Genomic DNA, 72,089 nt, shown 5'->3' with positions numbered 1-72,089 from the left:
TGCACAACTTTTGAGACCAAATTCGCGACGCCTGTGAACGCGGTTCTGAAGTTACGCAAGACTAGTATCTTGTAAGTTCATGATGTCAGACCCGAACTTGCCTAAAAACATGATTTCATGTACATATCCAATGCAAACTCTTTTTTCTGACCAAAATTCATAAATGTATCATAATTTTTCTTTTTTTTTACAGATGAAAATCAATATATATTGTTCATGATCGGAATAGTGTCGTCGATGATGAAAAAAAAAAACCAATGAAAAACAAAAAGTCGAAAATAATGCAATAAATAAGAAATGTTAAAAACAAGTAAATACATAACAAAAAAATCCATCGCCATTTCTTATGTACATTCAATAAGAATCTTACAAAGAGTACCTAGACCAAAATTAGCACATTTGGACCTTTAATTACAGATTTACAGCCATTTTTTTTAATTCTATGAATGAATAAGCATAATCAATTTATCAAAATGAATTTGAATAATGACGAAATAATTGTGTATTAAGTTCTGTAAATTACCAAGGGTGACGCGCGTTCCAATTTTCCTTGCGATCACGCGGTCAACGGCGAAGACCTTGGAGGAGGGGGGCTAATGAGCCCCCCCCCACCTCTCCCCCCCCCCCCCCCCCGTCCTGCGAGGCATCAAAAAAAAAAAAAAGCCCAGTCTTTTTTAGGGTTAAAGCATCGTGCCTTCTCATTTCACCTCTACAAATCTCTCATTTTTTAATAAAGTATCGTTTTCTTATCTGAGTACAAAAATTAGTATAACTGGATTGAATGGAATAGATCATTTAAAAATAGGCCCTATATTTAATACAGTATAAAACGCAAGTGGAAGGTATTACCCTGTTAGTTTATAGAGTTTAACATTAGATGCAATGTGGAACAGTGGCATTTCTCTAATGCGTTGTTGGCAGATAATTTCAAGCTAGACGGTCATTCTGCCTTCTGCAGATGTAGAAATTGTACTAAGCTTTGCATAAAACGCGCAACATATTAAGTTACAGTATAACTGTGACAGTTCATGTACTCATTTTTTATTATATAACATGGTCTCCCTACACTGCATTGACCTCTAAGTCTAAGAGACAATTTCGTCTTCTGCCGTGATTATGTGAGGTTCAATCGCGAACCCAGGTCCTTCAGTTCTGGAGGCAGACGCACTACCTAATGAGGCAATAATCACCGACCATTTTAGGGAGGTGCAAAAACTGTTGCGTTTCCCACGCTTGACTGTTTAAAATGCGATATATAAAGCATCAACGAGATTTTGGTGTAGGTAGAAGTTGTAAAGACCGCGTCATACCTTTCAGGGCAAGCTACGCAGGCTTGTTGCGAGTAGGGATTTGCCAGCGCGCAGGAGAATTTTCCGCGGGTGGACAAGAATGTTTGCAAATTTCGCACTTGTGTCTTAATTACCAAGCTGCTAGACGCGTGCTACTTACTTCTACTTCCGTGTATTCTTTGTGACCTGCACGAGAGCTTTGAAACATATCTGTTTTCTGTTACGAGCGACTTAGGGTACTGCGAAGTACCTGCGTTGGGTTTGCCTGCAAGGTCCTGCCGGTAAGGGTCTCCTACTGGTGTTCTGCGTGTACCTCTGCCAGCGAATCCCCACGACTCACTCGGAACAAGCCTTGAGAATGCTCAAGCAATTGTCATACGGTATCTGGGGAAGTTTTGCGGGTTGACTTGCGGGGAAACAAATATGCTACCCGGAGCTCTCCGCAGTTGGTCTGCACCTGGCAGTACTTAGCGCGTATCTCGCCCGTAGTTGCCCGGAGGTGCGCACGCAAGTCCGATTTACCCGCAGCCAAGTTTTGAGAATGACCCAAACTTTTTTGAGTCGCGGGGATTGCCCGCAGAGGTCCACGCAGAACGCCAGTAGGAGACCCATAGAGGCAGCACCTCGCAGGCAACTCCCACGCAGGTACTTCGCAGTCCTACGAAGTATACGGGAGTATGCGTTCAAGATAATGACATTCTTTGGAACTTCTGCTTTTCCTTCAGAGAAATTCCTTCACTGAGTTGTCAGCCCCCATATGCCTGATGGCACACAAGTCACAGAGTATACCCGCAAGTAGAACTTAACCAGCAAGTAAGACACATGCACTAACTCGCCCAAATCCTCGTCCGCCCTCAAAAATGGTTCTGTATGCTGGAAAATACCCACACGCAAAAAACCCGCGTGGACTACCCGGAAAGGTGTGGCAGGGTCTAAACATGGTTGCGGGGTAAACGGATTTGCATGCGCACCTCCGGGCAATACGGGTGAGATACGTGCTATGTACTGTCATGTGCGGGTCATCTGCGGGAACCTCCGGGCAGTAAAAATTGTTCTTCGCAAGTTGCACGCAAGACTTGCCCGGAAAGGTGTGACGCGGTATTTACATTGGTGCTCGCAACTCATAATAAGCTCGGCGTCGCAGATCACTTGTGTCAAAATGTGAGAATCCCATCCTGCCCGTGTCAAGCATTCATGTAGGTGTATTAGTCGTGTAAACTAGTGTCGAGTTAATGGGCCTTAAATTATACCTACAGTGTAGGTCGTGGATTGTATACATCTATGACTAGTAGGTGTCGAGCTCATATGATGACCCAATGTAAATCATGTGACATTTACATTCTGACAAGCAATGAGGGAGAAAACTTAAGTAAGATTTCGGTTTTCGAGTCAGTTTACGGGGGAAAAACGCGAACAAAACAAACAAACAACTAAACAAACAGGCACCAATTTCTCAGCAGCCACAAAAACTCGCAAGCAACGTTCAGGAATAAAATTAATTTTGCTATTTTAAGCCTTTCCTAGTAAAGCCTCAGTGAAAACTCGAATGTAATACTCTTCCGAAAGCAACAATTTCAAGTGACGATTTCCTGTCACATTCCATTAAGTATCAGTAAAGATATCTTAATACATGTAATCATTTCTACCATCAGTTATTTAAACAAAATCAAACACAATGTTCTGGTGGGTGCAGTTGAGGGTTGCCAAATCTATGATAATGTTACATCACTCTCGCGTCACGATCGATGTTCACTTTACAGTGATTTCATTCAATTGATTATTAATTTCTGAAGAAAATTATCACTCATTAAGGTTGCCACGTAATAGGGACTAATTACCTTGTTTGTTTTTGGCTTGTTTGGATTTTTTTTTTTTTTTGCTTGCTTGCTGGCTTGTTTTCATTTTTTCATATAACAAGATGATCCGTGGGCTGTGACTCTCTTATATCACTCCGTGTCCTTTCCCAGTGAAGAGAGTGTTTTGCTTACACTGGAGGGGTTAACATAATAGATTCGACATGAGCGCACGAACTCAAGACCTTCGATGGCAAAGCAGATCTCTTCTCTTTATTTAGTAACACCAAATATAGGGAAGACATTTCGTATAAACACTTTCCTCACAAAATCAAACAAATTTTGAATGTCTAAAGTTATATCAGCAAGCTTATAACATTTATGCTGGCTTTCAGTTTGTACCTGCCAATTAGCTCTATTTTATTTTACTGAACTACGTCACTCAGCACCTGATAACTCATTTAAAAATATTGTAAAGTCCTCACTTTGCATGCCATCAGAACTCCTTCACAAGTAATGTACAGTATTAGGCCTATACTGTAATTCAGTGTATAAGAACAATAATCATCATGAGATGCACTTTGTAAAGACATGAGATCATTCAAGCAAGTGTGTGTGTGTGTGTGGTTAACATGCATTTGAATCTATCTTTTCCGATATTCAATAGTTTTCATCAAGGAGACAATTCGAGTTTGTTGATGAATTTAATTACATCGTTATATCATTTCCAACCAGATTGTTGATGGTGTTGACAGAAGGATGACTCCAAGACAGAAGATGAACACTAGGCGAAAGGAACTTAATGAGGTGAGACCTTGATATTCCCCATCAGTTTTGATATAATATAACTGCAGATTATCATGTCACGAGTTGGGAAGCTCGTTAAACTGAAAATACACTAGTACATGACCGACTTAGTAAAAAAATAGCGGTTTTATATCTTCTTCTCTTTTTTTTTTTTGCAAAAAGTCAAGCAGTCTACCATTATAACTAAAGAAGAAACGAGATTTATGGCTGGCCAAATTTACTCGCTGCCATGTGGGGTAAAGTTTAAAAACCACCTATTAGCACCGTTCAGCGAATGAGTGTATCAAAACGTACGCTCATCTTCGCGCCCAATCGAGATTCTTCGGCTGTGTCTACTACATAGTGGTGAGTGGTGAGATGAAGTTGTGCAAAATTCGTAAAAATCCGCAGCGGGCCAGCTTTCCAGCTCAATGAAATTCTACGCTGTGTACCGGGTCTTTCAGAAATTCAGAAACCGTTGAAAGGCAAATTTCACTTTACTGTAACTGTAGAGGGTCTAAGAACAAATTTGAAAAAACAAAACAATACTTTTCTTTTTGAAATAACAAGCGACTCTCTGTGTGAGACTTCACATACATTTCCATGCATGTCTTGTCCATTCCAGCATCAGTCAGAATATTAAACAAGGCTAATGATTGCAAAGGAATGTTGGAAAGGTTGAAAAGGTTGGGAAGGTGCGATCGTAATGCACCTTATAAAGGTATTCCTTATTGTCTATTTTTAAGTTCAGTGGATATCCACGTCAAATAAGTAGTGGATATTCATGCCCCTTGTCGATATATCGATTGTGGTGAACATATAAAACCCGTCCCCCCCCCCCAAAAAAAAAAAAAAATATATATATATAAAGTCATAAATAAACAAACGAATAAGCAAGCTTCTAACGCATCGTAAAAAAGTAGGGCATCACCATTATGATTTACGACTACCCGTATCCAGTGTTAATCGAGAAAATACAACAAAGCTTGTCCGGCTTTTCTTTTGTTGAGGAAATTAATAACACTAATACAAAATAGGTGAGTTAAGACGTATTGCTTTTTTTTTTCTTGTAGAAGTGAAGACTTTCATGAAGCAACTAAAAAGGGTAATTGTAATACACTGCAGTTTCATTTTTCATGCAGAACCATGAATCATAATTTATATTCATACAGGATGGTCACTGTTACAAGCCCGGGAACGTAATGGGACTTAAAGGAGGCGCGCCCACTGGTTCCACACACGGACGGAAACCCCACGTCGACTATGAAATGCTTGCAAATAGGTTTGCTGAGTACGCTGTTGATCGAAATATGCCACAGCCCAACAACGAAATGTTGGCAGAAATAGTCCGTACACTAGGATGGCCAAAAAGGAGGCAAGGGAGAGCCATCAAATTATTGAGAACCTACTGGAAAGAAAACAGGGGTGGGTTGAGGGACAGAGTACAAAAATTAATCAGTGAAATGCCCCCGCTGAAAGAAGATGAACAGGAGAGGTATCAAAACCTTGACGATAACGCTAGAAAGAACCAGAGGAAAAGGAAACCCAAACGATTGTCCAATGTCTGGACACAACACCCATTAGATAAGAAAACTAAAAAGGAACATTACTGTGTGTGTAACCAACCATATAACAAAGACATGCAGTACATGCGATGCGATGGATGTCAGAGGTGGTACCATTATACCTGCATGAATCTCCCCCACGAAATAATATCAGGGAGAGGTGTGGTATTTTACTGTGGGATAGGGATGTGTAATGATGGGGTAAAGAAGCTAACAGCAAAATCGGTGCAAACTTTCACTTCATCTGAAAGCTCCGATCATCCGGGTGCCATAATAACCGCCCAAAGAACAGAACCGGACACTATCAAGCATCAAAATGATGTTCCGTTAAGTATGAATCTGGACAATTCTAGCAATAGTAATACTGAAAACATATCAGAGACTAGAGTGGGAAGTCAAAACATTGTTGAAAAATCTCTTCAAAAAAATGACGAACAGATTTCTAATAATGTAGGTCATCCAATTAGCCGAACACAACCAGTCTTTGTCAACCAGGACGATGATGTCCCATTGAATATGATAATGAAAAATACACCTCATAGTAACACTGATGAAAACACATCGGAGACGAGAGTGGGGCGTCAAAATATTGTTGAAGTATCTCTTCAAGAAAATGATGAACGCATTTCTATTAATGTAGGTAATCCAATAAGCCGAACACAACCAGTTTTTGTCAATCAGGGCAATGATGTTCCATTGAATATGACAATAAACAATACACCTCATAGTAACACTGAAAACACATCAGAGACGAGAGTGGAACGTCAAAATATTGTTGAAGTATCTCTTCAAGAAAATGATGAACAGATTTCTAATAATGTAGGTCATCCAATTAGCCGAACACAACCAGTTTTTGTCAACCAGGGCAATGATGTTCCATTGAATATGACAATGAACAATACACCTCATAGTAACACTGAAAACACATCAGAGACGAGAGTGGGACGTCAAAATATTGTTGAAGTATTTCTTCAAGAAAATGACGAACAAATTTCCAATAGTGTAAGTGATCCAATTAGCAGAACACAGCCATTTTTTGTCAACCAGGACAATGCTATTCCATTGGATATGACAATGAACAACACACCTCATAGTAACACTGAAAAACAGCAAGGAAAAGAGTGGGAAGTCAAAATATTAAAGTATTTCTTCAAGAAAATGACGAACAAATTCCCAGTAGTGTAAGTGATCTAATTAGCCGAAGACAACCAGTTTTTGTCAACCAGGGCAATGATGTCCCATTGAATATGACAATGAACAATACACCTCATAGTAACACTGATGAAAACACATCGGGTAATCCAATTAGACGAGAGTGGGACGTCAATAATCATTATTAAAGTATCTCTTCAAGAAAATGACGAACAAATTGCCAATAATGTAATTGATCCAATTAGCCGAACACAACCAGTTTTTGTCAACCAGGGCAATGATGTTCCATTGAATATGACAATAAACAATACACCTCATAGTAACACTGATGAAAACACATCGGAGACGAGAGTGGGACGTCAAAATATTGTTGAAGTATCTCTTCAAGAAAATGATGAACAGATTTCTAATAATGTATATCATCCAATTAGCCGAACACAACCAGTTTTTGTCAACCAGGGCAATGATGTTCCATTGAATATGACAATGAACAATACACCTCATAGTAACACTGATGAAAACACATCGGAGACGAGAGTGGGGCGTCAAAATACTGTTGACGTATCTCTTCAAGAAAATGATGAACACATTTCTAATAATGTAGGTAATCCAATTAGCCGAACACAATCAGTTTTTGTCAATCAGGGCAATGATGTTCCATTGAATATGACAATAAACAATACACCTCATAGTAACACTGATGAAAACACATCAGAGACGAGAGTGGGACGTCAAAATATTGTTGAAGTATCTCTTCAAGAAAATAATGAACACATTTCTAATAATGTAGGTCATCCAATTAGCCGAACACAACCAGTTTTTGTCAACCAGGGCAATGATGTTCCATTGAATATAACAATGAACAATACACCTCATAGTAACACTGATGAAAACACATCGGAGACGAGAGTGGGGCGTCAAAATATTGTTGAAGTATCTCTTCAAGAAAATGATGAACACATTTCTAATAATGTAGGTAATCCAATTAGCCGAACACAACCAGTTTTTGTCAACCAGGGCAATGATGTTCTATTGAATATGACAATGAACAATACACCTCATAGTAACACTGATGAAAACACATCGGAGACGAGAGTGGGGCGTCAAAATATTGTTGAAGTATCTCTTCAAGAAAATGATGAACACATTTCTAATAATGTAGGTAATCCAATTAGCCGAACACAACCAGTTTTTGTCAACCAGGACGGTGATGTTCCATTGAATATGACAATGAACAATACACCTCATAGTAACACTGATGAAAACACATCAGAGACGAGAGTGGGACGTCAAAATATTGTTGAAGTATCTCTTCAAGAGAATGATGAACAGATTTCTAATAATGTAGGTCATCCAATTAGCCGAACACAACCAGTTTTTGTCAACCAGGGCAATGATGTTCCATTAAATATGACAATGAACAATACACCTCATAGTAACACTGATGAAAACACATCGGAGACGAGAGTGGGGCGTCAAAATACTGTTGAAGTATCTCTTCAAGAAAATGATGAACACATTTCTAATAATGTAGGTAATCCAATTAGCCGAACACAATCAGTTTTTGTCAATCAGGGCAATGATGTTCCATTGAATATGACAATGAACAATACACCTCATAGTAACACTGATGAAAACACATCAGAGACGAGAGTGGGACGTCAAAATATTGTTGAAGTATCTCTTCAGGAAAATAATGAACAGATTTCTAATAATGTAGGTCATCCAATTAGCCGAACACAACCAGTTTTTGTCAACCACGGCAATGATGTTCCATTGAATATGACAATGAACAATACACCTCATAGTAACACTGATGAAAACACATCGAAGACGAGAGTGGGGCGTCAAAATACTGTTGATAGGTCATCCAATTAGCCGAACACAACCAGTTTTTGTCAACCAGGGCAATGATGTTCCATTGATATGACAATGAACAATACACCTCATCGTAACACTGATGAAAACACATCGGAGACGAGAGTGGGGCGTCAAAATATTGTTGAAGTATCTCTTCAAGAAAGATGATGAACACATTTCTAATAATGTAGGTCATCCAATTAGCCGAACACAACCAGTTTTTTCCAATCAGGGCAATGATGTTCCATTGAATATGACAATAAACAATACACCTCATAGTAACACTGAAAACACATCAGAGACGAGAGTGGGACGTCAAAATATTGTTGAAGTATCTCTTCAAGAAAATGATGAACACATTTCTAATAGTGAGAGTGATCCAATTAGCCAAACACAACCATTTTTTGTCAACCAGGACGGTGATGTTCCATTGAATATGACAATGAAAAAATCTCCTCACAGTTACACTGAAAACACCTCAGGGACGAGAGTGGGAAGTCAAACACTTTTGAAGTATCTGTTCAACAAAGTGATGAACAAACTAATATGCAAACTTCTGATAGTGTAAGGGATCCAATCGGTAGTGTACATAATATTGAAGCGGAAATAATTCCACCCGGTAATAATGCAATGCGTGGTGAAACAAGGATTGAAGATACCTTTAGGTGTGAAATTCCCACATCCGTACATTTTGTGTTTCCAAAACGTGAATGGGATGACCTCAAGAAACATCAGAAGGGGAGACAATTCCAGCGTAATTCATGGGAACACATTATTGTTGATGGCTTGAAAAGAAGCAATCCTTATTGCGTCTTTAAATTCAAACATCATAATGTTTCTATAGCTTCCGTAAGAGAATCTAAAATTTTATTTAGTACAAGGGCATCTTGCACTTTTCTGGACTGTAATATGCATGTCAGAGTTACAGTAGACTCTTCTATGCTTGTTAGAGCGTCATACTTTGGTGAACTTTTACACAATACGAAAGAAATGAATAGTAGATATCTGTCAGGAAAAATAAGGGATGATCTCAAGAAGCAATTCCGTCACGGTTCTTTACCCTTTAAAATTTTTACAAGAAAACTTAGCGAAATAGACGATAGTGTTTACGAATCCGGAAATAGGGATAGCAGTAGCTGTCACCTTCATGTAATGCAAAAAATATCTAGCGAGAGCAGAACAAGCCTACGAGAAGATCAAGATGAACTTAAAAGTATTATCAAATTGAGAGACAAACAACAAAAAGCTTATCCAGGAATTCTGCCAGGCCTTATTCAAAAAATATCAGTTAAACCATTTTATGTAATTTGTTTCACCGAGCAAGGAGTTCGCATTTTTCATGAAAAAGCTGGTCATAGTGTTTTATTTTGGGACGCCACGGGAAGCTGCGTGAAATCAACTTTGAATGAAAAACGTCTTCTGTATTATGAATTGTGTATAGGTCAAAATAATTCTAAAGGACCAACGCTGCCAATTTCATGCATGGTCAGTGCAAATCACAGTGAACCAGTTATATCAGACTGGATAAATGTACTACGACATGCTGAAAAGAAAATTTTCGGGTATGCAAATCTCTGTACTCCCAAATTGGTGTGCAGTGACAGAGCTTGGGTTTTTCTGATCAGCACTATGCGTATTTTCAATTGCAATGACTTACATACTTTTCTGGATAGGGCATGGCGAATCGTAAATAGACAAGGCAGCCCCTCAGATTTTCACAAATTGACAGTACCACATGCCTGTGCAAGCCATTTCATGAAAAATGTGAGAAAACTTTGCAAATCCCATGGAAAGACATTTTTTTGTACCTACGCTATGAGCCTTTTGATGAACGCAATCTATTGGGAAGAATTTGTATCCCTCTTCACATCAATTGCTGTTATTCTGCTCTCACCCAGGAAAACAAAATTCTGCGCGAGTCATCAAAAGAAGATACGCCATGCAATACAACATCTCGGCAAACATGATTATGATTTCAGACTGGTGTCTGATGAGATAGACAACGACTCTACTGTACATGACGGAACTGACAAACTCGACACATCCAGACTAACTGAAAGTGACTATTTTGATGCGATCCCATCCCCTTTCAAAACGTATTTTACTAACCTTGTTGAAAAATTAGAAAAGGAACTATCCGTCCATACAGCACCAGACGATGACGCGAGCAATGCAAATATGCAATATAACAAAGACTTCTTGATGAAAGTCGTACAAAATATGTTACCATCATGTGTCTTATGGTCGGGGATATTAATGGGGGACCTTCAAAGGTATAAGAAAGGTGGCTCTGCGAAGAATTACACTGAACACAAAAGAGAGATTTCTGGGATGCCCCGAACAATCGGTAATGCGGAACAGAGGATGGGCGTGCTTAAAAACATCCAGTTAGGATCCAAAACGATTAATCGAGTGGATGAATTTTTATCAGAGTGGGAAAAGGACATGAAAGGTATTCAAAGATGCTACGATGATGTAACGTGTAGAACTTCTGGGCGAAAAAAATCACGAAACATAACAAGGTCAAAACAATTAGAACACAGCGTAACTTATCGAAAAAAATCTAACATAACTATAGAAGAGGAATGGGACAAAAAAAACAGGCCACTCAAAAATTGGGGTATTTCAAAAGCCCCCAAAGAAAAATCCTTTTGGGCGCGACAGTTCTCTCAAGGATTGTCAAGGTATACGGGGAATGGAGAACAGAACGAATAACTGTTGGTTTAATGCCGTACTGCAGTGTATTTGTAATGTTCCCCTTTTCAGAGGATATTTCCAACAATATAAATGGCCTCTAAAAGAAACAGGGAATGTAATGAAAGATGATCTCTTTAATGAACTATTTGCCCTCGTAAAACTACTCATTAATACTAATGACAATTGTAGTCTCCAATTTGAGATATTCGAGAGAGCTTATGAATTAGCATGCAGGTATTGTACATTTACTTTGCATCGGCAGCATGACGCAGACGAATTTCTGTCACGAGTTGTGATTCCCCTACTCCAAGATATGAATATAGATAAGCACTGTATTATGTTGACTGAGCATGCAAGAAATTGTTCAAAATGCAACTCCGTTTCAAAAAGCATAGAGTCCGTCCCCATCTATAGAGTCGCATTGCCTACAACACATTCGTCGATCGTTACAGATATTCAGAATGTTGTTGATAGTTCGGCTAGGAAAGTGCAAAAAGTAACAGCTAATTGCGAAAAATGTTCTTCAGCAAGTTCTGTCAATGTAAGTCAAATCATCGATGCTCCAGATGTTCTTATAATCTGTTTAGGAAGATCTAAGCCAACGCCAAGTTATCACGGAATGATAGAGAAAATTCAGTCACGAATTAATGTACAGACAAAAATCACTATCAGGACGAGCAGAGGCGTTTCAATATATTCTATTGTTTCAATCATAAATCATAATGGTAACTTCGCAAATTTGGGTCACTACACGTCACATGTCAAGAAGAATGGCGTTTTTTTCCACGTAGATGATGAAGTCATCACAAAGGACAACTCCTTTCAAAAACATTGCGAAGAGACTGCTTACATATTATTTTACGAAAAGGATCATGAGGAACTATTGAGATTAGAGGATGCAAATGTTGATCCACTCGTGCGCGATGAAGAGTCTTGCCATCAGTCGAACGTTAGGGACAGCGTTGTGCAAAAAAATGTATTGAGTGCGCTTTATGCAACATATGAAGATGCTAGGAAGCGCAATGAAGTTGACAAACTGTCATATGTGTTACGTGTACATAATTGTGTTTTATGTGGCAGTCATTGGTCACGATACGAAAGCGTACCCCCACTGATAATCAATCCCAAACCAGAAGATGAATTAGTGCCGCTATGCAAAGGAATACCAATGGAAAAGAACGTTAAGTGCAGCTGTGCGAATCCCAAAGTTCAGGTGCACGAGCGTATGGCGTCCCCTGCCAAGGTTCTGCAAATATTTCATGATAGAATTGAAAGTGAATCACTTAAAGACATTATACCGGCGTTTTCAATGAATGGTAACAATTCTGAGCAATATGAATTGCATCATGTAGCAGTAATAGACCATGATGGATCTGTTGAAAAGTTTGAAAAGCATGGAACTAAATTTATCAAGGTTGAAAGCGGGAAACATGGGGTTCAAAGTGATATTGAGCCAATTTGGAAGTCATCAGTTGGCAAGAGTGCACTTTTGAGTTACATCTATAATTTCAAAGTAAATCTGAAGCTGATGAAATGTGATAATTCACAAGTTCTATTAGAAAGCATCCAAGTTGGGTTTAATCGAGATATTTGGAAATCAATTTCAACGATGCGCATTGATGAATTGCCACGGAGCCATGTGATAGGTAATTACGAGTTGGAAAGAAGAGACCTCGACATTCTCACAACCGATAGCTACTTAAATGATTTGATTGTTGACAGCTACTTAAATCTTGTAAAACAGTCTACCCCAGTCGACGGTCACATTTTTGCTTATGGAAGCTCCATGGGCCGGGAGTAAGATCGTGAAACACAAAACAGTTAACTGGTATCCACATGAAGCTCAGAAACTAAGCCGGCGAAATTGGTGGAAATACGAACGTGTAATAATTCCATGTTGCTATAGCTCCCACTGGACTCTTTTCGTTATGCAACCGCACATGCAGATTGTATCTATCATGGATCCTCTTGGTGGTACAGTTTCAAGTCAGCTGAAGGAAGCCGCAGGCAGACTTGCCCTGTTGTGTGTATTTATGAAGAATCTGCACGACCGTGATCACGACAGGCATTTCCTAACTGTCAAATGAAAGTCTCGCAATTTGGAAAATTGCAGTGCCAAACGTGACACCTCGACAACACGATGCAGTAAATTGTGGAGTTTTCATTTGCATGTATGCAAGGTCCATTATGCAAAATAAATGGCTCGACTTTGGGGGTTCTTCAGTGAAATCGTTGATACAGATAAGAAAACTGATGCTTCTTGAAATTCTACGTGGTTCATTATTTGGTCTCTAAATCAAGATCATATTCTGAAGTAGGAAATGATATGTTTTCCCGCCAATTTCATCCGATTTTTCACGCAATTTTAACGATCCAATCTTTCAAATTCAAGCGGATTACTATGAACACCCAGATCAACATACAAAAACAGTATAACTAGATCATTCAATCTAATTTCATCAGCACGCAATTTCATTAGTTTCTCAAATAAACGTGTAAAAGGGGTGTTCAAATTCTAAAAAAGCACGTGCAGCCCGTTCAAATTTCAAACTAACATCGCCGTTGAGAACATTAAGGAATTCAAATTCACGATATAATTTTGTAGTTACTCATCACTTTGTAGTTACTCATCTCTTTGAACAATTATGAAAACTTAGTGTAGCATGAAATGTGACATTTGCCCTATCTAGTAGCTATAATGCAGCTCGTATAAGTAATACACTTTAAATTACATGCCAGCACTTTTCAGGGTGTTTTTTATTCATGATTTATACGATTGTAATGCTTCTAGAGAAGAGTATACCTGACCATGATGAATATCTCAGATAGGTAGGCTTTATTGAAATTAGTGAATTAGTGGGGCGAAGCATTTGACAATCAACAAGACAATGTCACTGGCAATATCCTTGGGTTAAACAGGTCTACAGCAGAGCCGCTTGTGGCAACTTATGATATTGACAGGGTGAATGTAGGAATAAAATAAAAAATGCAAATATGGACGACGGAAAAATTCTCCCTTAAATTATGTTACATTGATACTGTGATGGGATAAAGTGAAGGAAGAAGAAAAGTCGATAGGCAAGAATATACACAATACATGTAGGCTTTACTGCATAAATGAAACTTTCAAATGAAAATTAAATTATGCAATCCAATATACCACAATATAAAAGAAGACCCGCAAAAAGCGTGGAAACTTTCTTATGTTGATTGAATTTGAGTGTTCAAAGTGCAAAGTTGTGTCCTATATAAAGAATTGAAAATGGTACTTTAGACGAAAATGATCGTCTATCCAGCTGGTTGAATGTCAACTTTAGTCTTTAGATTGAATAAATTTCTCTCTAAATTGAATGAAATAGAATCTAAAAAGAATGACAAAAATCGAATCTAAATTCTCTGAGGAATTAGAATGAACTGTTAGTGCAGAGCAGCGACCACATTGCTCGAATTTGAACGCCATTTCATTATTAATTCGAATGCAAATCTGACGGAATATTGAGCTGAAAAGCCTACACTGTAAAAAACATCGGTGTTAGATTTAACGCCACGGGTGTTAAATCTAACACCGATCAAACTTCAATAAAGGACCACACCCCACAGGTGTTAAAAATGCACTGTGATGGTGTTGAATAGTGTTCACTTGACACTTCGTGGTGTTAATTTGACACTGTACCTGGTGTTATTTTGACATTGTACTGGTGTTAATTCAAAAATGACACCACATGGTGTTGATTTGATATTTGTTGGTGTTAATATCAATGGTTTAACACCCGTCCAGCTTCAATAAGAGACCACACCAGCTGGTGTTACCTTGGTGTAAATCTATTTTCACATTTTTTCAAAAATCTAGTATTTTAATGTAAAATTCTTGATCGTCTTGTTTAAATTAAAAATCAACAAGAAGTGCAGTTACTAAGAAACTCTTCAAAAAAAAAAACAGTTTAAAATTTGGAAATGACACCCGGAGGTGTTAATTTAACACCATAAATGAGCACCGAAAATTTAACACCAGCTCGGTGTTCAATATTCAACACCGGACTTTTTGCAGTGTATACTTGATTATAGGATAGCTTACAAGTAACATATAGTTTTCTTTTCACATACAAATTAAGCGGGCATGGGACTAACTCTCATTTACTCTCAATGAAAGGGTTAGAAGAAAGATCAGCAAGTCCGTGCTCTTTTTAGTGTGTGTGTTTTGATTTGAGTGCGTGTTGATGAATGGATTTATGAGGATGTCCCTTTTAAACGTTCGACTGACCGACTGATGGCAAAACTGACTCTTCATCGCGCACGAGCGGATCAACGTTCAGGAATTGTTTTCATTTCCTTCCTTATTTTTTGTTTTAATTTGATATGAGTTTTATCTTGTATTCGTTGCATTATTCATTCACACAGTCACAACTGTGTTGCAAAAAGGTATGACATTCAACAACTAAAAGTAACAAGACTATGAACAAGTGATCTCGTAGAGTTTTGCTCAGATTAACTCTGAAACAGTGAAGGTACAATCAATGCTTCCCTGAATATCCATCACCACTCATGTTAACTGATGTACTCCGAACACGGCATGGATAATGATTATGTTATAATCATAGTTGATGGCCAAAACAAAACTGTTCTTCCGGGTACAAGACAAGAAAGATAAATGTTACAACTTGAGAAAGAAATGATACAGTATATAGAGTCATCTATCTCCGTTATTGTTTGTGATGGTCATTGATGTTTACAGATAGTCCTCTTTTAGTAAAAGCAGTAGGCAAAAAGGTCAAACCGATCTTCTTCTTTTTTTCAGACGTACTCTCATTGTCTTGAATATAATCCCAGAGTTTATATTTTTTTTTTCAGTTTGTGAAATCTATTTAACACATTTATCACAAGCAATCAAGTGGCCTGTTTTCTTGTTACATGCAGACTTCATGAATTGCATTCACGCATTTTTATTTGCACTCGCAGTTACTGCTCATTTCTTTGATCTGAATACCAGTACATAATTATTTTGGTGATATTTTCTTCCTTATGTAATCTTATCGATAATGGAGAAAAGTCACAAATCTTAATATTTCTTTCTTGTTTTCTTTCATTCTTGAACCAGTGCTATTACACACGAACGTAATCACTGATTTGCAATTTGATGCCTAGAAAGTTCACAAGCGCAATTCCCCATGTATTTCTCGGGAGGTAGGTCTGGGTCTGTCTGTATCAACGAACGTGTATGTATATGTAAATATTTTTTTTTTTGAATGGTGAAATCGATAATACACCTTCCAATAGTTGTTTGACATGAGCTCGCCACTTGATATTTTCGTAAGCTTGTATTTTGCAGCCTGTCCTCATGACAATTCTGTCGCCACCCCTTCGCTGCTAAATTTGATCAAGTGAAGTTGATACGAATCGAACGTTTACGTGCGATATTAAATGCTCTCGACGGGCATTATAATTGAAATAATGACAACAAGGCAAGTGCCAAACTGTGTCTCGCCCATTTGCGTAGAAAAAATAATGTTTTTTCTAACTCCTGGAAGTTCATTGATCCCGCCTATGACCTTTGACCTTGTGGTTGACCTTCAACTCCCAAGAGACATTTACCAGCCAAGTTTGGTCACAAACGGAATCATGGATCTAAAGTTATGAGCCATAATCAAAAAAAAAACTTAACACTGGGACCTAAAAGTTCGTTGCCCCCTGTCTGTGTCCTTCGACCTTGTGGTGAACTTCAAATACTTATTCCCAAGGGATATCTACCATCCAAGTTTGGTCAGAAACGGACATACACATCAAAAGTTACGAGCCATAATCGAAACGCGCCGTAAAAACTTAACATTGGACCTGAAGTTCATTGACCCCTGGCTTTGACCTTTGACCTTGTGGTGACCTTCACGTTTGGTAAAATGTATAACTTTGTATATCATCCCTCCAAGTTTAATTGAAATTGAAGTCCTCGGTAGAGAGTTATTTAAGTTTTTGTAGCATTACAGACGGACGACGGACGGACGACGGAAGGACAGACGCCCTCACCTCCGGGTGGGCTCGACATTGATGAATTATTGTTTGACCGACGAGCAAACTGAATGATCGAAAAATTTAAGGACAAGTCCACCTTCATAGACATGTGGGTTGAGTGAATGCAACAATATTAGTAAAACACATCAATGAGAATTTGAGGAAAATCGGACAATCCGTTCGAAAGTTTTGAATTTTTGAAGTTTCTGCTCAGTCACGGCTGGGATGAGAAGACTACTATAGCTTGTGATGTCATATGAGTACAACTTTATAAAGAAAATATAAAGAAAATTCAAGATATTCTCTCTTTTCTCACAAAATAAAAGAACACTCGACTTCTCTCTTTCAGAAGTCAAGGGAAATAATATTACCCCTAACATAAGTCAGTAACATGTCGAAGAATTGTGCACTTTATTCAAAAAGTCAAGTTTTGTGAAATTCTCTTTTATTTTCCTTATATTGTTGTACGCATGTGACATCATGCACTGTAGTAGTCTTCTCCTCCAGCAGCGATTGCACAGATACTTTAAAAATTCATAACTTTTGAACGGATTGTCGGATTTTCCCCCAAACTTTCACTGATGTGTTTCTACTAATATTGTTGCCTCACTCAATCCACATGAATAAAGAAGGTGAACTTGCCCTTTAAGTTGGATGACTATATTATTGGTACACTTTCTTGCGCGATTTTGAATGATTTGACGTTCAATTTGAATGGCTGCAGAATCCTTCATGAATTCCTTTGTATTTATTCAAATTCATGAAAGAATTTCATGAATTTCAATAATAGAGCAGTACCCGCTGCATGTATACATATCAACTAAGGATTAGAACCAACACTCTTGCTGTCGAGCGAAAGCTCGGTGGTCTAGTGGAGATGACGCCTGTACAGTGATCAGGAGGTCGTATTATAGGTTCGAATCTATGTACGCCCATGATTTTGTATCATGGCTACTACTAAAACACTGATCATTTCAGTGCTTATTTACGTCCATGTATGGCAATTTGTCAATCAGTTGCAATAAAATCATCTCGACGGAAGAATTTCATGAATTTGAAAATGAAGCATTATACCCGCTGCATGCTATAAGGATTAGACCCAACACTTGCTGTCGGCCGAAAGCTCGGTAGTCGTCTAGTGGGGATGACGCCTATCTAGGGATCAGGAGGTCGTAGGTTCGAATCCTGCTCAGTATGTACATCCATGATTTTTCTTTAATCATAGCTACTACTAAAACACTGATCATTCAGCGCTTATTTACGTCGATGTATAGGGCAATTTGTCAATCAGTTGCAATCCTTTGTATTTACTTCAGAGGGGTGAAAATGGGCCGGTAGTGGGCGAAAATAATGCAGACATTGCGTATAAAAACGCCCCCCTTTGGATCCGCCACTGCCAACCCGTAACAAATCACATAAGCAAGCACTCAATAGTCAAAGTAGTTATAAAATAGAAGAAATGTATACAGAAACTAACAATGACAGTAAGATTTTGCTGCAAATTGCATTATTCAACTGAATTAAAACAAGAAAATAGCAAAGACTTTCTTTTTCATTACGGCAAAAGTTGTTAATGTGTTTTTAGTTAGGATGAAGAAAAAATACCAACACTATATCATCATGGACAATAGGCAAATGACTGATCCTACTTTGATTGCGATTTTGTTTTTAAATTGATTATCTAACAGATATCAGTCCGAATTTAGCATCCAGCACAGATCGCAATACACCCATTTCACCGAGTAATTAACAACCCTTGCGAAGTTCGTTGTGCGCCACGAAATAATCAGTGTTGCCAAAACCTGAAAATCACTAATCGAATGGGCACGATGATCTAAGTGATTATCTATCAAATCTAGTATTTTTTATATAGTAAACGTTTCACTATTACATTTCGAATGTATACCGCTTTCAACAGTCATATTTCTTAAGTGCTAGAACCTCACATAGGTCATTCCGATGCATTATAATAGAAGATGATTCTTAATTATAGGACAATATTATCATAATCTAACCAAGTATATCACACAATTTTGGAAAAAAAAATATATGGAAAGGTTTTTCTTGGTTTTACAAACCAATAACTTGTTGATACCCAGCAATTTGGATCAAAAGGAGACATTCAAAAATGATTATGCAATCAAAGACGTTTGTGATAAATGACACTTTTGATGAAAAGAGGCATGTTATCTTACATTGACCCACATGCGTAGATAGCTTGTCGAAAGCATTGATACCATGGAACATGAAATATTCTTATGAATTTTACTTGCATGGGTACGATTTTTTTTCTGATGATACATTCATAATTTCATATCATGATATAGGAATCCTGATCAGTCATTTCAATGATGAATCATTACCATTATCGCATTTGTTTACATCCATAAGTTACCCTTGAATGTAAACACGAATTTTTTTCCGATCTTATAGCAAAGCTTACTCACAGGATTTTAAAGTCAATAATCAATGATGGGTTTGCTGTTTGTGAAAAACAGGCATTAAATCTTAAAATTTTGAGGTATTGCAGTTATGATTCCCAGTTTACTTTGAACGAATTACCCTTCAAAGGACCCTATGATCAAGAACATCGTTGTACTACTGAAGTGGAAAAAATGATTTGTCTGAACGATCCCTGGGTATTGCATTCAGCTAATTGTCTATGGAAGCTGTAGAATCACAAAATTAAACCCACCTCAGTGGCGAATCCAGAGGGGGGCGCCCCTTTCTTTTACGTAAAAAACAAAAGAAATAAAAAGAAAAAAATGAAATGAAACCCGGAAGTGGCACCACTAATATTAGTCACGCCCCCCCCCTTTTACATAATTCCTGGATCCGCCCCTGCACCTATTATATTTTTTCCCCGAAGCGTGTTATTCGCATCATAACAAATTATTCTACATAACTCATCTCATCCGGAGCCCTTGTTTCATCATCTCATTTCACAAATATAGCATATTCGTGTACAATCATGCGACAAATCCTTATCTGGTAAAGATCAATCAGATATTGCTTACCAACCTACTCTGCCAATAAAAGTAGAGTAAGACACTTCTTACAGCTTAAGGCGTATTTAAAAAAATCTGTATACTATAGTATTTATATACCCACCTTGGATATTTCTCCTTGATAAAAGCTAGTTATGTTATCAATCTTACTTATTTTTTTTTCTTTGGGTCTTCGTCAGCCCTGAACTATAATAAAATGTCATTTGATTTAGCCCACTCTTGTCCGTCCTTCCTTTTTAATAACGATTGTATAAGGGCATTTATTTGCAGATTGTATCACCAAGTCAAGTGCACACAGTACACATAAAATATACGCATTTTGAAATGGTCCTTCTGAAGATAATAAAGCATATCAGTTTTCATAAGGAATGCAAAAGAAAACCAGCAAGCAAACGAACAATCATGGTCCTAATAATGATTCACTTTCATTAAGGCGGCATATAGAAAATTGTTTTCATCATTTTTTATATGAATTACCTGTTGGGTATGCAAGTTAACTTTATCAAGGCCTTATCTACGAAACTGTCTGTATAAATACTAACGTATGTTATTTTCTTTTTCGTATAATTTCTTTATTCTTCTTTGGAATGACCGACTCCTGTTATCTATCAAGTCTGATGTTATCAGGAATATTTGCAAATATGATTGATGATCGTTGTGTCATCAAAAGGATCGTCAAAAGGAAATAACCATATATGGGGGGGGGGGGATGCCTGTCACCCTCAACATCACACAAGTCATAATTATTTCAAACAATCCGGTCAATTTTTTTGTTTAATTTATAAGATGGTAATTTTATGTTTTGTCTCTTCTCCATTTCTTTAGAATGTCACCACACAAAATTGCTGCTTCCATTGAAGACCCTTGGTCACTTTCTCATTTCATCCCACCTCTGACGTCCATAGCCCACCTGTTTTCCAGCTAACCTTGCAGTATAATGTCCATGGTAATCCATGGATGAAAGCGGTAGTCGTAACATGGAGCTGTGTTAAAGCTCATGATCTTAGAATGTTCCCTGATTCCATCCAATGTTGTTATTGTATGGAACTGGGTCGAGTCCCGTGTGATGCCCCTGATGATGTTAGACTAGGTGTAATCAGGGTGGCGGGACGCCTCACCGATGTGATAAAATCCAAGGAGAAACCAAGCTCGCCGTCTGGAGAAATAGAACCCCTCCCTGTAATTGCGTGTGAGGAAGAGGCATTCAAGGACCCTGTCTCAGAACAGGGAGGTCTTCTCCCGAGGACAAAGTTGTAGTTGCTGATGGGATTTAAGGACAGTGTCCCACCATGGGCAAAGCCTACACACGATGGACTGGCTTAGCTTTAGACCCAAATTCTCCGCGACATTGTACTTCCTTCATCCCCTTTCACATGTTGGGTTAGTCTCCTCTGCCCGTTCCCCCATTTGCCAAAATTAAAGGGACTATACAGTTCTGGTTTAGGTGAGGATTTACTCTTAATGTTTTGCGAGATAAGGGCATACAATGTTCAAGGCTATCAAATGACTTTTATTTGATGAAAATCAGTTGTATTGAAATACCGACTGAGATATCCAAAAACAATTTGAAACAAGAGATCATAATAAAGTGTGGCATGTTGCCTTTGTTATTACCGCTATAAATATCTCGGCCATTTGAAAACCAATTTTCATCAAATAAACATTGAATCCTTGTTAAAATTACACGCTACTTCATAGTTCATGTGAGGGTTTACCATCATCTCACTTATAGAAATATCATAAACCTGAATTCTCAACTCTACCAGTACTGTACAGTCCTTTGATATGTCTTTGCTCTCTGCGTGCGCCTCATATTTTGGGTTTATTTTGCCTCAATGACGTGAGTATAAGTATTCTTAATTTTGTAAAGGCCACCCCTCTTTACAATATTCCTGGATCTACCCTGTCATCATCATGTAGTTATTCTGGTGAAGTAGCCGCGAGGTCATGGGTGAGCAATTTCAACGCCCTGTATAATAGGCCTACCCAGAATGCTTGAGAGCGATCGAGTAGGAAGTCTCACTACTGCTCTTGGACAATGTTGAAGAAAAAAAAATCACTCAATAATTTTATCAACTTCATGAGAAGGTGAAACAAATCCTTGTAAAACAGTGCAAAAATGACCAAAATCGGATAAGAGACAGGAAGTTATGACTTTATTAAACTTGCATTTTTTTTGACGGAAAACACTTCTTGACCACTCGCAATGAATATTCAGATCAAAAAGCTGATGATGTTATGCTCTTACAATTTCTATTATAAGGAAATGACACAAATATCTCACAAATCAACTGTATGAATACAAAACTTTCCATAAACCCAAAGTAAAAAGGAACAAAATGTTACTTCAGATATGGGTATATGCTTTAACAATTTTTCCGTTCATATACATGAATAATTGTGAGGGCATGACATCAAATGGGAAATTTCCAAATGTTATTTCGTCATTGTTATCCAAAGTTTGTTATTTTTGGAACGTTCTGTTGCGATTGTTCTCTTTCTTTTAGAGTTTATTCATTTGGGGTGAATTTCCTTTGTCTGACCAAGTCTGGCAAAGCGTCTGATTATGCCCCTACTGTTCTTGGAAAGCAATGGGAATGAGTGACCTCCAGCTAATATAAGTAAGGAGGTTTGAGAACAGTCTCATTCCCTTTGATCCCATGTTTCATGCCGCCACTCAGAAATATTTGAAGTATGTGCATACTGAACTGGAGCTGCCTCACAGACAAGAAGACAATTGATTCAAGTGACATTACATCATGAATCCTCACTCTCAAAGGAAGGTATGTCTTTGTGATCGTAATTGCTTTTCGCCGTCCCTTTATTTATAGAAAACAAGCGGCACATTAATAGTAGGCCTACAGGCACGGGGAGGTGCGAATAAAAATTGTACAAAAATTGATGAAATGAAAATCAAAATTACTACTAGTTTTTACATGACTTTACACTAATCTAACATATCATAAATGAATAAAGAACTATACCGTCGAAAATTATACCATATCAGTTTCATTTGTCGCAACGATCGGAAAGATGATAAAATCGGCTTTGTAGTGAGATTGCAGTTTCAAATATTTTCACGACAAACAACTCAGGTTTACATTTTTGCACATAACCTCGACGGGATTTATTAATTGATTCATATGCTTTATCATTAAGAGAACATTCATTCTATTTGACAAATAAACAAACGGAATATATATGGACGATATTGTTAGAGTTTAAAATGAATCTTCTGATTACTCAAAAAGACGGTGGATTGGAACCCTGATCATCAAAGACATCAGTGCACCTGTGGAATTCTTTTGTGCATCAACAGAAATTAGGTGAAATTCCATTGCATTTGATAAACGAGCAGCATACCCGATATTATGTTAGCGTTAAAAATTAATCTTCAGATTGCTCAGAAAGATGGCGGCTTCAAGCATCTAACATCAAAGTCACATTTAATGCACCTGTGGAATTCTTTTGTCTACCCATAGAAAACTGACAGCCGATTGAATAATTATAGTCAGTTGTAACTCTATCTCTCGAACCTCCTTGATGTCATGAAGACATAAACACTTCAGAGTTAACAGACTATTATACTTGTCAGCTAATTTCTTGGAAGATTCTCTCTAAATTGTTAGTGAAAGTATGTGATTCCAATATTTCGATAATAAAAAAGTGTCTGACAAGTACGGAAGCCGATGGCTTTGGAGCAATAAAGCATAATATGCATATCTGCTCCCTTGATACCAGTGTTGAACCTGCATCTACTCATCTCATTGATTGTGTGCTCCGGAAAGTTTTCTGTGCCTCTAGCTAATCACACCTTTCTCTGGTCGTTTTGTAAGTACAAATGTACCTAAAGAAGCAGATTGTGATTGTGCTTCTTATAGCACATCTGTGGAATACAGTGTGGAGCAACTTTAATGTTGGCTAGCTCTTATGACTATTAGTAAACTCTATTAATCTCATGTTGTATATTGCTTTGGAGAGTGTTTGTATAGTTTGAACCACAATCGATTGATTTGAAGGTGGCACGATAAGAAGACTTAACATGTTTATAACCCGAAGTCCTACATGCTGTGCACACTTATGATCGATGGTGGATGGTTGGTGATTGTGTTTATCTAAAGATGCAATATCAGAATGCACTGCATTGTATTTGCGCTTTGAAAGTTTTGTGTTTGGACATTTTGCCTATACATCATAAGTTTATAATCACGCTAACAATAATTAGGAGAGCTGATTTAGAGTCAAAAGTCTGTCTGAGGTTTGCTTGTACATATAGGTCCTATAGCAAAATGCTCTATTGACCTTCACACTCTCATAATAGGATAAAATAAAAATGCATGCAAACATTGGTCTACATTACGTACAGCACCCCCTCTCTCGCCTGACAGATTTACAGTGTATGTCCAATGACCATTTCCTTGAATGGCAAAGGTCACTACACTTCTGAAATATTGACTCCCATTTGCAGAGAGGACTAGCCATCATAAACTAAAGAACATTGCCAAAAAAAAAAATGTATCAAAATTTAATTCACGCTCTTTATTATGTATATAATGTTCACTATACATGCACGATCAAAGAAAAAAAAACTGTTCAGTGTGATTATTATGCATGGATTATTATCCACTCATTTGTAAATATGGAAGTCCCAAATACCGGTCGAATCCAAACGAAGCAATCATACTGTCAGGTCGACCAGATAGATCAAAGCTCTTTATCTGTGGCAGCAGTATTGCAAAGAACTCAGAGAGTCAGAACGCTGAAAAGGTTAAACTAAGATTTAAAAAAAACTAAAATTACACTTGTATACATAGGCCATAATAAACATATGAAATGTCAGAAAGTCATTGTCAAAAGTTAATTGAATATATCATATGTGATTGATATTGATCTCCCCTGGTATGTTACTGTTTCCGCTCGTATAGACTTATTAAGCAAGCACGCAAGACGTGATGTCCAGATCAGAATTTGAGGAAACTTCCATATTTCTAAATCAATTAATTGGAAAGACACTGTTTGATCAGTTTGTATCTTGTAAACGCTTTTGTCTAGATTGTTGTTTATAGAATAAGAAATTTTGGCCGGCCTTCGCCTGTTTCAATGCGGCAATCGTCTCTAAGAACACGGAGCGTCACATCAACGAGTAATTAGTGCGACTGATCTCCGACCTCTCTGGGAGTGTCAAAAGCACAACCGACGAGAGAGGGGCGAGTCATCACGATATGACTGGCAATTTTTTGAAAATATACTACAGGAACAAGTGTGACGAGTCTGTAAAATATATTGGACCTGAATTATATTCTTCACTGAATGAGGTTGAACGTCAAAGAAGGTCATGAAGTTTGTCATGGGATTATCTACTCGAAACGATCCTATTATATATAGATATGATATTTCTTTATTGATAAACTCGGTTTGTAATATTCGTGTTACATAATATCACCGATTTTACTGTATATTGTATTATGTAATTTCCTTAAGTGCAATATTATACCGTTTTGATATGCGGGTTGTATATAATTTTATATTTCTTTAATTCCATCTTCATCAATACAAAGCTCAATCAAAAAAATAAAAGTCAATTTAGAGAAACCGAATGGCCTGTGCAAGATGGTATACTTTATTCTCTGTTTATGTCCGTCGGCATGGAAGAATGCCTGTATCATTGTCATGATACTAGTTTTTCGTGGCACTACAGTATATACCTCCTCATCGATTTGTCATTAGATAGCCACTTACGTGAAAGCATAAAATACGTATGTATAGCTTCTATTTACAAAAATTATTTTCCTTAGTGACGCGTGTGTTTTTAATTAAAAAAAGGTGAGTACAATAAGCTTTGTCATCAATTTTATATGTCTGTGAAAATGTGCATAATGAGCATCTGTATACTTCAGTAGATTTCAGAGTATCAATACAAATACGAATGTATATAGGGCTCACACGGGTAAATGATTCCCCATATAAAGACGTGTGGTAAAATTCAAATTTCAAAAAATTATGTAAAATAGCTGGGAGAAATGAGGTGTTTCATCTTCACTAACCTGGATAAGTTAGTACCCTGCCATCCAGCAAATTTCCAAGGCAAGTTCTTCTGCTCAAACTCTGTCAAAGGGTCCGCAAAGCCAGACTATGAGTTCTTGTCACTCAAAAATCACATTTTCCGTACACGCATCCAGTGAAATATAGTCCCTTTAAATTCCATGAGGAAAGCTTTCATCTTCAAACCCCCCCCCAAAAAAAAATGCAGTTTGTAGAGGAATTCATATTTAATATCTGCAGCTATTCAGTTTTATGTCAAACTGCATTAATGATTTGTAATTATTTGTTTCCATTTATTTTGGTATCTTTGGTACGAATTTATGAAGGGGTCTGGGACATTCAATTTTATTTACAGGTGTGAGCCCTAAAGGGCATTGGTTAAAATTTAGCCAACATGGCGTCGTTGGTACAGCTTAATTTACACTCTCGAGGAGAAAGCCTTGTGAGCTTAGACTATTTCGAAGGTACCACTTGGGGATATATATATATATATATATATATATATATATATATATATATATATAAAACTAATGCTAAGACAATACACATAAAATGATTGTGTGTGTGTGTGTGTGTGTGTGTGCATTTGTTTTTGCTACATTACATACAAATGGAATCTTGCCCGCTATTTAAAGCTGATCACTGTGTGTCAGTAAGCTTGTAATTTTTTTTTTAAAGTTATGTATATGTGTGTGCTTGTGTGTTTATATGCAGTTCGATGAAGTTTTTGTTAACTCCTAAGGAATGTAGTAAATTTTTGGACATTCTTGTGGTATTTATACCTTGTTGAATATACATATATATGAATATATATATGAATATAAATATATATATATATATATATATATATATATATATATATATTATGTTCATTTATTTATTTATTTCTCCTTTTTTCGGGGGGGGGGGGGGGGGACAACAGAAATTGAAAACAAAAATGTAAAGAGGAATTCTGTAAAGGGGGAGGTGCCTTTACATTTTTTTTTCCGTATCTGTTGCCCCCCCCCCCCCCCCGAAAAAAAAAGAAGAAAAGGGCGGGGTTGGGCAGTCCTTGGCAAGTACAGTGTTCATTGAAATAAAAATAAATTTTTGATTTGTTGTTGTTGTTGTTACAAGGTTTGATTGTGGGTACACTAGATGGCGCTGTTCATTCAGTAGAGCCAGAGCCGTCTATTATAATAGTGAACCTGATTTGCATGTAGTGAGGAGCTCGTGCCCCCTCCCCCTTTCCCCGTCAGCGAATAAACACGTAAACCTTTTTTCTTTTCTTTTTTTAAATCAATATGAACCCCAAGAATAAAGGGATAATACAGTATTGGTGGAGATGAGAATTGGGCTTTTAACTGTTTTTTTTTTTGCGAGATACAAAGAAAACACGTATGAATAATAATACAAGGCATATCATTTTAAGAGGAATTCAAAGTTTATTTTGATGAAAATCGGCTTTGGAATGATTGAAACATCAAAAATCAAAGTCAAACAAAGCAATCGTACTAAATTGTGGGTCCCACACTTCATTAGAATCACTCTGTTTGGGATATTTCAGCCATTTCAAAACCAATTTTCATCAAATAAACGTTGAATTCCTCATGGAATTACATGCTCTTTCATATTTCATAAAAGATTTCTCATTATCTTAAAAAAAATGTTAGAAACCAGAAATTAGGTGTGTACCAAAAATATACGATTCCTTTAAGATGTAGGCCGGTAGGCCTACCGACTACTTACGGGTTGGGGTGGGGGTACTCACTGCACTGTATGTCTCTAGCATTTGACAATACGTCAGAATTTGTGGGGGCAAATCTATAAAATCGATTACTCAATAGGCTAAGTTTGAATCTCATCAAGTCCAGTGACGAATAAAGAAACTATCAGTATATGCAATATTGCATGTAAAAGAGTAGAATACTAGTAATATTCCAACGCATGTTCCATCGTGGGGAATAACAAAAAAAAAAATACATCGAATGCTCAAACAAACAAAAACTGATACTGGTAAACTCAGCCATATCGACATCCCACTTTATTATTTAAGCACCTTCAAAAACACAAGACTCGCATGACTAGTAGCCAGATTCGGATTCAGCACCTTCGAAATAGGATAGGCTTATAAAACCAAAAACCATTAACCATGCAACCATACCATATACAATCATACAACCTTCTCATTGTTTTTTTTTCTAGTTTACTATCAACTTGATAAGGATAAATCTTATGCGAATTTCAGTGTTTAGTTTTCCCAAATTCCTCAGCAGAAAATTTGGATTCAGCAGCCTCGAAACATTTTTAAACCATTCTTCTTCTTTTTTCTGTTTCTCTTCATTTTTTTTTTCCACGTAACGGAAATAACTCATAGGAATTTCAGGTTTTATGGAGGCTATATTGGAGGCTATCTGGAACGTCTGGATGCAAGAGTTGCACCCTCCAGATGATAATCGCATACACATTTTAGGGCAATACCATCAAAAAGAAAAGAAAAGAATGATAGAATAAAATGGGTGGACCGTAAAAAAAAAAATGTTTAGCCGCAAAATTGATTTTAATTGGCTCCCACACGACAACTAGGGGACTTTGACAGAGCACACGATGATTGCAAATGTAAATAAAATATCTCTTTTTCTAGGCAGTTAGTTGGACTCATCTTAACAATACATTTCAGAGACAAACAAACCTTACGATTTGAAATGGGTGTATATGGAGATTATGCATATCTTCATGTTCATTTAATATCCATGACTTTTGACCTCATTTTATTATCCCGAAATGTGTGGACTGTTTCTTTCTTACGTCACTATGAAAATATTCTGTCAGTTCGATGAAAATCTGATAATCTATTGCGATTGGGAAATTAAAGGGGCCCTGAAATGCAAATGCATGTTGATTTGTGTTGATTTATGATACCTTCAACATCACCTTTGCGGTGGAACGAATATCTAGAAGCATTCCATATATTTTTAACTTCTTTTTCTTCTATTTTTTTTCAGATTACTTGGGAACGCCCACAAATAAAAAAATCCTTCCAAACCAATATTCTTGAGATGACCTCATCTGTCAATCATTGCTGAAGTACTTAAATGTTTAACAAAAGGCATTGAAATGCACCTTCCTCTTGACTCAGCATAATTTGCATGTTTCTTTGATAATGTGACTAACAAAAGACATGCAAGTGAACATGCAGGGAACATGCAAGTTATGTTGAGTCGAGGGGAAGGTGCATTTCAATGTCTTTCGTTAAACATTTCACTACCTTAACCATGATTGACAGATGAGGTCATCTCAAGAATATTGGTTTGGAAGGATTTTTTTTTTTGTGGGCGTTCCCAAGTAATCTGAAGCAAAATAGAAGCAAAATCGTAAAAAATATATGGAATGTTTCTAGATATTGGTTTCAACACAAAAGTGGGGGATGTTGAGGGTATCATAAATCAACACAAATCAGGGCCCCTTTAAGCTTCTCTGCTTGTGATGTCTTCTACGACTTCTATATGATCCCTGACCTTTTGCCCCAAATCCATTTTTTCTTTTTACTTGCATCAAGAACATAATTTAACCTGCAAGTTTGGCGAAAACCTGATCTTTTGTTCCTGAATCATTTTTTGAAGATGAAGCTTAATTAGGTCTATTCTTTCTCTCTCTCTCTCTCTCTCTCTCTCTCTCTTTTGCCGTTTATAAGATCACAGTGAACTTTGCTCTCTAAATGTGATTGTTTCTTCCTTTCAGTATACGAACCAAGCGTTTAAGGTGTGTGTGTGTGTGTGTGCATGTGAAAACCCAATCTTGAGTTCACTATCGTGCACATTTGACGCTTGCCGTCAAAACTCCTCCAGAGTTGTCTTTAATTTCATGATAAATGTGCCCCACAAGTTCGGTAAAATTTTATCATCCTTATTATTAGTTACATGTATTGAGATATTCTTATTGGCCCCTATAATGGAATTATTATTTTTCTTTTTGTTGCTGCTATTGTTGTTGTTTCTTGTAACCTCTATGACCTCTGATATTTTGTTTTTTGATCTCACGACCCAAAATCTAATTGTTTCTTTCTTGCTTCATATATTATTACGACCACAAACTGTAAATTTCGTGAAACCACTTGCACTGCTTATCCTGAATAGCGAAGGTCTGGAAGCCAGACTAGTTACTCTGCGAAGCGCAACGTGGAGCTGGCAGTGAACTGCGCGAACGTTCTACGTTCACCGTGAGCTCTATGGTTCGAAAAGGTCAACAAGAGGTTATTGGTCGCTGGCTTATTAGTCGCTAAATTCATGGTAGCGTACGGGTCTAGATCGAGCGTGTAGCAGACAACTCTGTGGTTACGTCATATTGTTGTGCAACCTACACCGCACAGGCTGTTGGCTATCTTTAGAAAGTCTTTATCACCTACTGGAACTTTTCAACATCATGTCCATTCATTCATGACTGAGATCAGAAATTATCCATATGTAATGTCTTTTGTCTACTAAACAATATGAAGTTAAGATAGTTCACGTAAATGGTATTATGTGCCATCAAATGTGAAAGACTGGACCTGCTGGAGTTGTAAATGCAATCCCCGGGCTGAAATCACGTCTATACAGCTGTACTTGTATAATCGTCTTTAGTTATACCTTGTGCTTATCTAAGTTATTTATCCAAGGTTGTCCATTTATAGATCTATCGTTCATCTATTTCTTTTTTTTTCAACGAAACCACTCATCATTGTTTATTTCTCTATCCATTAACTATACTTCTTTTTTTTTTCTAGATTCACACTTCATACCATTTTTTATTCGGACCTATACAAACTTGAGCCCTTGAAAGCGAGGGACAACAGTGGAGCTTATGGATTGAAGGACATCATCATAATAAGCAACTTGAATAATTTTCATTTTGATGGGTTTGAAGTATGCCGAAACTCACGATTCAACGTTCTATAATTATCTCTGCGATGTCCCCTGCTCAACTTGACACCCTTCCCCCCCCAAAAAAAAAAAAAAAAAAACAGCAACAAACAAACAAAAACAAAACAAACAAACATTATGGTGGAGATGAGGATTGTGCTTTTAACTTTTTTGCGACATGTAACTGAGCAACTACTTATGAAATAGTACAGACTACAGTGCATACCATTCTATAAGGAATTGAAAGTTTATATTTATATGATCAAAGTCGGCTTTGGAATGGCCGAGACATCCTAAAACAAAGTAAAACAAATCAATTTTCATCAAATAAACGTCATTATTCCTCTTGGAATTACATGTACATCCTCTTTCTCATTTCATAAGAGTTTTCTCATTACTTCACCAAAAATGTTAGAAATCTGAAGCTAGGTATCAACCAAAAATCTACCATCCCCTTGCGGGAAGATTGAAAAACGCAATATAACAAAATAAAGCAAAACCTGAAAACCAGTTCAAAAGTTATGCTTTTTGAGGAGAATACTCAACGGCAGTTTAAGATGCCACAGTGCAGGGCAAAGAGAAAATGAAAAGAGAATTCCACAAACTATATTTTTTTCTAAAATCGGTATACACTTTTCTTCTACTTGTTACTGAAATATTTCAATGCTAAGGTTAATCCATTCCTTTTGAGTTCAGAAATAGGTAAGTCTAGCGCTCTTTTATTGGAAATATTAAAATGATATGTTGAATTCTTTTTGAGATTTCGTTGAATCATTTTCCTGCATGCTGTGACATGAATGTTGCAATCTCGTCATCCAGCAATGGACACATGGATTTGATCAAAACTTTGAAAAAATAACAACTTTTGAGCGGATTGTTGAATTTCCTCACATGCACTTGTTTGGGTATAATTGGATTAAATTCCCCTTTAATAAATGAAGAAAAATCATTTAACTAAATCAGTATGAAAGAGTGAATAACAATGTTATCGAATCAGGATGTTTCACATGTTTTCACAAAACACTGATATCAGCAACAATAATCACATACGTCATCGGTTTGCAGGTATCCCATCAACATCCTAGCTTTTTTGTCATTTAGGGCCTATACTTGAAATCAATAACGATAGGTGTTTGTTTGCTTGTTTTTCTGTTGATTTATCATGTTCTGCATGTTTCCTCGAAAAAAAATTGATCACAAAATAGTTCAATAATAAGACATATCATTTTGTAAAACTTTGTGAATAAACAAAATCATGCAGCAATTTATAGTTACCTGCACTTGTGGTTTTTTGAATCTACATGATAGATTGTGTCTACTTCATCTTGCCAATAGGAAATGTAACACAGAAAAAAAGTGAAGAAAACCGCTTTCAGAAGTTATGCAATTGATGCTTGGCAATGTCATTATTCTATTTTGGATATAGGCATTGTCTTATTGAGGCCGGAGTTAAGATCAAGGGGTTTGTCCTATCAAAAAAAAATAATAATAATAAAAATAAAATAAAAATAACTTTCTGAGAAATTTCTTTGTAATTAGCCTTTAATGTTTTAGATATGAGACATAAAGAATTGATATGTTATAAGAGTTACTTTAATAGAGATGTTTGATGGTGCATACAAAAATATTACAAAATTTGATTAACAACTTTTAAACATATCGTCATAAATCATGTTAGCCGAACTTTCACTGAGTGATTCACCAAACAATGTATTACATTTACACTGCAGGTGGAAAAAAAAAAAAAAAGGTCTTCAGCTCATCTTTCTCATTCCAACTTCCGAGTTTCTTCAGCCATGTTATACTCCTGCCTGTGCAAATGTGAGAACATGAAATTATAATGCCTATGGATATTAATAATGATGACATAGCCTAGCATAGCAGCTTCTGATGGCGGTTTCCTTCATTTTTCTGTCTTATATCACATCAATTCTTTATGTCTCAGTTGTGGTTAAGCTGTTGTGTTATCGTTTTTTGTTTGTTTATCTGCTTTCTGTTTTACAGATCTAGAGCTAAGTGCCTACCGTGCGCTGATAAATGCAAAAGCGACGATAGGGGGCGTTACTCTCGAAAAATCACTCGACACGGAAGTTGTTGTTGTTGTTGATGTTGTTATTATTGTTGTTGTTGTTGTTGTTGTTGTTGTTGTTGTTGTTGTTGTTGTTGTTGTTGTTGGGATTTTGTATGTTTTGGCTGTTGTTGTTGTTTATCTTTCTTTTTGTTTCTTTTCTCCCCGGTCGAGCCCACTGCTGTTGTTTGAATAGAAAAAGAAAAGAAGAGAGAGAAAAATGGGACCCAAGCAATTAAAAAATGATAATAAATTTACAATAGTAAGAACAAGATTTTTTGCAATGGGGTAAGCAAACTGATGGTAGATAATATCTGGAAAAATTGAAATCTGACATGAAATAACATTAGTCCTACTTACTGACTTTGATAGTTTTACATTCTCGTCATGCAAGTTCCAACAGAATAAAACATAAACAAAATACAATACTACAATTAATTTACTAGTATTACAATGTAATCGTATTTCTCGATTACGCCATATCCGCAACCCGCATTTGCAGTGCATTGAAATAAGGAAACCCGTCACGAGAAAAAAGGCTATAAATACAGCAACAGCAATTTGTGCATCAGTCAGTCGCTCTGTCAGCGACGGGCAGAGAAGCCTTTTCTAATCTGCACGGAGTGATTACCAAATAGTAGTAGTAGCCTTGTGAAATGGTGTGATAAACTTTCACTTTGTACCTCTTTCTCTTGTTGGCTAGGTTGCTTGAACGTAAACGTTGACCGAGTATTGCCTATTTTGTGTCGCAGTTGACAGTCTTCAAACGTCCAAACTCATCGGAAAATGGCGACTCTTCAGTTTCACGATTCTAAAGCGCCGATGCGCAACGTACGGCGTGTGCAATTCGGTATCCTCAGTCCAGATGAGTTGGTAAATACAGCACTCTTGACAAAGTCTTGAACTTATTGCTTCTTGTTTTAGCAGTACAGGACAATCATGAACCTAATATCACACAATTAGAATTCTAGACCCTTCTTTATACTTGTAAACTGTGTCATGATCTTGACTTTTGCCGTAATTTTAGATGAGTTGAACGGGTTAAATAGATTGATGACAGTGATGTGGCACTCGGTGCGGATCCCCGTCATTTTATAGTGTTGGCAATGAATGTATGATACACTCGCAGCTCGGCGGCATGGTTGTGTAGCATGCACTGAGCTGTGTCTGCTGCGATGCAGCAATGTAAAAATCCAAAGCAAAGGGCGCTAGTCTTTGGCCATGCAATGCAATGTAGACAAGCCCCGTGCAGGCTTAGTGCTTGGTAGATAATTCCCAACATTCACAACAATGCACAAAGACTCGAGTCCATTATTATGTAGAGTGTACCGTACTTGTACTGCGCGCGCTGGGGGCCGACTTTACCCGCTAGGCCGAGTTTACCCATAACTACGGTATTTAAACTTTGTTGAAGTAAATTGGTTGTCAGAAAGCATCAATATAAATTGTGGATTTTGACTTGGGTAGATGCGACGTACAAGCGAGGAATTTTCAAACACTTCAAACAACACTCTGCGTTGTCACTCGAAACACCTCTCTCACTCCACGACTCGTAGAACGTCTATGAGATCGAGAGATCTAGAATGTAGAAATCTAACTAGATCTACTTGTAGCTTTGCTTTGCCTCAGTTAGCCTGCGCCTGACTTTTCACAATTTATTAGTCTAACGTTAGAGTACATGTAAAAGCCCCAATTTTCAGACACTTAAGCTTTTTTGCAATATTTGTTCAACTCAAATGATACTCTAGTCTACAAAATTATGTTCTATATCTATTATATAATGTAGCACTGTAGGCTTATGGTAAATATATCAACCTATTTTTTTCCCAATATTGATTTTGTTAAATAGATCATAAAATTTCACAGAATCAACAAAATATTATCACCTTGTCAATTCCCCAAAATTCGGACAGCCTCTCCAAAATTCGGACACGTGTGCAATGTCAATACGCATACAAAGCCGCTGAAAAATCCGCGCGCGCCACAGACCTTGTCGGCGCAAGGTTGCATCGGGGACGTTGCGGCGCCCGTTCGTGTCCGAATTTTGGGGACTCTGCACTTGCATTCAGCCCCTGTAACATTACATTTATTCACTGCATCGGCACGTACGGAGATTTTGTTTTTCTTTTGTATTTTTGAGGATACCATCACACTCTGAGCTTGCGATAAGCGAAAAATCTCGCTAACACTGCGTTGTCCCTGTGTTAGTGGACGGTGTAATTTTTCAATTTTTAGCGCTTTTTTTTTCTTTACACGGGACCTACATTGTAATTCGTGCGTGCTTTGGAAAAGTCGCGCTGATTCTGCGTTTTGACGGCAAAATTTGGGATTTTAGATGGATTTTGGGAGGTGACTCGGGCATTTTCCCGTGGTGAACGAGTGTGCCAGTATGTGAAACGATGTGATATGCGTGTGTTGTGACAGAAGAATTTGCTGGCTTGTGGTATTGAAGTGGTAAGTGTCCGGATTTTGGAAGCCGGCCGAAAATTGGGGTTCTTACTCTAGAACCTAATTTGAACAAATTCCAAAAGGCATTAATTTTACAGTAGGTTCTACACTCCCATTATAAAGAACACAGTTATAGAAAATAATGAACTTCTATTCACAAAGCAATAAAAATTCAGGCTACATCATTATCCTGTCTTTTTTATTATTTATTTGTTCAGTTGGAACAAAATTTCGACGTACACTTGCACTGACTTGTAACGAAAGAAAATTGCTGGTCACAAGGACTTCGTTGTAAAAGGGTCCACTGTACCAGCCATTGCCCATACTGACCATAGTTTAAAGATGTATTTCTGAGTGAAGATTAATGTCGTACTCTTTGATTTTGCAGAGGCGTATGTCCGTGACAGAGGGAGGCATCCGTTACTCTGAAGTGATGGAGGCAGGCAAACCTAAGCTGGGAGGTTTGATGGACCCCAGACAGGGAGCCATTGACCGGACGTCAAGATGCCAGACCTGTGCCTGTAACCAGACGGACTGTCCTGGTAGGAAACTCTTTCATTGCACCATCGATCATTTCATTTTATCGAGTAGAAAGTAATTGCCCTTGTCAAACATATTAGAATGGCCATGGATAAATGAATCTAGCAGTGTGTAATTGAGTTTCCCAAGTTGTGGAATTAATGCTTTGTATAAGCCAGGAGTTGGTAAGGGCAAGGAAACTGCAATTCTAATATAGTTAATACCCATACATTTATATGACTGACTGTTCATTCCAGAAAGGAAACAATTTCCTGGCTTCTTGTGAGATGCTTAGATTCCACTCAATGTAACATTTTGATAAAAGACTCAAACCTTTTCCTCATCTGGTAACCTTGGCCCTGTTGCATAAAAGTTGATATCAAATATGAGTACCGACCTCTGAATACTTAGTTTTTATTGACTGATACCTGAATATTTATTATTTTCTAACATACATTTGATTGCATCATTTTTATGCAACAGGGCCCGGGTTTCGTAACACTGCTGAGCTGTTTCCTTTTATCAGTTAGCAATCATTGCTTTCTTATATCAAATACAGCTTATTCAAGGAATTTCGTGTATGTTCTATATTCTGTAGTGAGTTTGATGTATCATATCAATTTTGTTTTAATCCTCAGGTCACTTTGGCCACATGGAGCTGGCCAAGCCAGTGTTCCATATTGGATTTTTGACCAAGAGCATCAAGGTTCTGCGATGTGTGTGCTTCTTCTGCTCCAAGTTGCTTGTCGATGCTGTGAGTGGTTACATTTGTACAGTGGAAACTCGATATAACGAGATGGTCGGGACCGAGTCATTTTCCTCGTTATAGCCGATATCTCGTTATATCAGTAGGCATAAAAGAAGGCATAAAATAAAGACATTAATCTGCACATGTCTGATGTGGGACTACCCATCATATTTCAATCAATACTGATAACTTGATATTGTGTGTGAGGGAATTACTCACCTTTATGGGTAAGAAGATGTTTTTCGCCAAGGAAATCCAATATCAAGACTGTGTTTCTTATTAATTGTAGACGTTTGAATTTGTAAATTTATATAGCTTGCGATTGTATCAAGATCGTCTGTGGATTGGTATGTGGTTATCGTATGGGTGTGTGTTGTGTGGAAAGCTTCAATATGGTCTTCACAATGCTGTGTGTGTATGTAACACATTCTGTATGTACATTATGACTGCGTGTGTGTGAAGACGGGGAATTCCCTAAGTAGAAGGCCAATCACAGCATCAGATTGCCTCACACCTGCTAAACGTCACGATGATGTCATGTATACATATGGCGGTCCCACCACATTTTCTGCATGTATCAGTGTGCGTGCACACGGTAAGACACACACACACTTCACACGTACAACATGCAGTGCTAGCTGGAGTGCACTGAAGAAAATGATTATGTGTGTACAAGACAGTTTTTGGCGCATCAAGCTTTACAATCTCGGAAGATGATAGCACAGGCGAAGTAAAGCTTTACCGAAGGCATTTTGCTTTACCTCGCTATAGCAGGTTTGATTTACTATGTTTTTCTTTGTTTGGAAGTCACAAAATTTATCTCGTTATAGCAGTTATTTCGTTATAGCCGATCTCGCTATAAGAGTAGCATTTTACATAGACTTGTGTGGAAGGAAAGTTGGGACCGAGAAAATTTCCTCGTTATAACCGATATCTCGTTATAGCAGTGTTCGTTATACCGAGTTTCCCCTGTAGCTTCTTGTAATTGTCTCCCCAGTTTATCATTTGCGTGTGAAATCCGCCCACGCGGCTGGGAATACTCTGCCAAATATTCAAAGATGTTTTATGTCATCTACTTTATATATAAGGGGGAAAAATAACAGAAAGAAAGAAAGACCTGTATACTTGATATACCCAATCCTTAAATGGGCTGGCCAGTCTGTTACTTTATTGTTGCGGTCGCACAGCATTTGAGATACCAAAACTCACTTGACTGGTATATAAATCAATATATTGCAAAGCCTTTTGACATCCTGTATAGCATTCACAATTCAAAAAGTAATAGTAGTATTGTCCAAATATTCAAATAGATCAGTCAGTGCAATTATTTATTATTGTTGAAAGTTATATTGGTTTAATGGTCCTAAATTCACCTGTGATAGTATAAATTTATTGGTTTTATCATCATTTTCTGAGAGATAGGGGGAAAAGAAAGCATGTTAAGTGTAGAAACTAAATTCTTATTTACTGCAGAATCACCCAAAGATCAAGGAGATAATTGCAAAAACAAAGGGGCAGCCGAGAAAGCGGCTGGCTCACGTGTACGATCTGTGCCGCAAGAAGAAGTTGTGCGAAGGAGGAGAGGAGATGGACCAGACGTTTGATGCAGAACTGGCAAGGAGGGATGGGGAGGAGACTGTGGAGAAGAAAGTGGTGAGATTGTTGGGATACTGATAATGCTTTCTGGGGTTTAACCCTCTTTTCAGGGATTCTTACTGCAAAATCTTATCAAGTACAGAATGTTATTCTGTGGTTGGAAATGATCAGAAACACCTGGATATGGAGAATGGTGTATGTGATCTGCAAAGCTTATGTTCAACTTTCTTTCATTATTGCGTGAGAGAAATATCGTTATGAAGGAAAAGATCGTGCAGATTGCCATATTTTGTAGAATGAGAATACGATAAAAGTCACCTTAATATGAAGAGTTAGCAATAACGGTTTGTGTTCTGCCTTTTTGTGTTTACTGTGAGAAAGAATAACCACGTAAGGCAGGGCTCATCACTTATTTTTTTTTTTTCTGTGGTGGCTCATTTGGTCCTTTAATACCTTTGAATTTGAAGATTAAGTGGCATAAGGGCTATTTATTCAGAGATGACAGGAGTGCAAATTGTAGTGTGCAGCAAGCATGCATAAAGTATTTTCAAATTTCTGTGGTCTATGTGATAAACAATATATTGTATGAACAGTTGTGAATATGTGTACTTAATGTAGAGTACATATTCAGTGTAAGTTATATTTTGATACGCTGTTAAGTTACAGTCAATGCGTGATTCAATCTGACACTGTCTTCAATCACCAATTCCAGAGTCACGGTGGTTGCGGGCGATTTCAGCCACAGATCCGCCGCAGCGGTCTGGACCTCACTGCAGAGTGGAAGCACACCAACGAGGACTCCCAAGAGAAGAAGATAGCACTCACTGCAGAGCGCGTCCATGAGATCTTCAAACGCATCACGGAAGAGGAGTGCATCGCCCTGGGCATGGACCCAAAGTTCACCCGCCCCGACTGGATGATCATCACAGTTCTCCCAGTCCCACCCCTGTGTGTCAGACCAGCAGTGGTCATGTTTGGCTCCACCAGAAATCAGGTGATTCTTCAAATAGTGCATGCTGTGCCTGTGTAAGGGTCCAGCTCTGAAAAAAGGGCCATTATCCTTTTATAGTCCTGAGGTTTGTTATTTCATCTTTTTAATAGCACATACAAAGTGTATCTCCCAATGAATTGTATCGATAGAGGAAGTTGATGATTGTATTCTCTTTGCATTGGCTTTAATGTTAACACGTTTTTGCCATCAGTTTCAACCAAGCATGATTTAATACAACCAAATCCTCTAATCCCAGACAGTTCAAGCATGATTCTTTTTAAAATTTATTTATTTATTTATTTATTTTTTAATGATTCATTGCAAAACTTTCCTACTTGAATGAATTTTACATGTTGGCCCTGAAATAGATCTGTCGAGTGCATTTAAGTGCATTAAAAACCTAGCCCAGTTCTGATTGCAAGTCACACACTTTCAAACATCTATTTGTTAATGTTTGTTGTTCCAATACAGGATGATCTCACGCACAAGTTAGCGGACATCATGAAGGTCAACAATCAGCTCAGGCGCAATGAGCAGAACGGGGCAGCAGCACACATCATAGCTGAAGATGCCAAGATGTTGCAGTTCCATGTCGCCACACTAATTGATAATGAGTTGCCAGGACTTCCCAGGGTGAGCTCTCCAGAATAGCTGCTCGTAGACTTGGGACAACACAGGAGCTGTTTAAAATATGTTTATACTTGCTTTGAAATGCAAGCTTGTTGTGAAGAACATGTTATGTGCCAGTAAAGAAAAATCTCAGCTCACTGGTTAGTTCTCCTAAACAGGGGCAAAGGAGATGTTCAAATGAATGTTTTCTTTGCAGTGGAAGCATGTAACAAAGAGTTCACAGAGCATACTCATTGCAAGTACAAATTATATCTTAATTAGCAGTCATGATGTCTGCATTGCAAAATGGATTGACATTCCATCTTGGAAAAAAAAATATTGTAAAGGGGGTGGGTAGGAAAAATATATGGCATTTTAGGTAAGTCTGGTATAGAGTACAGAAGGGGAATGAAGGCAACTAGAACACATGCTTTCAAGTAATTACCTTCTGTTGGCATTCTTTCAGGCCATGCAAAAGTCTGGGAGACCGCTCAAGTCTATCAAGCAGCGGCTAAAGGCCAAAGAGGGTCGTATTCGTGGTAACCTCATGGGGAAGCGTGTGGACTTCTCTGCCCGTGCTGTCATCACGCCAGACCCCAACTTAATGATTGATCAAGTGGGTGTGCCCAGGACCATCGCCACTAACCTGACCTACCCTGAGATCGTCACACCCTTCAATATTGCAAAGTGAGTGTGTGTGTGTGTGTGTGTGTGTGTGTGTGTGTTACTGGAGAGGAAGATTGCTCTTATTTTGTGTTGCACAGTAAATTCATTGTAACTAAAACAACAACAATTGAAAAAAAAACAAACAAACCTGTGGTTCAAAGTTTTGGCACAAAATTCAAGAAGTAAAATAGAGTAAACGCTTGCATGATGCAAAGCAATTACAATATAAGATCATGGCATCACATCTATCAAATAGGAAATGATTATCACCTAGAGAATCAGTATTTTACAATTTATACATTTACGACGATACCAATTGCAATGATCTTAAAAACATGCTCTTCCCATTCTACTTTTCTGGATTTCATACCTGATTGTGTTGATTGTATTACCTTGAATATTCTTTGTTCACATGAGAACACATTTTGGTCTAAAGCATGACTGTATCATCTTCTTCAGGTTGCAAGAACTTGTTTCCAGAGGTCACAACCAGTACCCAGGAGCCAAGTACATCATCCGTGATAATGGTGAGAGAGTCGATCTCAGATTTCACCCCAAGCCCAGCGATCTCCATCTTCAGTGTGGCTACAAGGTAATGCTCTACTATTTAACAACCTTAATGAACTTGAATTACCGGTAATTACACTAGACGGATCCCTGCACACACTCAAACCTGCCTGTACAGAGCAACCAAATCAAGGCTTGATTCAAGCGAGTCAATTGTACAGGGCACTTGCTGATGAAGTGAATGTATAATCACTGGCTTGATTGTCAGATGACTTGAGGTAGGAAAATGTCTGGCTTTGTCACTTGTGTAAGAATCGATGCATATGTGAGCTGTTTTACAGTGCAGTGTGCTGTATTAAGGTTTTGATCCTGATCACAGACTTTCTATGTAGCAGAATATCACTATGTGATTGTGATAAATTAATTTCCAAAACATCATAATGTGGTTCCCAAGACAGACAGATGTGTTTGCACTCTGAAATGTCAGACTTCAAAGCTAGCTTCTGTCACCATGTTTATGGTACCAGGAGCAAAGTGGTGAATTCTTCACTTTTCTGGGGCTTGTATACTAAGTATAGAAAAAGGAGGAGGAGAGAGGAGGGAGCTGTCAGTGAATGATGACTAACTTAACCTTGTCACTCACACGTTATTGCCTATTTGTACTTTTCTCTTGCCAAGGTTGAGAGGCATCTCCGAGATGATGACGTGGTTATCTTCAATCGCCAACCAACCCTCCACAAAATGTCCATGATGGGTCACAGGGTCAAGATCTTGACGTGGTCCACCTTCCGTCTCAACCTCAGGTAAATATCCTCAGTTGTGTTCTGACCATTGTTGCATTATTACAAGTAAAGCCAAAGAATTGTTGAAGGATGAAGTTACAGAGCTACCAAATGTCCCAGACTCTAAAGGAAGCTACTTCAGACATTGACTATCTTTTCACGTCTAGACCAAGAAAATGTAAACACCTCCCTGTCCTTGGAATTATTTTGCCTGTTGAGATGCACGCAAGAAACAAGTATGTCCATGAAAGCCTTTGGGAATCTTCCTGAGTTGATTTAAAATATTGTCTGCCCTGGAATTACATGAACAGAGATTGACTGAAAAATAAAAAGGTGGCTGCTTCAAGTCATGCAGGCTAAGCCCCGGCAAAGATGTTGGGATTTCGTAGATAATTGAAAAGCAAGGAATAATTTTTCTTATGAAAACGGTGGTTTTTGCCAAGTGGTGTTGTAATAGTAGGGGTTCTAGTAGTACTGGAATGAAAGTTTAAAGCAAGTGCTGTGCTAATGGGTTCTGTTTGAGCCGTGCCCATGCATAGCTTTAGCTGTAAGTGCTTTATGTTCAATCTGTCTCCATCTCTTTCAAGTGTGACAACCCCTTACAATGCCGACTTTGACGGTGACGAGATGAACCTCCACGTGCCCCAGTCGATGGAAACGAGGGCAGAGGTCACAGAGATCATCATGGTGCCCCGCCAGGTCATCACACCCCAGTCCAACCGCCCTGTCATGGGTATCGTGCAGGACTCCCTCTGTGCCATCAGGAAGTTTACTAAGAGGGACGTCATGATCGACAAGGTAAAGGATAAAGAGCCATCCGTACCCTCCCACGCAGTTCCGAAAAAACACATGTTCACAACCAGTAATACTTAAATTTTGTGTGTTGTGTGAATTCTCGCTATCGCCAATGACGTAAAAAGTGCCCGGATGTTGATGTAAGCGTCATTTACGGTGCATTATGGGATAGTCCGGTAGCAAAGTCACTTCCGTTCGTACGCGCGTGATACGTGACTAATGCTATTTACACACACAACCGACTGTATTCTACGTGTACTTCCTGTTTTCTCGACTTCAATTACAGCTTTAATATGATTTGAAATTTCTCCATTCTTAAGAAATTGCTGTTAATACGACTATTGGTTGTTGCTGCGAAGCTGCCATGTGTTGTTCGCACGACAATAAATGAAAAAAATCTGCAGAAATAGGACCCTTACTGGCATGCGAGATGTGACGTGGCCGCGTGGGTGAAGTTTGCGGGTGACTCCACAGCGCAATACGTGCACGCGCGACTTACTAGTAGTGGTAGTAGGCCTAGTGCCTACGTACTTACTTGGAAGAAGTTGCTTCGGAGACATGATAAGTTCGAGATCACGGTTCATTCCCGATTGTGTTCGCGACATTTCGACAGAGAACAAATAAAAAAAAGATGGGCATTCCATGACGATATCCAGGTGGGTGAATATTTTCCAGCATATTTTCAGCGTATGCAGAGATGACTGATCTATGATGTGCACATCGATCGCATGATCAAGCAGTACGCTGTAGCGGTATGTGTTAGCTTTAAAGGACAAGTTCACCTTTATAGACATGTGGGTTGAGTGAATGCAGCAATATTAGTAGAACACATCAATGAGAGTTCGAGGAAAATCGGACAATCCGTTCAAAAGTTATGAATTTTTAAAGTATCTGTGCAATCACTGCTGGAGGAGAAGACTACTACAGTGTATGATGTCACATGCGTACAACAATATAATGAAAATAACAAGAGAATTTCACAAAACTTGACTTTTTGAATAAAGTGCACATTTCTTCGACATGTTAATGACTTATGTTAGGGGTAATATTATTTCCCCTGACATCTGAAAGAGAGAAGTCAAGTGTTCTTTTATTATGTGAGAAAAGTGAGAATATCTTGAATTTTCTTTATACTTTCTTTATATAGTTGTACTCATATGACATCACAAGCTAAAGTAGTCTTCTCATCAAGCCGTGACTGAGCAGAAACTTCATATATTCATAACTTTTGAACGGATTGTCCTATTTTCCTCAAACTCTCATTGATGTGTTCTACTGATATTGCTGCTTTCACTCAACCCACATGTCTATGAAGGTGAACTTGTCCTTTAATGCGTGCAGTGGTGCATGCTAATGCAAGGCCGGCCGCCGGCCTAGGGCAATTGCATGCGGGGACTACAGTGTACGAGTATGACAGGCCTGGCCACTCGCTGGCTCGGGCAGTAGTACTAGTATCCGTGGTCGGCGCGGCGCTATAGGTAAAGGTACACGTACGCGCACACTAGCGCTGTGCAAATTATGCCCCGCGCCGGAAGTGCCCTTGCTACGAAGTGCACTAAATCTTGACGAAAAAGCCACATCCGGGTACTTTTTATGACATTGGCGATAGCGAGAATTGAAGGTATAGGAAATATACATCAGAGATTGTTTCAATGGGTGGGAAAGTGGCTAATGCATGGCGAGAGACATGCAGTATTCGTCCAAGAGAGGCAGTGATGCACACGTCATATATCAAATTTTTGTGAGATAAATTTTGTCTGAGGATTTTGACAGGATCATATTTTCCAAAATACATCTGTATGCTGTGCGTGATGAGAGCACAAAATGTTTTTCCCACGCTATGCATTGAGATACTTGCAGCTAGCTGGCTAACATATGCTTGTACAGTTTGCATTTTCATTATTGTCATTCACTTGATCAAACTTTTCTTCTTTTTTTTGGGGGGGGGGGGAGGGGCGGGAGATAGAGACTGAGGGAATATATTTTTTTGAAAGACAAATTTTGGGAAATGCTTTTTTCTTGCCCTCAGGCCACCGTCATGAACCTGCTCATGTTCCTGCCCAACTGGGACGGCAAGATCCCCAAGCCAGCCATCCTCAAGCCCAAGCCCCTGTGGACGGGCAAGCAGCTCATGACGCTCATCATCCCCGACAACGTCAATCTGATCCGTGCCCACTCCACCCATCCGGACGGGGAGGACAGGGGACCTTACAAGTGGCTTTCGCCAGGAGACACTAAGGTGACCCATCATCTTCATGCATATTCATCCAGCTTTCAACCTACCCCCCCCCCCCCCCCCCACACACACACACATATACATACATACACACACAATATGAGGGATGTTATCACTGTGTTTGTCCATCAAGATCAGTGTGTATTCTGTAAGAATAAGTGTACACAATTGCTTACCTTTTAGTTTCAAAGCAATAGAAGTTCCTATTTTCTAAGATGCTATTTTTCAGTGCTAAAGAAAAAAGAATGAATGAGGGTCTTTACACACATGGTCATAATGAGGTTGTGCAGTGGATAAGAAGCTTGAAAAGATGAATAGATTGAAGGCAAGCAGCATTTGGCAGGAAATGAAAATGTATATGTAGATGTAGTAGTTTGTATGCTGCCATCTTCAAAGTAGTGCATTACTCTGTACTGGACATTGAAAATATCAATTGTATTTCGTAGCAAGCCCAATTTGAATAGGCATATGTTACTGCATTCAGTGTCGTATATTTCAGAGTCATCGCCCCAGTAGGAACCAGATAATCATTGACGTGTTGTTGTGCAGGCAGAGAGTGTAATCAGTATCGATTCCAGTCGTGACTGAGAGGGACTAACAATTTCACTCGTGGCACTGATGGCCATGCTTCCTTTTTCACCCTGGGTATATAAACATAAATCAGATTTGTGTACTGACATGTAAACACAGGCCATTGATATCCTCTCCAATCGATGATTTTGTCACAGGTGTACATCGTGAATGGAGAGCTGATTACCGGCATCATCTGTAAGAAGACTGTTGGTGCCTCCGGGGGCTCCCTGGGTCACGTCATCTTCATGGAGAGGGGTCACGAGATCGCCAAGGAATTCTACAGTATTGTGCAAGTGAGTACCATTGTGTACCAAATTGAACCAACCCCACACATGTTCTGTGTGGTCCATTACCCTTCGCACTTAAAATAGCAGGCCAGGGTGTTAATGGCTGTTCACATTTCTGGTAAGCCAGTGTAACCTCATGAGATGTTTGCATGTGAGGTATACATGTTGTATCAGAGCAATTACCCATCGGCTAAATACGGGTTTTGTATAGTGGTAGGATTAGAGTAAAAACTAGGGTTTGGCTTAGGCTTAGGCTTAGGTTAAGGTGTAGGTTTAGGTGTAGGGTTGAGAGTTTTGGTCACGATTAGGATTAGGGCCAGGGGAAGGGTCTGGGGTAATTGGCCGGGGAGTAATTGCCCTAGATTATACACGTAAACACACAAGGAAGAATTTATCGGTAATTCAATGTGTTCTGCAGCCATCATTGTCAGTCCACAAATGTCATATGTGGAACTCCTTCAACTCTTCTTCAAACAGGTGTTGGTGAACAACTGGCTTCTCCTGGAAGGGCACTCCATCGGTATTGGTGACTGTATCGCCGATGCCAAGACATATCAGGACATTCAGAACACCATCCGCAAGGCCAAGCAGGAAGTGATAGAGGTCATTGAGAAGGCTCACAACGATGAGCTGACCCCAACGCCAGGAAACACTCTGAGGCAGACTTTTGAGAATCAGGTGAGAACTTGGAAGGAAAGGATATATGTCTTGGGTAACAAACATACTGCCAGTGAGATTGTTTTAGAGAGAGCTGGGGCTCTTTGTTAATGGATGCCTTAGTGACATTGAAGTCTAGTTGCACATGAGTGGATTTTGGTAAGGAAGATGTGGGTAAACATAAATGGGAAGCAGACTGTTTGAATACAAACAAAATTTTATGTGATTTTGACAGATATTTAACAATGGATGCATATGGCATGTGGCAGTTTCATAAAATATCCTTCCACAGAGTAAGACCAGCTTCAGGAAAAGTGTTAACAACTGAACTTTGTACTGAGGGGAGTTTGAGGGTTCAACTGAGGAACGTATCTGGACTATCAGTGCCCTTATGAAAATACAGAAAATTGCACGCAGAAGTAAAAAGAAAAAGAAAAAAGAAAAAAAAAAGAAAGAAAGCAGAGAGTATGTACCATAAAATCCCTATAACTTTTCTTTTTTTCTTACCTGTCACAGGTGAACAGAATCCTGAACGAAGCTCGTGACAAGACCGGTGGCAGTGCCCAGAAGAGTTTGTCTGAGTTCAACAACTTTAAGACTATGGTGGTAGCTGGCTCCAAGGGATCCAAAATCAACATCTCTCAGGTGAGCCTATTGTTCAAGTACTCCACCTCTGTCCTCTTCATCTACATGGAGGCAAAGTGTCTGCTGCCACAAAAGACTGCAATATTCCTATGAGAGATTTCATGAATGAAACAACTGTGCACTACGCCAGAAGTAGTCTGGTTTTCTGTTACACTTAAATGAATAAGATGCCTCTCTATTTTGTGGCTCATGTGAGGTACATATATGGGGATTTTCATTCTTCAATCTTTTTTCACCCATCATAGGTTATTGCCTGTGTGGGACAGCAGAATGTTGAGGGTAAGCGTATCCCGTTTGGCTTCCGCCACCGCACCCTGCCTCACTTCATCAAGGACGACTACGGTCCCGAGAGTAGAGGATTTGTGGAGAACTCGTACCTTGCCGGTCTCACCCCCTCAGAGATGTTCTTCCATGCCATGGGAGGTCGAGAGGGTCTCATTGATACCGCTGTGAAGACTGCCGAGACTGGTGAGGCTAGCACTCATTGATAGTTGTTTTATAGTACAAGTTGGGCAAGCAAATGAGAACTGCTTTGGCCTCCGTACGTGGCTATTTATGGCATGTATAGAGAATACTGTCAAATTGACTTGTCAGAAAACATTCAGAATTTCAAAATGCATCAAAGAGTTGTGTATGGATAAAGGGACTACAAGATCAGAGAAAATGGGAATGTCTGAAAACATAACAGCAATTTCTATGCCATCGTCCTGTATACCGTAGTCAAAAAATTTCTCGGACTTTATGGTCCCATCGCCCAGAGTAATTTTGCATCTATGTAGTGATAATAATGGTGCTACTGCATTTAGAGTGAAAAACAACTAATCACATTTTTTCTGTGCACAATGTTTGACAGGTTACATCCAGCGACGTCTGATCAAAGCTATGGAGAGTGTCATGGTACGCTATGATGGCACCTGCAGAAACAGCAACGACCATCTGGTGCAGCTGAGGTATGGGGAAGACGGACTGGACGGAGCATCGGTAGAGTTCCAGAACCTGGCCACGCTGAAACCATCTCACAAAGACTTTGAGAAACGCTTCAAGTTTGACTACTCTAACGAGAAGTGAGTAGGGACAGATTCAACCTCTTGGGTATTTATACTTGGGTTATGGTAATGTTTTTTGCTTCTGTCTGGAGGGAAATACAAATTCCAATGATGTTTCTAATTGTGCACCTTAGCAGCCCAGTTTCAGTCCTGTATCCCAGGATATGCTTATTCTGTGGCTATTATGTCTCTGAGATAGTAAATGAGCCACAATCATACTCATGGTGTCGTCTGTTATCATCCCAATACCTTTCCTCCAAGGGACATCTGTTGAGAGAGCTTACATGATTCAAAATGTAGTGTAGGTCTGTGCTAGTTGTCTTGGTATACTAGTATTACAGATGCAGTGCACTCCCTTTATAACGAACACGGTTAAAATGAAATAAAACTGCAACGCTATCCGCTCAGTGTTTTTATTGTTTATTTGTTCCATTGTAACGAAATTTCGATATAACGAAAGAAAAGTGCCAGTCCCGAGGACTTCGTTATAATGGGAGTCCACTGTATTTTGTCATACATTTGATTGTCCTTTGAGAGATTGTTGGCCATACTGTTTAATCAGTGACTGAACCATCATGGTGTGTCCTTTCTTACTGGCAGGATGCTGAGGCGCTGCTTCAATGAGAAAATTGTGAGGGATGTGGTTGCCAACGCCCACGTTCACATGGAGCTGGAGAAGGAGTTTGAACAACTGAGGGAGGACAGAGAGATTCTACGCAAAATCTTCCCCAAGGGAGAGAGCAAGGTGAGTGGAAATCTCCGAATTGCACATTGAATGTCCAGTCATGGCATGTGTATATCACAGCCCTTGATAAATTCATTTCTTTTCTTTCTTTTTTTCGTAAGTTGTTCTGGCCCAGCTGTAGTCATGGTGATGAGTGGACATGTTTCACTGTCGAGTCTGTCTTAAAATCTTCTGTTTCATCATTTGAATTTATTATTCAGCTTGTGATGACAATCACAATATGCCATAGTTCATTGGAAGAGACAAGAATGCTCACAATCCAGTACATGTATGAGTGAAAGATAGCTATAGATATGTTGGTCACAGATATTTCTTAAAGGCGCGTAGTCCCGGTTGGTGCAGGGGCGCTGTTGATGATACTGCCGATCACCGTTAGCATTGATACAAAGATTGCTGAAGTTGAGCTGTCATCAAGAGTAGGGCATGTAGGTGTTGCTAGGCAACGTTGCTTTCGTTGTCTTCTCTCCGCAGTCTGCAGTAATGCCAGGATGCGTGCTTATGTGATTCTAGTATGACGTCACAAAAGAAGTTTGCTAAAGCTGTCATCCCCCTCAGCCGAATCATGAGCCGAAGTGTAATCGGACCACTGACTACAGTGGATCAGTCTTCTTCGGACTCGGGGGGAAATGGGTCAATGCGTAAGCGCTGAAGAGGAGTCAATAGCATAGGTCTCTATAGGAAACTTGTGCCGTGCGCCCGCATACATATTCAACTAAACCACTGGGACCATGTGCCTTAACCATTTGTGTGTTTTGTTTTCCAGGTGGCCCTCCCATGCAACTTGGATCGTATGATCTGGAATGCTCAGCAGATCTTCCACATCAACACGAGACAGCCATCAGATCTGCATCCCATCCAAGTAGTTGAAGGTACAGAGTTTGGTCTGATCACATTCCTGACGTGACACTCTAATGAGGCAACAGCAGATTTAGAAGGAAAAAGGAGGCTACTTGTTGTAGTATAAGATACACTTTGAAAAAAAAAAAATTAGTTATTACAGTGGATTTTCCTGAGGTGAGACAAAGAATTTTATACACCCTGCACTGGGAGATAGCAGTCAAAGAAAGTAGATACGTCATGTATTTTCCTTATTCCTCCCACTTTAGGATAGTGAAGATTAAGCAGGTTAAATATATGCAGAAAAACACTCCAGAAGATGGCACGAGAAGTTTGAGATGTTTTGTAATATACTCTTTGAAGTCATATACCTGTGGGAAAAAAAAATAACATGTCAAATATTCTGTTATGGAGATGTAACTCAACACAACAATATAATGAGAGCTGCAAGTCAAGATTTTGAATGGTAAGTTGGCAGGAAAAATAGTCTGGGTGGTTCCATGACCTAGGGCAGTTCATCTGGTAGACTGGTGTAGGATTTTCCATGCAGTGTGGAAGCCCAGTTGATTTGATAATGCTCTTGATCCCTGCCGCCTCAACTGTACCCCTTCAGGTATTCGTGAGCTGAAGAAGAAGCTGCTGGTGGTGAAGGGAGAGGACCGCATCAGTCGGCAGGCCCAGGAGAACGCCACCTTCCTGATCAACGCCCTTGTCCGCTCCACCTTCTGCTCCTCCCGAGTGGCCATTGAACACCACCTGTCACCAGAGTCCTTTGAGTGGCTCCTGGGAGAGATTGAAACTCGCTTCCTACAGTCCCAGGTGAGGCATTTGGCTGCCTTCAAACAGAGATGATAGTATACCATTTAATCTCTTATCTACAGAGAACTGTGGTCATGTGTCCCCCCTGTGAGATTATAAGTCAGAAGACTTCAAGAGGTCAAGTAAATGAAGAGTTACCCTGAAGTAGTCATTTCTAATGAATTGCCTGTAGTAAACAGACACACCAATAACCTAACTACAACATAGTGTAAATGCAAGTGAAAGTATTTCAAATTTTGAGAAATGCCTATTATGATGTTAGTCAAAAAAAAATAAAAATCTAATGTCCATCCTTCAGGCTCTTTAAAGTGGCAGTCATGTTTACATATGCATGTACATAGTTACTCAGTGTTTAGATGGCTTTCATTCCTGAAATTATTTAATATGTCAAGCCTGAAACTTAATGTACTTCATTAACTGTATGTACATAAAAAATGAAAGAAAGATCATACATAGCATAAGAATGTCAGAACGACAGGCAGTGTGTGGGTCACAAATGGTACAAATCGTATGTTGTCTTTTCGTAGGCTGCTCCGGGTGAAATGATAGGCGCCCTCGCTGCCCAGTCGCTGGGAGAGCCTGCCACCCAGATGACACTGAACACCTTTCATTTTGCCGGTGTGTCTGCCAAGAACGTCACCCTGGGAGTGCCCCGCCTCAAAGAGATCATCAACATCTCCAAGAAGCCCAAGACCCCGTCCCTCACCTGCTTCCTGCTGGGCAAGGCAGCTCGAGATGCCGAGCGGGCAAAGGTGGGTGTGACCCTCAACATCCCCTTCCTTGCTTGAATCCATAGTTCAGAGATGTTGGTCTCTCAGAGTCGGGGGTATTTTGAAACCGCAAAGTTTTTAAAAGTCAACCACCACCATTAACTCTTCAGCAAGCAAGATGAAGAAGAATTGCACAGACTGTTTACTTCACATATTTCCATGCATTTTAACATTACCCTCATGAAATCTTAGTGATTATGCCACAGGGCGTAACGGTTGTGTAAAGTTGTCATTTTCATAATTCGGCTGTATGTGGTTCACCATAATGCAATTATTATGTATGAGAACAGTCACATTGCATTTGTGTTATGGAAAGTTGCCAGTTCGGTGTATGTTTAATCTGCAGATATGGGAGTGACTTTCGAAACGATGACATTCACTGGACCTTAGATGGTGCATTTATCATGCTTTGTTGGTTTAGGATATTGCTTTGGTCAGAGATTTGAATGAAACAAACAATGTATGCATAAATTTGTGCTTGGCCTCTCCCACAGGATATCCTATGTCGCCTGGAGCACACCACTCTGCGCAAGGTGACTGCCAACACGGCCATCTACTATGACCCTGAGCCGCAGAACACGGTGATCGCCGAGGACCAGGACTGGGTCAACCTCTACTACATGATGCCTGACTTTGACCCCACACGCATCTCGCCGTGGCTGCTTCGGGTGGAGCTGGACCGCAAGAGGATGACCGACCGCAAGCTGAGCATGGAGCAGATTGCAGAGAAGATCAACGCCGGCTTCGGCGATGACCTCAACTGCATCTTCAATGATGACAACGCAGAGAAGCTGGTGTTGAGGATACGCATCATGAATAGTGATGAAAACAAGTTCCAAGATGTAAGACATTTGTAAATGTATAGAGACCTTTTGATGGAGGGTTTATAATTTCAGTGTAGCAGAAGGAAGGAAAGAGGAATGCTTGTATGAATTGTTGCTTTGTCAGTAGTGTGCACTGATGGCTACACTCATAGGTCTGTTATGACTTTGTAGAATATATATGTATCTGTAATGCTGTCTAGACAATTAAACAGTATGCGTAGCCATTTACAATCATAGATTATTGGCATTTACCTCTTATTCAAACCTTTGAACACTTTTCAGTTAGACAAGGTTACTTAAGTGGCAAAAAGAAAGTCTTATTCTGTGACTGTAAAGCATTGATATTGTACTATTGTTTGACATTATGGATATTAACCACCTAAGTTTTGACCCCACAATGTGCAGTAGACGTGCAGATTCTCACATAATGGAGTCCTCTTGTTCCAGAGTTAATCTCACAAACCTCATACTTGTATTTTCTCTTTCCAAACAGGAGGAGGAACAGGTTGACAAGATGGAAGATGATGTTTTCCTGAGGTGCATCGAATCCAACATGCTAACGGACATGACACTGCAGGGCATTGAACAGATCAGCAAGGTATGCATATTGGATGGACAATTCCAGTTGCTATGTTCCAGTCCTCTTCGTTATTTGTGTGTGTGTGTTTGTAGTTTCCCAAGTGGGACCATGAATTTATGACAACATTTGGTACTACTCACATTTCATAGCAGCTTACTGCAGCAAATGTGTAAGGTTTAGTTTGGGTTTCGTTTTGTTTTATTTGTTTGGTGTATGTTGGGGGGTACCTGCAGTCATTAACTTTGAACATGCATGCACAAAACAAGGAAAAACTGATAACCAGATTTGTTTATGATGTATTGTTGCTATTCATCCTTCCCCAAAGTGATTTACAGGAATGGCTTCAAGTGGGTGTTGCACAGGAAGGATTTAGACTATCTGTTTTATATCTATTTTCACACAGCATATGTTCTGTTTGATGCATTTGAGGAAGATTACCTCACATTTGTACTAATTTGGAAATAATAATACTCGTGTACAGAGATGCATGAAGTCTTATTTTCTCATCTATTCTGTTTGACATAATGAAAAGTTGTTTATGTGACTTATAAATTTGTGGTCGAGTTCTTTTGAAAATTTTTGTTGATGTTTAAAGAACGAGTGTTGAAGTGATAGGCTAATCAGGCATGTACATTACAAGTGATTGCTTCCCTCCTGCCACACAGGTGTACATGCACCTGCCGCAGCAGAACAACAAGAAGCGCATCATCATCACAGAGGAGGGCGAGTTCAAGGCCATCGCCGAGTGGATTCTGGAGACTGACGGAACCAGCATGATGAAGGTCCTCAGCGACTCGGAAGTGGACCCGGTCAGGACATTCTCCAACGACATCTGCGAGATCTTCCAGGTCTGCCGATATGCTGTTACATTAACCTTATGTGACATTAGCAAGCCTGGGAACCTGTTCCGTGTTAAAAAGCAGATAGTTATTTGTCGCTATCTTAGCTCACGTGTGTTGGCTGGTCTTCACATTTGGGTCCAGGTTTATATGCTTAAACATGAAATAATGATGTGTTTTGCTTTGTCCTGTCAGATTTTATAACGACAGCTGCCTGTAAGTGGCCAGCGGGATGTGTGTTATTTTGCTTGGGTAGATTTATGACATAGATGTACAAGTTTGACTCAGCCTTTAGTTATGATGTAGAAATTTGTAGTGCATATGTGTCATGTGACCAAAGGTGTTAGGTAATGACACACCATCAGAACATGTCTTCTTGTGGACTCCTTACTCAACCTTAAGTGTTGGATGTTGTTTTTTTCACTCTCAGGTGCTAGGCATTGAGGCTGTGCGCAAGTCCGTAGAGACAGAAATGAACCATGTGATCTCCTTCGACGGCTCCTACGTCAACTACCGACACTTGGCCCTGCTGTGTGATGTCATGACAGCCAAAGGTCATCTGATGGCCATCACACGTCACGGCATCAACAGGCAAGATGTCGGCGCCCTCATGAGATGCTCATTTGAGGAGACGGTGAGTCAGGGGTTTTTTTTTTTTTTCATGAAGCATTTTTAATTCACAGCCAACCCCGTGTAAATTGTATTTCTGTGGTTTGTAAGATTTTTTTTTTCTCATTTATATATGTGTGTTTACATTTTGTTTTAATACTAGAACTATATTAGGATGATCATCGTGTCAACTTGTCTTTATCATTTATGTGCCAGGGACTTGAGACAATGTGTGCCATGCTGTGTAATTTTCTGTGTCCGTCAGCACCCAAAGCACACAAGGGGTTAAGCCACAAAAAGAAAAAAAAAAGCTGCTTTGTTGGGGGTTGATATTAGAACATGTAAGTGCATAAAAAGTGTGTTTTGTCAGACTTTCCAACCAAATGGACAGCATATGTTAACCAGATAGGAACATGCAGAGTAGAATCAAACAACTCAAAGGTGTTTTTGGTGACCAGCATCTATGGCTTCAGCTCTATGAACTTCATACTGTGTTCATGGATTTACATTGAATGGAATTACAGTGATGACATCCACACTATGGGCATGTCACCTGCTGTTTGAACAAGCTATTTAATGTAATTTTGTGGAAACAGGAGTGCATCACTGCCTTCTTTATATAATTTATGTGGTGCATCATACCACATGTAACAGATAAATGAGTCAATTTAGCACTTTAGGATGATTGGCCATTAACTGTTGTCTCATGTCACTGCCCTGCTGTCCCAAAGGTGGACATTCTGAATGATGCCGCAGCCCACGGAGAGACGGACTACCTCAAGGGAGTGAGTGAGAACATCATGATGGGCAAGCTTGCCTCCCTGGGTACCGGTTCCTTTGACCTCCTTCTGGATGCTGAGAAGTGCAAGCAGGGTATGGAGATCCCCATGGGCATGGGACCAGGATACGGTGAGTGTTGATCTCTGCTTTGTCGCCAAGTCAGTTTCCTTTTTTGGTGCACACCGTCATTATTAAAATTATTGTCTTGCCAAAAAAGTAAAAATTCTGAAGTATTGTTCAGGCCCTCGGTGATAGTGTACATGAAGTGAATTCTCTTGTACTTGGAAATGCTACTTTATGGGCGTATATCGCTGTTTTTAATTTCACGTTATGGTGGTTTTTCAGATATGTAAATATTAATATTAGCTCTATGTTTAGAATATGTGACATATTTGATGAGCATGATCATTTCATGAATTGCAACAATCTTGCTTTTAGTTTACGCCACTATTGCAAACAAGAGTGACAAAATGGCAAAATATGGATTACTCCTTTCCATGATGCAAAATTTTGTGGTTTGCCACCACAGAGATAAGATTGCATATTGAGTTACAAATGGGCAATATTTTGGTGCATGATCATTTCATGAATTACAACAATCTTGCTTGTAGCTTAACTCACTATTGTGAACCAGAGTGACAGAATGGCAAAATATGTATCATCCCTTTCCAGGATGCAAAGTTTGGTGGTTTCTCACCAAGGAGACGATAAAGATTGCATATTGAGTTACAAATAGGCAATATTTTGGTGTGTTCTTGAGTTTTGCATAAAGGTCAATATGCAACATTCAAGAGAAGAAATCCACCAAGAAAGGTTTAGCATATACAGTATGTGTTACCATCTCTTTGACAAAATTATAGTGTGCTTTTTGAGTTGAGCAATATTTAATCTCTTCTTTTTTTTCCACCAGTGGGTATGCCTGGGATGCTGTTTGGTGCCATGGGATCACCATCACAGAGTATGTCACCTCAGATGACACCTTGGAACCAAGGAGGCACACCTGCGTACGGCACCCAGTGGTCACCAATGGGTAAGACTGATACTTAATGACTCTCTAGTATATTTGCCTTCAAAGAATGCATTGATTCGTGGACTTCTCATTATTGGAGACAAACAAGTCAATTTTTGTCGAGCCCACCGGAGGTGAGGGGAGACTAAAGGATTCGCCGGTGGTGTCTGTCCGTCCGTAACGCTACAAAAACTGAAAATTACTTTGACCTGAGTGCTTCAATGTCAATCAAACTTGGAGTGAGGAGTGTTTGTGCAAAGTTACACATATTAGTAAACAGGACAATCACCCTAAGGTCAAAGGTCATAGGCAGGGGTCAACGAACTTTAAGGGGCCAATGTTACGTTTTTACAGCGCGTTTCGATTATGGCTCATAACTTATGCTCGGTATGACTGTTTTCAACCAAACTTTGGTGGTAGATATCTCTTGGGGAGTTGAAGATCACCACATGGTCAAAGGTCACAGGCAGGAGTCAACAAACTTTCAGGGGACCCATTGCGAAATTTTTACGGCACGTTTCTATTATGGATTATAACTTTTGATCATGCTACTGTATAGAAAGGGATGCAGGGAAGGACATGCCAACAACCCAAAAATGTTGCATCACTCATTCATGATACCAAGGTACCAAACTGTCTTCATGTTTTGGAAGTTACAACTTATTTCTCTTTCTTTGAACATTTTCGTCGTTGCCCAGTAATTGTTACTTCACTCTTTTTGAAGTTTCAGTTTCAAGTACTGATTTGTTGTGGTCATCTTTGCTCTGATTAATTAAATTCTAACTTTGCTAATGCTTTCTCTTTCAGATTCTTGTTTGAGTATGTTCTGTTGTTCAACCATATTTATCCACACAGATTAAACTCTCAACACTTTGTTGACTGTGTTTATATATTTCGGCATTTTCCTTTTTTCCTTTTTTTTTTTGCTATTTCTTCATTGTAATGGTGTTAGTGTTTTGTGATGAGAGACATTCATCATGCATATTCAGAAAAATATCTTAACTGTTAGGAATGCTTCATTTCTAAAGTTTTTATTCTCTCTGTTTTGTGTTTGATATATGTGAGGTGTATACAGCTGAATAACAAGAAGTATTCAACATAAAGTCTGTTATTCAATAACAATTGTCAACCAGATGGTTCCACTTTATAAAGCTTAGAAATTACCACAGCTTGATATGTGCTAGGCCACTGTAGCAGAGGGAATTTATTTGAATTTTCCTAGTGAATGTTTCATTAAGCTGTAGGCATGATGATGACTAGATAATCATGCCAGTAATTCAAGGTTTTCAACTATCTAGAATTTTGTTTCTTTTGTGATGATGTAGGTGGAGGTATGACTCCAGGAGGTGCAGGCTTCAGTCCTTCTGCTCAGTCCGATGCGACAGGCTTCAGTCCTGCCTACAGTCCTGCTTGGTCACCACAGCCTCAGTCTCCAAGTTCTCCAGCTGCCAGCCCATACATTCCATCTCCCCTGGGCCCCATGTCACCCAGCTATTCACCAGCCTCGCCTTCCTACCTTCCAGCATCACCTGCTACACCGCAAAGTCCCGGCTATTCACCAACGTCGCCTTCGTATTCACCAACCAGCCCTGGCTACTCGCCAGCCAGCCCGAGTTACTCACCAACAAGCCCAAGTTACTCTCCAACATCACCTAGCTACTCCCCTACAAGCCCGAGCTACAGCCCAACCAGCCCGAGCTACAGTCCAACCAGCCCAAGTTACTCACCAACGTCGCCGAGCTATTCCCCGACCAGCCCAAGCTATAGTCCCACATCTCCCAGCTACTCACCAACAAGTCCAAGTTACAGCCCAACCAGTCCTAGCTACTCACCTACAAGTCCATCATACTCACCAACTTCACCAAGCTACAGCCCAACATCTCCCAGCTACTCTCCAACAAGTCCCAGCTATTCACCCACGAGTCCCAGCTACTCACCAAGTTCACCCAAGTACTCACCCACCAGTCCAAGCTACTCTCCCACCTCGCCAAGTTACAGCCCCACATCTCCAAGCTACTCGCCAACGAGTCCATCATACAGTCCCACTTCACCCAGTTACTCCCCCCAGTCGCCCAGCTACAGCCCTGGCTCCCCCAGCTACTCTCCCTCAAGTCCCAAGTACTCGCCTACTAGTCCCTCTTACAGTCCCACGTCACCCAGCTACAGTCCTACATCGCCTAACTACAGCCCAACCAGTCCCACCTACTCCCCAGCTAGCCCTAGCTATTCTCCCACTAGTCCCAAGTACTCCCCATCAAGCCCCAAGTACTCTCCCACGAGCCCCACCTACTCCCCAACCTCTCCCAAGTACAGCCCAGCCTCGCCTACCTATTCTCCAACCAGTCCCAAGTACAGCCCTAGCTCCCCCACCTACTCGCCAACCAGCCCCAAGGGATCCACCTATTCTCCTACCTCCCCATCCTACTCCCCAACATCGCCATCCTATAGTCCAACAAGTCCAGGCATGGATGATGATGAGGATGATTAGACAAATAGTCCTCAAACAGCTGATCTTGCTTGTTAATGTGCAGAGGCATTTAGTCAAATTATCTGCTTTCTGAAATTTGCCAGCTGCCTGCTGCAGGAAGAGTGTATGTTTTGTGGTATCCAGCTAACAACACAGTCAAGGGTAACCCTTGTGAAATCTTTATGGACAATACTTCAAAGGAAATGTGTGTGCCTGTTATTTACAGTGTGACAATTGAACAGTAGGGCAAGTTCTCCATCATTGGCAAGTTCCCATCATCAGCAGGTTCAGATGTATGTATAGAAAGAATTTGTAATTTTGGATGAGTGTGTTTCTGCAATATCAAGTGCTAACTGTGTATAGGCCATATTTGTGAATGAGCATGCTCCATGAAGATTGTGCCTTTGTTGAGACAAGAGAAGAGTTTGTGGAAGCATCATGCCAATACAATCATTTCCAGCAGTGTACAGATTTTACTGGTGTTCAGTATCAATAGTGTCATAAGTTAGTTTACCAATACCTAGGAAGTCACTGGATCTTGCTGTCAAATGTGAACAACCTTGTGCTTTTGATATATGTTGAGGAAACTGCACCATTTGTTTGCTGTTGTGTCAGAGAAAGCTCTGGAAAGCCATACATATCTCTTCTTTGGCATCACATGTTGCTATTTTCAAGTGTATGCCAATTGTCGCCACATTGAATGTGCTCTTGTCTCGGATCCATGTTTGTGTGTCTGAAGCCATACCAGGTTTCCTTCACAATGCAGGCAAATGTAAGTGAGACCTGTCTATCTTGGCTCGATAAGGACCTATGTACCACATAATCTATGCCTTCCCTAGCTCTCACCACGCTTTGATTTCTGAGCATCCACTTTGTGTACAGTTTTTTTACTAGGGATGCTGTGCTCAGTTTGATTGCAGGTAACCAACCATTCAGCTTTGCCTGTGAAAATATCCTTAAAGCCATCGCTGTGGTGATAATGTGGGATCCAGGTGTTGGCTGATAAATACTGGCATATATGCATACACATTTGAAAAAACAAGAGAGGAAAAATGATGTTGATGCTTACGTTCTCTCAGTTGCAGTTTGATTGAGGAGGCATTGTTTATTTTTTTGCTGTGCCTAAGATGTAGTGAATGTGGCATTTGTATACACATTTGGAAAAACGAGAGAAAGAGGTGTTGATATGTATGTTATCTCAGTTGCAATTTGATTGAGGAGGCATTTACGAGGTTTCTTTGCCTTGCCTAAGATGTAGTGAATGTGGCATTACTCTTGACTTCGACATTAAGTCAAGTTGTTACTCATTGCTGGAGCAGGTAAATTTGTTTTCTTTTCTCTTTTGTGAATCTGTTATGGCAATACAGCTGCCTCATAAGGTTAGGAAATGCTCTTCACATGTTTTCTTTAGAAATTTCATCATTTTGGATTCATTCTTTAAAGCTTATAGTTATTGTACTCTTCAATGTTGGAAGAACCATCCAAATTCAAATATGCTCACATCTGTGTTCAGTCTGAAAGACATCAGTGTTTGCTAAGCATTTAAGAAAGCCTGTTGGTTGTCTCTGTTAAGAATTATTCTGTTTTTCTGTTTTTTCTGTGAGTAAGAAGAAAAGTGTGTCTAGACAAAGTGGAAACTGAAAACTATACGTGTAACTGTTCATGTACTGTAACATCCATCATTTTGGAAGTGTTGCTTGTTGCTTTCTGACAGTGCTAAAAAAATGCAATGAACAGTTGACATGTATGACTTGGCGACAAGAAAAAAAAAGAATTGCCTAAATATGTAAATGATAGTTTGAGACATGTCACATGTATATCTCTGTAATGTAGGACTGAAACTTTTAAATTTACAAAACAAAATTGCAATTTTTGATGTGACTTTCTATTTGACATGCCGAGGAATTCACATATGGTATGGTAGAGACAGTTCTTTGGACATTTGTGTACAGACTCTAAACTTGCGACTGTGAAAGAATCACAATTTTTTATTTCTGATTGTACACCAAGGTATGTAGAAACCATATAAGGAAAAACCAAACAAAAAAAGTTACCAGCACATCTGTAGTGTGAAAGCAGTGGTGTTGCTCTTTAATGTATGTTGGCATATTTTGTATCAAGGATGAAAAGGCAGGAATTCTAAAAATTTTAAAAAGATTGATTGTTTCATTTCTCTACACATGTTTCTTCGGTATGAGGAACCTGTCTTAGCCATGACTTGATTGAGGTATTGAAAACAAGTACACTTGCAATGACTTTTTCCTGTGTTAAGTGCACGGCAGTGAAACATGTATGGCAGGCCAAACTTCACAAGATCATTGTTATGTATTTGATGGCCATAGCCATAGGGAGCAGTGTCAGGCTTGAAATTCTGCATACAGGATCAGGATGTGGCTCTTTATCTGATGGTGTAAAGTAACCAAGTAAGACTACCCTTGACAGTGAGTACTCGACCTTGTTATACAATTATGTAAAATGTTGCTTCCGAGAAGGAAGAAGAAATGTCTATGAAAATGATTATTTTGTACAGTATTATTGTAGTTAAGCATATTTTGTCATGTACAAACATCAATAAACTACCAAAAAAAAAAGGGAGTTTTTGCTTCTTCATTGTTCAGTTTTCGGCAGGCATGAATTTGTTGGTGCAATTGTACATGTACTGTGCTTCTCTTTGGTGTTTGCAATATACCTCTGTGTGTGTGTGTGTGTGTGTGTGTGTGTGTGTGTGTGTGTGTCTATATGTGTGTAAATGTATGTTGGCAGCTCCCATTGTAATGAAGACCTCGGGACAAACCGTTTTCCTTTTGTTGTATTGAAATTCTTTTATAACCGAACAAATAAGTTTTTAAAGATATATAAATGATTATTTTGGCACCTGAATTTGATTTAAAAACATGCAATACATGTAGTACATAATTTATGGGGGGCTATTTTTTCTGTGGAAATTAATGTTATAGTTATAATGTGTGTGTGTGTGCGTGTTTGTGTGTGTGTGCTGGCATATGGTGTATATATATAATGTGCAGTTATTACACCTTAATGAAAGGAGAAAGAAAATGCTAATGCACCTTGCCTTGGGGGCCTTGCCTTGGGGGCAAGTGGTTAGACCCTATGTATTTTTATGTAGGTCCTATTATGCAAAAAAAAAAAAAAAAAAAAAAAGGAAAAAGAAAGAAAGGAGGAGGGGCCCGAGCCCCTCCTCCAATCCCCGTTGCGCCGGCCCTGGGGGTTACATTTATTATCAAGGATGCCAGTTTTCAGGCAAAAGCCTGAATTCAGGCCCTGGCATTTTCAAAGTTCAGGCTTTTTCGTGTACAAAGGAGCTTCATGTAGATGTATTTCAGGCCTTCTCTTTCATTCTAACTGGCATCCCTGTATTATCTCTTACCCCCCCCCCCCAAAAAAAAAAAAATAAAAATAAAAATAAAAATAAATAAATAAATAAAATAAAGGATAAACTATATCTTCTTCCTCAGTCAAGAAAAAAACAACAACAACAATTATTTGAATCTAGAAGAATAGAAAAATGTATGAATTATGCATATGAGTGTCTGGGAATGACAATTAGAGCCTAATGAAAAACATAAACAAAGAAGGATAAGATTTCTGTACTACTCTGTATTTCAATCACATTCAAGTTTTATACATGTACACGTATTACGACAGTTTCATATCTACTAAAGATAGTATGCAGTGGAATGTGTTTGCCAATCAAAGTAAACCGATTTACAACACTGTACATAGAATGTATGAAAATCGGCAATTTATTACAATGGGTTACTGTACTGCGTCATGCAAATTTCTACTTGCTAGAGCGTTGATTCGCCCAACATCAATCATCCCATTAACTGCTGCAAAAGAGATAAACATGATTATAGAAGAATGATTAGGGCCCAGGCGCGCCGGAAGCAGTTTTGGATTGGGGGGGGGGGGGGCAAACATTGGAGGGGGCTCAAGATTAGACCATGCATATGTTACACAATATACACATACACACACACACACGCGCACACACAATATATATATATATATATATATATATATATATATATATATATATATATAGATATAGATATATATATATATATGTAAAGTGGCGTACGGTGGGTCGAAACATGGGGGGAACCATAAAGTAATTTTGACGGTCTGTATGCTTGTGCGTGTGTGCGTGAGCAATAATGGGACTACGGAATGTGATACATTCAACAACGCAGTCATTGAGGAACATTGTAAGTTTTCCTTACATGGAAGATGGAATGACGGTGTGAAACGATCGACAAATTATATACTGTCAGCAACATAAGGTGAATGGCATAACAATAAAATGCGAGCGAGCGAAGCGAGCGAGCTTGAAAATTTTGATATTCTGCAGTCCCAAAAAGGGGTTTGTAGCTACAGTATATCTTTCACTTTGGAAATTAATGGGGCGGCGCATCGGGCGCAACTGCTGGCAAATACTGGCAGCAACATTAGGAGAATGGCATAACGATTCAATGCGAGCGAGCAAAGCGAGCGAGCTTGAGAATTTTGACATTTTACAGTCCAAAAACTCCCGTTTGTAGCTATATTAGACCGGGGGCCCAGAAGATTTATTCAGCTGAAAAGGGTCACACTTTTTAATGGTCTCATCATATAGGGATGTGTCCAAGGGTCAATGAAATGCATTGCTGGCAAGTCACATCCTGTACCGTAAGCCTAGGGACCACAAAAAGGGACCCGGAAAAATGGATTTATTCAGCCGAAGGGGGTCACGGACAAAAGTTGGTGGATATTGTTCCTTTGGGTGTACTTATCATGAAAACAGCAATGCCAGCTATTTTATCCTGTACGGGGCCCCAGACAGTAGCCCCAAAGGGCCCCAGAAATATGGTGTTATTCAGCTGAAAAGGGTCACGGCTAATTTCTTTTGCAATGGAAGTAGTTCCCATCAGAGATATCCAAAACACCAATGCCAGCTAATTTATCCTGTACGGGGCCCTAGACAGTAGCCCTAAAGGGCCCCACCCCCCCCCCCCATAGGCCTACGTACAAACACACACAAACATTGATTTTATTCAGTTGAAAAGAGTCACGGCTAATTTCTTTTGCAGTTGAAGTAGTTCCCATCAGAGATATTCAAAACACCAATACCAGCTATTTTATCCTGTACGGGGCCCCAGACAGTAGCCCCAAAGTGCCCCACCCCACATAGGCCATACGTACAAACACACGTACACAAACATTGATTTCATTCGTGCAGCTGAGAAGAGTCACGGCTAATTTCATTTGCAATGGAAGGAGTACCCATCAGAGATATAAAAAACACCAAAGTCAGCTATGTTATCCAGTACGGGGCCCCGGACAGTAGCCCCAAAGGAGCTCCCCCCCCCCCCCCGACACACACACCCACACTAGTTTCATTCAGCTGAAAAGAGTCACGGCTAATTTCTTTTGCAATGGAAGTAGTACCCATCAGAGATATCCAAAATACCAAAGCGAGCTATTTTATCCTGCACGGGGCCCCAGTCAGTAGCCCTAAATTGCTCCCTACCCCCCCCCCCCCCACACACACACATACATTGATTTTGTTCAGCTGAAAAGGGTCATGGCTACTTTCTTTTGCAATTGGTAGTAGGCATACTCATCAGAGATATCCAAAACACTAAAGCCAGTTATTTTATCCTGTACGGGGTCCCAGACAGTAGCCCCGAAGTGCACCCCCAACACACACACACACACACACACACACACACACACGCACACACACACACACACATTAGTTTCATTCAGCCAAAATGGGTCACGGCTAATTTCTTTTGCAATGGAAGTATACCCATCAGAGATATCCAAAGCACCAAAGCCAGTTATTTTATCCTGAACGGGGCCCCAGACCGCACTGGAAGAAGTACCTATCAGAGATATTCAACACACCAAGGCTAGTTATTTCATCCTGCACAGAGCCCTAGACAGTAGCTCCACAGTGTCCCATCCATTATACATGTACTGTGAATCAGCTGAAAATGGTCTTACAAATTCTTTTGTAACGTTAATATCAGGGCCTACTGAACAGAAATATCACAAACACTATTCAAAGCAAGTCATCTTATCCTGTATACGGGGTCCCATAGGTTACAGTAGCAAAACACTCAAGAAATTTGCAAAGGAAGCATACTTCTGTAGAGTGCACAACCAAGATGACCATATTACGAAAACCAGTCATTTCATCTAGTACTGGGCACAGGTTACAGTAGCCATAAAGTGCCCCTCCCCCACATAATTATTATGACATCATTTAGCTGAAAAGAGTCATAGTTGTTTTTCTTTTACAATCGAAGTAGGCCTTAGTTTACATCATAGATATACCCAAAACATCAAAGCCAGTTAGGTTTTCCCAGCCAATTTCGCACTTTTGTTGGTTCATTAATTTTGATAGAAGGTTCGAATTCGTAAAATGGGTATTCAAATTGGTTGGTACCCTACGTTCATTCAAATTCGCCTTGACTTGCCGAAAAGTGTATTTCAGTCATTAAATTTCACGAAAGACAGTCAAATTCCAAACGTGTTCATTCAAATTCAAATCATGCTATTTCTTTGTTTCAGATGTTTTTAACATGTCTTTCTATCTGTGTTTTCGTTTCATCTATAAATTACTGTTATAAAGCAGTAAAAGTGTCATATTTCTTATCTAGTATAACTGGATTTGGTTGTTCTGTAACCAGACTGGTAACGCTCCTTCTCTTTCATATACATGTCATTATAGGCCTATGCGTGTACCAGTAATGCAGCTTAACTTCATTTTTGTAGTCATGACAGCACAATATATACAGACGTATATCTCTAGAAGACATAGAAAGAATTATAAAAAAAAAAAAAAAAAACATTTGAGGATCATAACCTTGACTTCTTGTAACCGGTCGACCGCTCGTAATAAAGCGCTCGTAACGGCCAGATAATTTGTGGCTTCTTACTTCTTTGGATTCAAAAAGCACGTTAAAAAATGGTGTCAAAGTCTCTTAAACGAATACGAAAACATGAAATGCTATGATGCTTACAAAACAATAACTACGACGAAAGAATATAAGGAAAGAGGCCAAGCATGAACATATCTGTTTAATTGACTGCAGAACATGTTAAATTAGATGGCCAGAAATCAATTTGAATGAACGAGCGCAGCATGTAATCACGTGACTATATCATTATGAATTTATGAATGAACGGATAGTGGAATGGTACTTGTCTTATATATGGATTTCAGTTGAAAAAGTGTTATTTAGAATAAGGTTAGAGGTAATGTGAATGTTTCAAAATAAATTTGAATGAAGAGATTAATATGACATTGAATTACCATGTCATCTAGGCGAAATTTTTGCTAAATTTAATTCAACATTAAAGAATTCGATTAAAAGAGGTGCGATATTGGCCCGGATGCAGGGCCCTTGACAGGTATAGCCCCAAGGTATTCCCACCCCATATGAATTAATTGTTTTTAGGTGAAAACAGTCATGTATGCCTATTTTCCTTGGCAGTGGAATTAACAGCTGAGATACGTAAAACACAAACCCATCCAGTTAAGGGGCCCCCAGCCAGTAGCTGGAAAGTGCTCACGTATTATTTCATTCTAAGTGAAAAGAATCATTGCTATAATTTCTTTTGCAATGGAAGTAGTACTCAAGGAGGTATCAAAAACACCGAAACCAGTTATAAAGCTGTACGGGGCCCCACGGAGTGTTCCTAAAGTGTCCCCACATGTAATTCCACTATCAAGATCTGCATCCCGATCTATTCAATCTGTCAGATCGGGAGAGAGCGGCAAAAGTGTACGGGGACCGGGAGCATCGTAGCAGCAGCGTTTGGGTGATGGGGTTGGATCTGGCAATTTTACAGATCGGGAAGAAATTTTGAACTGGTTCAAAATTTCTTCCTCATCTCCCCATCAAGATTGACCTATTTTGAATCGTAGCTCAAACGGGGAGAGAGCAGTGACAGTGTAAATACCGCGGGATGAGCGTAACAATTACAGGTTTTTCTGACCGTAGTAACAGCGGCACAAGAACGGGAAATATAGTCTAAACTAGACACCGACGACATGGTCCCGCTGCTGCGCCGCTTTCTTGATCAAAACACGACCTTCCCGCTTTAACGACGCTCTCACTAAGTTCTCTATTCTCGTATAAAATCAAGGCATGTTCCTCCGACGCTTCATTCCTGCTTCGATAACGCTGTTCGCCGCTTTAGCTACGCTGTTCCTACGCTATCCCAGACTCAATTTTGCACGTCTTCCGCTCTCGCCGCTCTAAAATCGAACGTAGCCGATACGCTGGAAAATGTTTGCCAGAACAGCAAAACTGATGATGAGGAGGAGGACGCGTTGTCGTTGTCGCGAAAATGAAGACGAAGGAGCGCATATTTAAGAAGAAGAGATGCAAACAATAAAGAGAATAAAGCAAAACACTTTGGAGCTACTGTACGGGACCCTGTGCAGGATAAGATATCTGACTTTGGTATTTTGATATCCGATGGATACTACTTCCATTGCAAAAGAAATTATCCGTGACCCATTTCGGCTGAATGAAACCAATATATGTGTGTGTGTGTGTGTGTGTGTGTGTGTGTGTGTAGGGGGCACTTTGGGGCTACTGTCTGGGGCCCCGTACAGGATGAAATAACTGGCTTTAGTGCTTTGGATATCTCTGATGAGTACTACAATGTACTTCCGATTGCAAAAGCAAGTAGCCGTGACCCTTTTCAGCTGAATAAAATCAATGTGTGTGTGGGGGGGGGGGGAGGGGGAGGGGATAAGGGGGCAATTTGGGGCTACTGTCTGGGGCTACTGTCTGGGGCCCCATGCAGGATAGAATAACTGGCTTTGGTATTTTGGATTTCTCTGATGGGTACTAATTCCATAAATTAGCCGTGACCCTTTTTCAGGTGAATGAAACTATTGTGTGAGTATGTGTGTTGGGGGGGGGGGGGGGGGGGGCACTTTGGGGCTACTGTCTAGGGCCCCGTACAGGACAAAATAACTGGCTTTGGTGTTTTGTATGTCTCTGATGGGTACTACTTCCATTGCAAATGAAATTAGCCGTTTTTCTTATCAGCTGAATAAAGTCAATGTGTGTGTGTGTGTGTGTGTGTTTGTACGTAGGGCTTATAGGGGGTGGGGCACTTTGGGGCTACTGTCTGGGGCCCCGTGCAGGATGAAATAGCTGACTTTGGTGTTTTGGATATCTCTGATTGGTACTCCTTCCATTGCAAAAGAAATTAGCCCTGACTCTTTTTAATTGAATAAAATCAATGTTTGTGTGCGTTTATACGTCGGCCTATGGGGGGTGGGGCCCTTTGGGGCTACTGTCTAGGGCCCCGTACAGGATAAAATAGCTGGCATTGGTGTTTTGGATATCTCTGATGGGAACTACTTCCATTGCAAAAGAAATTAGCCGTGACCCTTTTCAGCTGAATAACACCATATTTCTGGGGCCCTTTGGGGCTACTGTCTGGGGCCCCGTACAGGATAAAATAGCTGGCATTGCTGTTTTCATGATAAGTACACCCAAAGGAACAATATCCACCAACTTTTGTCCGTGACCCCCTTCGGCTGAATAAATCCGTTTTTCGGGGTCCCTTTTTGTGGTCCCTAGGCTTACGGTACAGGATGTGACTTGCCAGCAATTCATTTTATTGACCCTTGGCCACATCCTTACATGATGAGACCATCAAAAAGTGTGACCCTTTTCAGCTGAATAAATGCTCTGGGCCCCCGGTCTATATCTTTCGCTTTGGAAATTAAGGGGGGGGGGCATCGGGCGCAACTGCTGGCAATTACTGACAGTAACGTTAGGAGAGTGGCATAACGATTGAATGCGAGCGAGCTTGAAAATTTTGACATGTTACAGTCCAAAAACTCCCGTTTGTAACTATACCTTTCGCTTTGGAAATTAAGGGGGGCATCGGGCGCAACTGCTGGCAATTACTGGCAGCAACATTAGGAGAGTGGAATAACGGTTCAATGCGAGCGAGCGAAGCGAGCGAGCTTGAAAATTTTGACATTTTACAGTCCCAAAACTCCCGTTAGTAGCTATATTTTATCTTTCGCTTTGGAAATGAAGGGGTGGGGGCATCGGGCGCAACTACTGGCAATTACTGTCAGCAACATTAGGAGAATGGCATAACGATACAATGCGAGCGAGCTTGAAAATTTTGACATTCTAGAGTCCAACAACTGCCGTCGTAGCTATGTTTTTCGCTTTAGAAATTAAGGGGGAGGCGCACCGGGCTCAACTGCTGGATGCGAGCGAGCGAAGCGAGCGAGCTTGAAAATTTTGACATTTTACAGTCCAAAAGCTGCCGTTTGTAGCCATATTTTTTCCCTTTTATTCATATATATATACATGTTTATTTTATTTTCTTTGTTTATTCATTTATTTTTATTATTATCATTATTTTTTTTTTTTTTTTTTTTTTGGGGGGGGGGCTTTTTGGGGGGGCAAAAATGCGTTTTGCCCCCCCCCCCACTTTTTGGATTGGGGGGGGGGGGGCGGCTGCCCCCCACTTCCGGCGCCTATGTTAGGGCCTACTATTTTTTTGAAATACGACGATGAGATGACAATGATTGTCGTCAATCCTGTTTTTGACAAATCTATATCTGTCATATGAATGAATGAAATATAATTTACACATCTGATAAAAATACGTATTCATTATCACGATATCGCCCAAAAGTAATGTGGTCACACGTCACAATGGAGGTCATATCGCTGCGCGCGCGTATATATTTGGTGTGATGCCAGTGCGTACATTGTGATGTCATGGAATCTTTGGATATAAAATAGCTAATTTGTCTAACGGATTTGTTTTCATCCGTTTTCTTGTCATTGCTTTTAAATGCTAATTTTAACCACTGTTTCAGTAGAATTAGGAATTATTACTCATAATTTCTATAAATTACCTTTATAAGAGAGATGGAGAACTGCCAGAAAAACACAAAGTTATGTGTATTTCTTTGTTTGGTGCCATTTCGAATATCTGCGTTATCGCATTACACTACGCGCTCATTGAATGACGTAACAATACGCTATCCCTGTATCCATGGGTAGGCAAACTAAGGCCAAACATTACTTTCTCATCGGATGACCGAATCACTTGAGAAATTAATATGATTGATCAAAATGGGCAATAATTTGACCAAAGTTGATCGCATGGTGGACTTATTGGCATGTTGCAAACCGAAAAGGGGTGAGTGACAAATAAGCAACTTTTTGTCCGGATTTCTCGCGTTTATCTTGAGATATAAGGGATTTTATGGAAGCAGCCTATTCATCATTGTACTACATGACCTGATACATGTGATATGAGCGATAATATACTACATACAACGGTATGTTTGCGTTCCCTTTGAGGGACTTTTTTGAGGGACTTGAAACCGGGGGGGGGGGGGGGGCGTTCAGATCTCGGTTGTGGACGGCGCGATCCTCGCGAAAATTTACACTATTATTTCAAGGTAGAGGCCAACGTAATCTACAAGACTGTAAAGTTAGATTTTTTCAATTTTAATTTATGTATTTTATATTAATTAGTTGTGCTAATTTATGCAAAATAATCTTTTTGCCTATGAATCAAAAAATAAAGCACCAAGACTTCGAATTTTTGGTGAACATATTTTTTCAATATCCTCGACAATAATATTGGAGAAGAAATTCAGCTTCATAATTATTTCTTTAATGTATTTTATTGTTTATTGAATTTCTTATGTATTTCTTTGTTTTTTTTTGTTGCTTTCGCAACAAATTTTTTGAGGTAGACCAGTGGAATGTTGTTTGTTACAATAAAAACTTGAAAATAAGCATGGTCTACTTAGTTTGTAGAGAGAGTGCAACTCGACCTCTGTTTTTAGCTTTTGGCCCCCCGGTTAATTGTATTCCATCAAACTCGCTTTTACTACAGAAGAATGCATCACACCAGTGGAGAATTTAGAAGGGGGCGCACCGGGCCCGCATCCGCTCTTTGTTAAAACAATAGAAACTAGAAAAGCACTCTGAGAGCGCAGACCTCCGCCAAGCATGCAGCTCATTTCCACCACTGATGTTCTTCCACAGAGATATCAGTGATTTCCACCCATACAGATACGTACCGCCCGATTTCCTAATATAGAAGCCTTTATTACGTCACAAACCCTCAGCTGCACGGCGTGCCTCGCCCTAGCAGAAACTAGAGCACGCACTTTAGTGCGCACATGCAAACCTCAAATACGCGCAGCCTGAACTCCCAAGTTCATTGACCCTACTTGCCAAAATATCAAAAATCATTCATAAATTCCCTAAAATTCTCGGATCACTGCCAAAAGTTAATCGTTTGTTACTTGTGTCATTCTCAACCTTTCCTGCAAGTTTCATCCCAATCCGTTTTCTACTTTTTTAGTTATTTTGCACACGGACAAACGAACTAACGAACGAACGAACTAACGAACAAACCAACGGTAACGAAAACATAACCTCCCCCTTGGCGGATGTAATAATAATAACAAAAAAAAAAAGGTTGTAAAGGCGCCTCCCCTTAACGGAATTCCAGGATATAATGCATGGTGTGAGGGTGTGTGTGTGCGTGTGTGTGTGTGTGTGTGTGTGTGTCTGTCTGTGTGTTTGTGTGTGTGTATGTTTGTGTATAATGTCAGGATACTACACCCTATAATGACAGGTGAATAAAAATGAATAGATATCCACTAATGCTCTTTCTTTTTTTTTAAACCAATGACACCATGTGAGTGACGTCCCCGTCGTGGTGTCATCTTTTAATGACTGCCCCTCCCCCATTGCAATAACAGAAATTGCTTAATTTCATAATCCCATGTTTTGTTTTTACAAAGAAAAAAAAATTGAAAAAAAAAGAAGATCCGTACATGACACATACACACGCGTACATGTCTACTTCATTCAACTTAATCAAAACTGCCCGCCAACCAGCAACTGTTTATAAAGGTCATTTTGTGTTGTAGCTCCATGGGTTAATGCTCTATCACTGTTGGAACCACATAGAGTTGTCCCATAATGAGGTGGGGGGGGGGGGGTGATTTCATGCATTGCGTAGTTTTAGTCCAGTGCATGCGTGGTTTGTGTTTATATGCAGATAATCATGGTAGCAATGAAGTCACATGGTACGTAGGTCCTCACACAACAACACACTTCACCCGCCTTGATATGGGCACGTTATTCCCGTATACATGGCAAATGAGACCATTAATATTAGGTCGTGTCCTTCTATGGGCACGTGGTGGCAGTATATGGGTTTGGGGGTGTTCCGTGTAACAATAAATATAAACAAAGATGGATTATACAACATTATAAGACTCCTGGTTGGTTAAAGTGTACTATACTTTGCATTTCAAGCACATTTCAGTTTTATATTACCATAGTTTCATATCTACTAAAGACAGTATGCAGTGGAATGTAATAACCAATCAAAGTCAACCAATCAACACCATAAAGCGAATGAAAATCGGCCATTAGGTTACTCTACTGTATCATGCAACTTTCTATGGGCTAGAGTGATGATTCACCCAACATCAATCATCGCATTAACTGCTGCAAAAG

The 72,089-nt window shown here is 39.4% G+C and overlaps 1 protein-coding gene across 1 annotated transcript; it reads left to right on the top strand.

Moving 5' to 3' along the window:
- The first annotated feature begins 33,790 nt into the window (after window positions 1-33,790).
- LOC139720145 (DNA-directed RNA polymerase II subunit RPB1-like) lies at window positions 33,791-58,548 on the top strand. The gene is made up of 27 exons (XM_071631515.1): window positions 33,791-34,016; window positions 35,980-36,133; window positions 36,749-36,864; window positions 38,332-38,511; window positions 39,167-39,448; window positions 39,917-40,078; window positions 40,521-40,741; window positions 41,180-41,312; window positions 41,906-42,030; window positions 42,597-42,807; window positions 44,834-45,043; window positions 45,769-45,906; window positions 46,378-46,578; window positions 47,074-47,202; window positions 47,448-47,670; window positions 48,056-48,266; window positions 48,849-48,993; window positions 49,757-49,862; window positions 50,444-50,649; window positions 51,177-51,401; window positions 51,914-52,261; window positions 52,737-52,841; window positions 53,489-53,671; window positions 54,093-54,296; window positions 55,003-55,180; window positions 55,962-56,081; window positions 57,386-58,548. Exons 1-27 carry the CDS (start codon window positions 33,930-33,932, stop codon window positions 58,546-58,548), a joined length of 5,766 nt encoding a protein of 1,921 aa, XP_071487616.1. The 5' UTR covers window positions 33,791-33,929.
- Window positions 58,549-72,089: the final 13,541 nt, after the last annotated feature.

The sequence above is a fragment of the Diadema antillarum genome, unplaced genomic scaffold (genome assembly GCF_040938485.1).
Source record: "Diadema antillarum isolate AM-2024a unplaced genomic scaffold, OU_Dant_1.0 scf00000122, whole genome shotgun sequence".
Classification (NCBI taxonomy): Eukaryota; Metazoa; Echinodermata; class Echinoidea; order Diadematoida; family Diadematidae; genus Diadema; species Diadema antillarum.
This window is presented reverse-complemented; position numbering and strand designations above follow the sequence as displayed.

Coding starts and splice junctions, on each gene's coding strand:
- LOC139720145 (XM_071631515.1), top strand. CDS start 33,930: ATGGCGACTCTTCAGTTTCACGATTCTAAAGCGCCGATGCGCAACGTA. Junction 36,134..36,748: donor TAACCAGACGGACTGTCCTG/GTAGGAAACTCT, acceptor TTTAATCCTCAG/GTCACTTTGGCCACATGGAG. Junction 55,181..55,961: donor GGGCATGGGACCAGGATACG/GTGAGTGTTGAT, acceptor TTTTTCCACCAG/TGGGTATGCCTGGGATGCTG.